The sequence below is a fragment of the Oncorhynchus keta genome, chromosome 12 (assembly GCF_023373465.1).
Source record: "Oncorhynchus keta strain PuntledgeMale-10-30-2019 chromosome 12, Oket_V2, whole genome shotgun sequence".
In the NCBI taxonomy this organism is placed as follows: domain Eukaryota; kingdom Metazoa; phylum Chordata; class Actinopteri; order Salmoniformes; family Salmonidae; genus Oncorhynchus; species Oncorhynchus keta.
In genome coordinates this window covers 20,290,702-20,341,940 of record NC_068432.1, presented here as the reverse complement: position 1 = coordinate 20,341,940, position 51,239 = coordinate 20,290,702, and the positions used below count along the sequence as shown (strand labels likewise).

The following is a 51,239-nucleotide window of genomic DNA, read 5'->3' as shown; positions in this document are numbered from 1 at the left end:
TCCAGGCTGCTCTAAACCCGTTGGGGAGGGTCTGGGTGGGCGTCTGTGAACAACTGTTGGCTCTTGATGAACTTGGACAAAACATCCACATAGTCTTAGTCCGCTTTCTTAGCTGAACACTTCCAGTGGCGAACCTTGCTGCCGACCTTGGCCTCAGCTAGAGCCTAACAAAGGGCCCACCTGGACTGAGGGTGCCTCATTAGATGGGAAGCTCAGGACCAGAGGTAGCTCAGGCCTCAAGCTCAGGACTGAAGGTAGAACAGGACTGAGCAATCACAGGATTTAGAGTTTTTAGCTCAGTTCAAGTTTAAAAGCTCAAAGGTTAATATTTGTTTTCCTGGATGTTGGCTTCTCCTGGCAAATGTTGCTCTGGCGGATCCTGGCTGAATGGCGGCTTTGGCGGATCCTTTTGAATGGCGGCTCTGGCAATCCTGGCTGACTGGCGGTTGGCGGATCCTGAAAATGACTATTATTGTTTTTGGCGGAGTCCTGGCTGACTTTTGCTCTGGCGGATATAGGCTCTGGCGGTGCCTGGCTGACTTTCGGCTCTGGAAGATCTGGTTTACTGGGGATTTCTGGAGGATCCTGGCTGACTGTCTGCTCTGAGGATTAAAGATTGACTGACAGAGCCATGAAAATATTGGCTTATTTATCTGGATCATATTGGAATATAGCTTTGTTAGGCTCTTTAGTAGGAGACTCTGGCGGCTCTGGACAGACGGAGACTATATGCGGCATTTGGATTTTTCAATGAACATTCGAACAGTCCTAGCGGCTCTGGACAGTAGGGAGATTTTTTAGCGGCTCTGGACACACGGGAGATTTGCGGCTCTGGACAGACGGGAGACTCTAGCGGCTCTGGACAGGCGAGGCGCACTGTAGGCCTGGTGCGTGGTGCCGGAGCTGGTGGTACAGGGCCAAGGACACGCACCTCAGGGCGAGTGCAGGGAGGAGGAACAGGGAGTACTGGGTTCTGGACACGCACATGAAGCCTGGTGCGGGGAGCTGCCACTGGAGGGCTGGTGTGTGGAGGTGGCACTGGATGGACCGGACCGTGAAGGCGTACTGGAGATCTTGAGAGCAGGGCTGGCACCAACCTCCCTGGCTGGATCTTCACCCTAGCCCGGCAGATGTGGGGAGCTGGGATGTAGCGTACCGGGCACACGTACTGGGGACACTGTGCGTTCCACCGCATAACACGGTGCCTGACCAGTACCACGCCCGCCACGGTTAGCACTGCTAGGAGCACTGTAGCGCTGAGCTGGTACAGGACGTGCAAGGCTAGGGAGGTGCACAGAAGGCCTGGTGCGTGAGGCTGGCACAATCTTCACCAGACGACTAGCACGCACCTCAGGACAAGTATGGAGAGCTGACCCAGGTGCCATCAAATCCCCAACACGCTCCGTCGGGCGAATGCCGTGCCACAAGCACCAACACAGCAACTCCCTCATAACTTTCTCCTCCAATTTCCCCATTAACTCCTTCACGGTCTCTGCTTCGCTCACCTCCAACACCGGCTCTGGTCCTGGTTTCCTCCTTTGCTCCTTACGATAAACAGGGGGAGTTGGCTCAGGTCTGACTCCTGACTCTGCCACACTCTCCCTGTGCCAGGCCGTGACAAGTTCATCCTTGGGAGCAATTTCCAAACGCCTGAAGGTACCACGTTCATCTGCACAGACAATAGTACGGAAGTATAAACACCATGGGACCACGTAGCCATCATACCGCTCAGGAAGGAGACGCGTTCTGTCTCCTAGATATGAACGTACTTTGGCGCGAAAAGTGCAAATCAATCCCAGAACAACAGCAAAGGACCTTGTGAAGATGCTGGAGGAAAAGGGTATTTATATCCACAGTAAAACAAGTCCTATTTTGAAATAACCTAAAAGGACTCTCAGCAAGGAAGAAGCCACTACTCCAAATCCGCCATAAAAAAGCCAGACTACGGTTTGCAACTGCACATGGGGACAAAGATCGCACTTTTTGGAGAAACGTCCTCTGGTCTGATGAAACAAAAATATAACTGTTTGGCCATAATGACCATCGTTATGTTTGGAGGAAAAAGGGGAGGCTTGCAAGCCAAAGAACACCATCCCAACTGTGAAGCAGGGTGGCAGTATCATGTTGTGGGGGTGCTTTGCTGCAGGAGGGACTGGTGCACTTCACAAAATAGATGGCATCATGAAGCAGGAAAATTATGTGGATAATGACTCCAAGCATACTTCCAAAGTTGTGGCAAAAATGCTTAAGGACAACAAAGTCAAGGTATTGGAGTGGCCATCACAAAGCCCTGACCTCAATCCTATAGAACATTTGTGGGCAGAACTGAAAAAGCATGTGCGAGCAAGGAGGCCTACAAGCCTGACTCAGTTACACCAGCTCTGTCAGGAGGAATGGGCCACAACTCCCCCCAACTTATTGTGGGAAGCTTGTGGAAGGCTACCTGAAACGTTTGAAACAAGTTAAACCATTTAAAGGCAATGCTACCAAATACTAATTGAGTGTATGTAAACTTCTGACCCACTGGGAATGTGATTATAAGAAAAAAAGCTGAAATTATAATCATTCTCTCTACTATTATTCTGACATTTCACTTTCTTAAAATAAAGTGGTGATCCTAACTGATATAAGAATGGTCATTTTTACTATTTTACTATGATTAAATGTCAGGAATTGTGAAAAACGGAGTTTAAATGTATTTGGCTAAGGTGTATGTAAACCTTCAACTGTATCTGTATTTGAAAATAAGGTATTTTAAACATCAAATTGATACTTGCAATGCAGATTTGTTCTCCTTGTCCAATTTCAGACTAAGTTGACAGTTACCCTGTGGATAATGCAGAGACAGAGAGTCTGGGAACAAATTCCACACAAGGTGAAGAACTAAGGATTGATGTTCATGAACATATTTTAATTTAATTAGGAACTAGCTAGCTAAATGATACAAAATACAAACGTCTACCCATAGGAAGTTGAGGCTCCAAACTAGAAGGATCCACTGCAAGGAAAAATATGATAATATTTTTGCTAGAATTAATCTAGTTAGTTAATCTTGGCAGTTCTAGTTAGCTATATTGCTGTCAGGAAAACCACAGAACAAGGACCTAGGGTAAGTTTTAATAATAATGTAACATATACAGTGCATTCGGAACGTATTCAGACCCCTTGACTTTACACATTTTGTTATGTTACAGCTTTATTCTAAAAATGTATTATAGTTTTTTCCCCCTCATCAATCTACACACAATATCCCGTAATGACACTTAAAAAAAACCTGAAATATCACATTTACAAAAGTATTCAGACCCTTTACTCAGTACTTTCTTGAAGCACATTTGGCAGCCTCAAATCTTCTTGGGTGTGACGCGACAAGCTTTGAAAACCTGTATTTGGGGAGTTTCTACCATTTTTCTCTGCAGATCCTCTCAAGCTCTGTCAGGTTGGATTGCGAGTTTCGCTGCACAGCTATTTTCAGGTCTCTCCAGAGATATTCGACCGGGTTCAAATCCGGGCTCTGGCTGGGCCACTCAAGGACATTCAGAGACTTGTCCCAAAGCCATTCCTGGATTGTCTTGGCTGTGTGCTTAGGGTCGTTGTCCTGTTGGAAGGTGAACCTTGGCCCCAGTCTGAGGTCCTGAGCGCTCTGGAGCAGGTTTTCATCAAGTATCTCTCTGTACTTCACTCCATTCATCTCTCCCTCGGTCCTGACTAGTCACAGAGGAACCATTGGGGACCATTGGGTTCATGGTCACCTCCCTGACCATGGCCCTTCTCCCTCGATTGTTCAGTTTGGCCGGGCGGCCAGCTCTTGGAAGAGTCTTGGTGGTCCCAAACTTCTTCCATTTAAGAATGATGGAGGACACTTTGCTCGAGGGAACCTTCAATGCTGCAGACATTTTTTTGGTACCCTTCCCTAGAGCTGTTACTCTATATAATCCTGTCTCTGAGTGCTACGGGCAATTGCTTCAACCTCATCAAATCAAATTTTGTTTGTCGCATACACATGGTTAGCAGATGTTTATGCGAGTGTGGCAAAATGCTTGTGCTTCTAGTTCCGACAGTGCAGTAATATCTAACAATTCCCCAACAACTACATAATACACACAAATCTAAAGGGGGTGAATGAGAATATATACATGTAAGTATATGGATGAGCGATGGCCAAGCGGCATAGGCAAGGTGCAATAGATGGTATAAAATATAGAATATACATATGATATGAGTAATGTAAGATATGTAAACATGATTAAAGTGGCATTATTTAAAGTGCATTGTATAAAGTGACTAGTGATCCATTTTTTAAAAGTGGCCAGTGATTGGGTCTCAATGTAGGCAGCAGCCTCTCTGAGTTAGTGATGGCTGTTTAGCAGTCTGATGGCCTTGAGATAGAAGCTGTTTTTCTATCTCTCTGTCCCAGCTCTGATGCACCTGTACAGACCTCGCCTTCTAGATGGTAGTGGTGTGAACAGTCAGTGTGTTGGGTGGTTGATGTCCTTGATGATCTTTTTGCCCTTCCTATGACATTGGGTGCTGTAGGTGTCCTGGAGGGCAGGTAGTTTGCCCCCGGTGATGCGTTGTGCAGACCTCACTACCCTCTGAAAAGCCTTGCGGTTGTGGGAGGAGCAGTTGCCGTACCAGACGGTGATACAGCCCGACAGGATGCTATCGATTGTGCATCTGTAAAAGTTTGTCAGGGTTTTGGGTGGCAAGCCACATTGCTTCAGCCTCCTGAGGTGCTGTTCCGCCTTCTTCACCACACTTGTTTGATTGCCTTGCGGAAGGAATAGCTACACAGTCAACCATTTCAGCGCCATTTTGTGCTGCTTTGAGACAAGTGTGGGGACTTGTCTTGATACATCAATCAATTTCAGATTTTTCACTGAATCTCCATTTGGATATTGGTTAGGCTACAATTAGGGTGTGGAAATGTTAGCTAAGCTCAGGTGAGGGCTGCTAATGATCATCTTGTCTAGTTGGCTCATTTATTAGCACTGATCAAAACATTTGACAGCATGTTATGTAGCTTAACATGTGGTTTATTTAGCTCTTCACTCGCAGTTGATTAGTAGCCTAGGCTTACTCCTGACCAAAAGCCTGTGACTTGTCTTAATCAATCAATGTGATTTTGTTTCACTGAATCTCCATCTGTATATTTGGTTAATTCTCTGGCTGGGCAAATAAGTGGAGGTGGTATAGCTTATATATTCGTTTGCAATCATCTATAACTGATCAGAAAATGTAGCATACAATAATGTAGCCTAAATCAAGTGTAGACCTATTATTTTTGCTCAATCGTGTACAGGTAACTCCAAAAGCCTGCGGAAGTTGTGAAAAATTAACATGAGACTTACATGCTTTTGAAAATATAAAATATAGATGTATTTTATTTTCTATCTCTATCATGATGAATATCTGAGACTCTATGCCTGCTCCCTAACAATGCGGAGCAAGGGTAGGAAAGAGGTGAAACGTTGCTCAAAAAAGCATGGGCTCTGTTTCAAAATGTAACTTTTTTTATGACTGCAGATCCACAAGTTGCCGTGACGCAGTTGTGTGGGTTATATTTCATTATATTCATAGCCTACTATAAAATATGTGTTTTGACTGTGATCAGGGTAGTAGCCTAAGTGTTTTTTCTGTTTTAATGAACAAACTAACTGTTGATTTCATGTGCATGGCAGCCATCCAGCCTATAGCCAGCACAGACCAGTAACATAATTAAACTCAAAATATACCATTATATTCTTTTGAAAATACATTTGATTAGTCTTGTGTTTATGACATGCCTAAAACAAATGAATAATGGATTTCTTTGTGATTTAAAAAAATAAATTGACAACGGTTCACATCTACCACTCCTACCTAACCTTTCTGGCATGGGAGATATAAAAGACTTATCTCGACAAGAATGTGGTAAAGAATGTGGTAAAGGTGGGACCGTATGAATTGGGTTCTAAAAAACATTGGCAGAATATTTTTTTTACAGGCAACATACTCTAAAGTATGTTTGCAAAGGGTTGAATATACACTCCAACAAATACACCACTAAAGTGAAAGGACCACTTTTGACCTTCACGTTATGATACATGATTGATATTATTTTCGCCCAATCACAAATTGACATTTACATATGTTAACCAATCAAACTGCACTTGGAGCAGGAAGTAGGCTGTCCCCGATAGTTACGGTAGGTAGCTCGCTTTTGAACGCTTTCTGTCTCGACCGGGCACCGAGGTAGAGGACGTTTGAGTCACTGAGAGGATCAGCAAATTTTATTTTTGGTATAAAATCAGACAACATGTTTTCCCGCATTGCAAGACCCACACTTTGCATTGCTAACAGAAGCTTAACCACCTCCTCACAGGTAAATAATACGATTAATATATATTTTAAAAAGACAATTTTGTCAGCCAGAGAGATAGTTCGCTTAACGTGACGAACGTTATCATTAGTTAGCTAGCATGGTTGCCATCTAGCTTGTCAGAATAATTAGACAGCCAGTTAACTAGCTATAACTTGCAATGTAATAGATACACTTCGTACGCGTTGAACCACCGCAGAATGGTCAAGATTTTAAAACGAGTGATAGTTGCCGACCATATCGTATAAGTTAGCTATAGCTTGCTGGCACACGGTTGAAAGGTTGAAAGCTGCGTGCACTGTATAAGGTCAATAAACGTTTCCTTCACTTTTAAGGTCCGCAAGGCATGTGTTTTGTCAGTTGTCATCTCTAGTTTGTCCTCCATGACATGATGGTAGTGAACCACCTCTGATGGCCCATTTCAAGTTTTTATGAATGATATTAGGATTAGTTTGTTGGGCCTTTTTTTTCAAATTCAGGTTTCAGCTAATGTATCCATATGTAACACACATGAGGCACAACAGTAGCCTTGTATTTAAGTCATGGTTAGCCAAGGTGATTATAAACTAAAACTACTGATAATATATAATAGCATAAAAAATATTGCCATGTTTCCTTTCTACACCCGTTTGAGCAAAACTGCAAGGTGTTTCATCAATCCTGTGTTTATTTTATCCTTGACACAATCTGTGTTAAATATGTTACTTTAGGTTGACATTGAAAATGACACAATGTTATAATTCCAGAGCCTTTTACATTGATCATGAAGTTACCTCTTGAATATAATCTGTTACCATTATCTTTGAGCTTAATGTAAGGGTGGCTTACATTCTTTCTACAGCTTAATGAGCCTTGAATCGCCCACTCTGAAATACTGTGGGTCTAAGTGGTTTAAGGCCTACAAAATACAGATGTCATTTTCTGGTGAATGGTTTGTCTGTCCCGTCTTTGATATCAGCAAATGACAAGGAGTTATTGTGCAAAGATACATTGCAAAGTTCTACATTGAATTTGGACTATAACCCTTGATCTAATGGAACCCTTCCTACAAAACCAACAATGAGTCTGTCGCTCACTTATTGCTGGTAATAGATGCACATCTGTATTCTAAAATACAGTTTGTGCTGGAAATCTTCAAAAACACAGAAGATATGTTGGTTCTGTGTGATTTTATGTCGGAAATACAGTTAGTAGCCAGGATTTCTAAAATGTGCAGAACAGTATCATTAACATAGATAGACAGTCAGTGAAATTGTCTCCTCTCCCCTCAGAACAATGCGAAGGTGGCAGTGCTGGGTGCGTCCGGCGGTATTGGCCAGCCTCTCTCGCTGCTCCTAAAGAACAGTCCTCTGGTGGGCGAACTGTCTCTCTTTGACATTGCCCACACACCTGGAGTGGCAGCTGACCTCAGCCACATCGAGACCAGGGCCCACGTCACTGGTAAGACACCTTCCTGCTGGACATCAGCTAAGCTACTAGTGTCTTGATGCTGTATAGTGAAATGAGTGTGAAAATGTCTGCTTGGTTGATGTCATTTAACTATCATGATTCCTTCACTAGGTTACATGGGTCCAGACCAGTTGAACGCTGCACTGAAAGGCTGTGATGTCGTTGTCATCCCCGCTGGTGTCCCAAGAAAACCTGGTGAGTTCACCCAAGTTGACAATGTGATTCATAATGAAGAACATCATGTTATGCTTTTCTTTCAATTGAGAAGTGCACACATTACATTTTAAAGTGAACTTCTTCCAGGCATGACCCGTGATGATCTGTTCAACACCAATGCCACCATCGTGGCCACACTGGCCGACGCCGTCGCCCGCAACTGCCCCGAGGCCATGATCTGCATCATCGCCAACCCTGTAAATACACCACTACCTCCTCTCCAGACACCTCACAGATTAACTCACCCTCCTGACGACTCACATTACTCTAGAGCAGCTCAGATGTCTAGAGTTAGAGTCCTTAGTGTTGGAGAAAAGCCATTTTGTGTTGTTGCCAAAGAGAAGGTACTACTGACTTTCAGGAATAGAGGTCAAAGCTTTAATTTGGAAGGGAATTCATTTTCCATGCCAGCTCTGTTTAGTTCACTGACTGTGTTTCGATGCTTCAGTCAATATGCCCTTTAATGATACAATATCTTGTTTGAATGCATGATAAATGGTAAATTCTTAAATATACAATTGGTTGTGTACATAGGAACAGTTTTGTTTCCAATCCATAGGTCAACTCCACTATTCCCATCACATCAGAGGTCATGAAGAAGTATGGCGTCTACAACCCCAATAGAGTGTTTGGAGTCACAACATTGGACATCGTCAGAGCCAACGCTTTCGTTGCAGAGCTGAAAGTAATCCATCTTCAAGCTGCAGAGGATTGAGGACCTCACTCCTCATGTTCCCTATACACACCTCTATACCTTTGACACATCAGGAGTGATCTCAAAGTTCACAGGGATATCACCCTGAACGGAAAAACGCTTGTTTTGTTTGTATCTTACAGATGTTTTTTTTTGTTCAGCAGCAAATGCTAGTCAGCTAGTATCCACTCATTGTATAATGATTGGCAATGCTAGATGGCTGACTATTTGGTGTTTTGTATTACAGGGCCTTGACCCAGCACGTGTCAATGTACCAGTGATTGGAGGTCATGCAGGAAAGACTATTATTCCTCTCATCTCACAGGTAAGAATTAAGGGCTTTTTCACAAAAATAAAAAATCCAATACCTGAATGATTGTCTTGCAATGCCATCAGTAACATCTTAATCGAATTACAAAGATGACACACTTTTGCAATTCTCTACTGTTTCATGTAATTTCATTCTGTTGGTATTTGAGCTATTAGATATCCCATCCCCCTATTGGAGACAAATGTGTTTATGGCTCCCTCTAGTGTAACATTTTATGGTGTGGATCAAAGCGAATGAGGGTTGTTCTACAGTAGGAGGCCTTGATTAGGTATTTTTCATTAGTCAGGGGCTTTAAGAAATTCCTCATGCATGGTCATTTAAAAATGAAGTTGGAAAAGAAAACGTGTAAGGTTCTCACTGAACAATGCTTTCCCTGTGAATAACTATACAGATCACAATTTTTATTTATTTCACCTTTATTTAACCAGGTAGGCCAGTTGAGAACAAGTTCTCATTTACAACTGCGACCTGGCCAAGATAAAGCAAAGCAGTGTGACACAAACAACAACAGAGTTACACATGGAATAAACAAACATACAGTCAATGATACAATAGAGAAACTATATACAGTGTGTGCAAATGAGGTAGGATAAAGGGGGGTGAGGCAATAAATAGGCCATAGTGGCAATTATTACAGTATGGCAAATTAAACACTGGGGTGATAGATGTGCAGAAGATGAGTGTGCAAGTAGCAATACTGGGGTGCAAAGGAGCAAAATAAATAAGATTTTGATAAGGTAGTTGGATGGGCTATTTACAGATTGGCTATGTACAGGTGCAGTGATCTGTGAGCTGCTCTGACTGCTGGTGCTTAAAGCTAGTGAGAGAGATATGAGTTCCCAGCTTCAGTGATTTTTTTGCAGTTCGTTCCAGTCATTGGCAGCAGAGAACTGTAAGGAATGGCGGCCGAAGGAGGAATTGGCTTTGAGGGTGACCAGTGAAATATACCTGCTGGAGAGCATGCTGCGGGTGGGTGTTGCTATGGTGACCAGTGAGCTGAGATAAGGCGATGGCTTTACCTAGCAACGACTTATAGATGACCTGGAGCCAGTGGGTTTGGCGACGGATATGAAGCACGGGCCAGCCAATGAGAGCATACAGGTCGCAGTGGTGGGCAGTATATGGGGCTTTGGTGATAAAACGGATGGCACTGTGATAGACTGCATCCAATTTGCTGAGTATAGTGTTGGAGGCTATTTTGTAAATGACATCGCCGAAGTCCAGGATCGGTAGGATGGTCAGTTTTACTAGGGTATGTTTGGCAGCATGAGTGAAGGATGCTTTGCTGCGAAATAGGAAGCAGATTCTAGATTTAATTTTGGATTGGAGATGCTTAATGTGAGTCTGGAAGGAGAGTCTAACCAGACACCTAGGCATTTGTAGTTGTTCACATATTCTAAGTCAGAATCGTCCAGAGTAGTGATGCTGAATGGGTGGGTAGGTGTGGGCAGCGATCGGTTGAAGAGCATGCATTTAGTTTTGCTTGCATTTAAGAGCAGTTGGAGGCTACGGAAGGAGAGTTGTATGGCATTGAAGCTCGTCTGGAGGTTAGTTAACACAGTGTCCAAAGAAGGGTCAGAAGTATACAGAATGGTGTCGTCTGCGTAGAGGTGGATCAGAGAATCACCAGCAGCAAGAGCTACATCATTGATGTATACAGAGAAAAGAGTTGGCCCGAGGATTGAACCCTGTGGCACCCCCATAGAGACTGCCAGAGGTCCGGACAACAGGCCCTCTGATTTGACACACTGAACTCTGTATTGATTTGATTTGTCACGTGCCGAATACAACAAGTCTAGAACTTACAGTGAAATGCTTACTTACAAGCCCTTAACCAACAATGCAGTTCAGAAAAATACCCCCAAAAATATGAAATATAAGTAACAATTAAAGAGCAGCAGTAAAATAACTAGCGAGGCTATATACAGGGGTTACCAGTACAGAGTCAGTGTATGGGGGCACCGGTTAGGTAAGGTAATTGAGGTAATATGTACATGTGGGTAGAGTTATTATAATATCCACACGTCTCTCTGTAGGCAACACCCAAAGTGGAGTTCCCAGCCGACCAGTTGTCTGCTCTGACTGCTAGGATCCAGGATGCTGGCACTGAGGTTGTGAAGGCCAAGGCTGGAGCAGGTAGGCAGTGTTTGTTACCCTGAGGACTGACCAATGACTGTCTATATATGAACAAAGCCATCGATCATGTGACACCATTCATTCCTATTTGAAGACTATAGTGCATTGAAATCGGTTAAGATGGCATCTCATGGAAACAACATGCGCAGTTTGAGCTACTCCAGGAAGTGACGTTGCAGGTTAGCTCAGTGCTGCTGCCTCATTGATTAAATGCCAATTTATTCTTGCTCCGGAAATGTGATCCGGAGGCTCCGTACGGAGGGTTTGACACCATTGCGGAGCCTCCGGAGAGCAAAATGAGCAATGTACCACAGCGCCGTGCGCCTCCCAAATTTTGTAACGATGCGGAGGGCTCAGTATAGCTCCGCATTGACATGATTGGTTGACGGTAGGTGGGGGTGGGAGGTCCTGTATAAACACACTCACTTCCTTGACGACTATCTTCACAACAGATCTGCTCTGCGAAGCGCAGGAAGTATGAATTCCCTGACTTCTGCAGAGGCCGCATCACAGTAAATGGTGTACAGCCACTGCAGATAATGGATTGACCATGCAGAGCCTTTAACTCAAGTTGAAGGCTGACCGGGCTACTGCAGGCTGCCATTGGCAACTAAATTATCTAAATTAACTTCTGTGTGTGACCGTGACTATTATTATTTTTTTATGTAAAAAATCAGTTCAGGGACATTAAAAGCAGCTATTGGTACCATTATTTTTTTAATTTTAAGAAGATTGCGCACACTTCGTTTTTTTCATTCACTATAATGGGGTGGATCCTGTGTTTTAACCACTGATTGAGCTCTAACTGGCTAACATATTTGTGTTCAGGCTCTGCTACGTTGTCCATGGCCTACGCTGGGGCTAGGTTCACCTTCTCTGTCCTGGATGCCATGAACGGAAAGGAGGGAGTCGTAGAGTGCGCATATGTAAGGTCAGAAGAGACCGAATGCAAATACTTCTCCACACCTCTCCTCCTTGGGGTAAGTCCTGCACCACCTTATTAATAGATTTATAACTTGGAGACAGAAATTTCACCTTTTGCTTATTAATGTTGTACTTAAAGCCCCATACTATGTAATTTTATTTTAAATCAATGCCTAATCACTTTTATTTTGTGAAAATAATTTTTAAATATATTTTGAATGGTTTATATCCCTGAACCTCTTTTGGCCCTTAATGCGCAGTCTGATCGTGTGGGCGTTAGGAAACCAATTTGAAGATATTTACATACACCGCGCTGATTGGCTGTTCTGGTCTAGGTCTAGATTTGGGTCAAAAGTTCCATCCTACCTGAACCAGCAGAAATTCCTGGCATTTTCACAATTTCTGTGTTATTTTGACATCGTAGTGTGGAAATATATTTGTTATTGGAAAATCACATTTGTAACTGCACTGCCACTTTCAAGTTCCTATTTGAATGACGGACACTTTTTTCTTGAATACAGTTCATAAGCTGAAGTTGTAACCAGTAGGAATATTTTTGTTCTTTTAGAAACACGGAATTGAGAAGAACCTTGGACTGGGCAAGCTGTCAGCCTTTGAGGAGAATCTGGTGGCTGATGCCATTGGTGAGCTGAAGGGCTCCATCAAGAAGGGCGAGGATTTTGTTGCTAATATGAAGTGAGCAGGATTTGAAACTCTCAACCTGTGGTTATTTATATTGTCCAGTCACATAAATGGTGCCAGGCCTCTCAAATCAAAGTTTCATCATGCCTGACAAAGCAATAGTTTGTTACTGATCAGAAATATTTACTCAAACAGTTGACCTCACCATCTTGAGCTGGATCAATGTAGGTTTGAGAGGGATCTCTGAGAGAATCAACTATGCATGGAATTATTTGAGTAGTATTTTGTCTTTGCCCATCAACTCAACTATTGTGGCTTCTTTCAAATGTATAAAGAAATCTCAACCCCATTTACATTTTGCGATTTGTATTTTAATATTTTAGGGGAAGGGGTCCATGGACATGTCAATCAGTATTCCAAATGTATTACCTTGAGTCTGTCAATGATATTCAGTTATACATTTAAATTTGGACATCAAAATGTGTAACAAGTGACATCCAGCTGCAAAAAAAAAATGTTTCAAACGCCGAAGGACATTGAACATGTTTTAGAATTCATTTGGATCTGTTGAGCTATGGGGAAAGTGTGGTCGTGAAATGGAATATTTGGAATGAGCTCATTATTACCTTGTAACCAAGGAGTACCACAGCTAAATCACACTACAAAACAGACTCTTGCTAGCTAGAGATAAAATATGCAGACATATTTCAGGTTAATTTAGACTAACCTCTGCATATCTATGGTTGGTGGCGGTAGCTGATTACCATCTGAGATCAATACCTTTTCCTTTCAAGTATTTTACACTAAATTAAACTAGCTAACTACAGTTGAAGTCGGAAGTTTACATACACCTTAGCCAAATACATTTAAACTGTTTTTCACAATTCCTGACATTTTAATCCTAGTAAAAAATTCCCTGTCTTAGATCAGTTAGTATCACTACTTTATTTTAAGAATGTGAAATGTCAGAATAACAGTAGCGATTTATTTCAGCTTCTATTTCTTTAATTTAATTCCTTTAATCACATTCCCAGTGGGTCAGAAGTTTACATACTAATTGAGTGTATTTGGTAGCACTGCCTTTAAATTGTTTAACATGGGTCAAACGTTTCGTGTAGCTTCCCACAATAAGTTGGGTAAATTTTGGCCCATTCCTACTGATGGAGCTGGTGTAACTGAGTCAGGTTTGTAGGCCTCCTTGCTCGCACACGCTTTTTCAGTTCTGCCCACAAATTCTCCTTAGGATTGACAGCACGCGTCTCCTTCCTGAGCGGTATGACGGCTGTGTGGTCCCATGGTGTTTATACTTGCGTACTATTGTTTGTACAGATGAACGTGGTACCTTCAGGCGTTTGTAAATTGCTCCCAAGGATGAACCAGACTTGTGAAGGTCTACAATCCTTTTTTTCTGAGGTCTTGGCTGATTTCCCCATGATGCACTGAGAGGCACTGAGTTCAAGGTAGGCCTTGAAATACATCCACAGGTACACCTCCAATTGACTCAAATGTGGTCAATTAGCCTATCAGAAGTTTCTAAAGCCATGACATCATTCTCTGGAATTTTCCAAGCTGTTTAAAGGCATAGTCAACTTAGTGTATGTAAACTTCTGACCCACTGGAATTGTGATACAGTGAATTATAAATGAAATAATCTGTCTGTAAACAATTTGTTGGAAAAATTACTTGTCATGCACAAAGTATGTGTCAACCGACTTGCCAAAACTATAGTTTATTAACAAGAAATTTGTGGAGTGGTTGAAAAACAAGTTTTAATGACTCCAACATAAGTGTATGTAAACTTCCTACTTCCAACTGTATGTGTTCATTGTCATGATGTTACTTAAACAACATGAAATAAGTGGAACCAGGTGCAGGCTGAGGCAAAATATGATACGTGTAAATATTTGTATGAACATAAGATTCAACAACTGAGACAAACTGAAGAAGTTCCACAGACATGTGACTAACATAAATGGAATCCTGTGTGCCTGAACAAAGTGGAAGCTACAGAAATGCACTTATTAATGTCTACATTAGTTTTTGCCACATTTATTATATTAGACACATTAATGATTACTGTATAATGTGAGCTAAACAAAGAAAACATATATACAAACATTTTCCTTAGAGTATAATTTTTTAGATCACTAATGTTACTGTCCCCACTCCTATGAAAAAATAATTCATGTAATTTTGAAACATTTAATGTCAATTTAATGTAGAATTCCATTCATTCCTATGGAGGACTGCTCCTACTGGGGAATGCCAATAATGAAGACCTGCGGCTTCAAAGCCTTTCTATGGTCAATACAAAGCATCAGCAATCCAGGGTTTATGTACAGCATTGGTTTCTATCTGTGTGATGGAGGATTTAGCAGAATGGTTGAGAGACTTGTACGATATTGACTGAACAATATGGATGCGCTCGAGACTGGCACAGTTCTCTGTTCCCACGCCAATCATTTCACAGCGAGGGGTGGGAGAGATAATTCAGAGAATTACGGGATGGTGTGACGGGTCCAGCTGCCAACAACTGGTGCCACCTGGTTTTCGTTACGTTTGTAAATTTGGCCCAACCTGCCACTTTCCTTGCCTGGAACGACATCTCAAATTTAATCAGTTGATGAAAGCAGATAAACACTGAGTATACCAAACATTAGGAACACCTTCCAAATATTGAGTTCCACCCCCCACAGAGGCTATTTAGATTAGAAGGAATCCAATAGAGTACATACATTTGTAAGTCGCTCTGGATAAGAGCGTCTGCTAAATGACTTAAATGTAAATGTAATATTTAATGTATGTGTTATTTTATTTCAGTAGGATGGAGAAGAAATGGAATACCTGGAATATTACTCAAAGCTATTCTCAATATTGCCATACAGCATAGGGCATGCTGCACACTAGGCAGCAGTGCACACTTGTTATGTTTGGACAAATGAGCTGCTCATTGTGTATTACAGTGCATTGACAAAGTAGATGCATTAAAGGTGTCAAGAAAAGGAAGCATGGATAGATCATGCTGGTCCCCGTTGCTCTGCTGAGTCACACTCTGTGACACAGCTTCTCTGTCACCTACGTCACCGCTCCACACTAGATGCTGGTGTAATAAATGACTTATGTAACTGAATCATTGCTGGCCTGTCCTCTCACAGGATGGCTTCTAACCAAAGGCATGTAACATCTCACTCTCCTGAATCACCAGGTTTATACAATAAAGTCCCAAAGGGACAGAGTGGAAGGACAGGAAGAACGGTGGACTGCGGTTGTCGTTTCGTCATAGAATAGAGACACATTTATATTGGGAGCAACCCCTACTAGTGTAACCTCTATCCTCTCTGCTGATGAGAGATGATCATTCATTCCACAATGTTTTTTATTTTATTAAGTTGACTAAGAATATGAATTGTGACAGGCAATAACATGGCAAGCATAAACCTAATTGGTATTTATTCATAAGATCTATCATAGATGTTAAATACTTCAGCTAAAAATTAAACACAGAAACCTTTTTTTAAAGTATGGGGAGGGGTGTACCAGAAAACCAGTCAGTATCTGGTGTGACCACGATTTGCCTCATGCTGCACGACACATCTCCTTCAGATAGAGTTGATCAGGCTGTTGATTGTGGCCTGTGGAATGTTGTCCCAATATTTTCAATGGTTATGTGAAGTTGCTGGACATTGGCAAGAACTGGAACATGCAGTTGTACACGTTGATCAAGAGCATCCCAAACATCCTCAATGGGTGACATGTCTGGTGAGTATACAGGCCATGGTAGAACTGGAACATTTTCAGCTTCCAGGAATTGTGCATAGATTCTTGCAACATGGGGCCATGCAACATGAAACATGAGGATCTCGTCACGGTATCTCTGCATTCAAATTGCCATCTATAAAATGCAATTGTGTTCGTTGTCTGTAGTTTATGCCTGCCAATAACATAAACCGACCGCAACCATGGGGTACTCTGTTCACGAAGATGAGCATTTTCCCACAAGTCGGTTACGACGCCGAATTGCAGCCAGGTCAAGACCCTGGTGAGGACGATGAGCTTCCATTAGACAGTTTCTGACAGTTTGTGCAGAAATTCTTTGGTTGTGCAAACCGAAAGTTTCATCAGCTGTCCGGGTGGCTGGTCACAGACAATCACGCAGGTGAAGAGCTACATATTTTAGAGTGACCTATTATTGTCCCCAGCACAAGGTGCACCTGTGCAATAATCATGCTGTTTAATCAGCTTCCTGATATGCCACACCTGTCAGGGGGATGGATTATTTTGGCAAAGGAGAAATGCTCAATAACGGATGTAAACAAATTTGTGCACAAAATGTGAGAGAAATGAGCTTTTTGTGCATATGGAACATTTCTGGGATCTTTTATTTCAGCTCATGAAACATGGGAGTAAAACTTTACATGTTGCGTTTATGTTTTTCAGGATGTATAAATTGTGCTTCATTCCTAAAAAGATCCCCATAATGGAATTAAGTGCTTTATGTAATGATTAACATTTAAATGAGTGCTGCTGAATCCTGTCAACTGTACCTTACATTTTATTTTCACCTCGGTCAGATACTGGGATATTAACAGCTTTGCTGTAGCACTGGTGACAGATGATGACCTTGTTTTCTTCTCACGTTTTTAATCCCTCTCCCATCCATCCAGCCATTCTCAGCCCATAAACTGGCCCAGTGCCTGGGCACGCCAGTCCACAAGATCAAAGGCAGGTTGCCGGGGCGCCCAGATGGCCAGGGTACAACCATGACCACCACACTGCTCCTGAGTCGTCATGCCCAGACCACCCTCCAGCCCGTCCTCTGGACTCTGTCCGCAACCATCTCCACTTCCTCCCCCAGGGGCCTAAAGTCAGCCAGGACCAGGGTTTCCCTATCACTAGACCCAAGGACTCTGAGCTTTTTTCTCCCTCAAACGCAGTATCAGACTCCTTCTCCCAACAGGTAAGAGAATGATGGTGATGGTATTGATGAAGAGTTTAGTAATATTGATGATGAACCTACGAGCTGTGCCACCAGAGACTCTGGATTCGCGCCCAGGCTCTGTCGCAGCCAGCCATGACCGGGAAATCCGTGACCGGGAGGTCCAAGGTCCGTGGAACAACATGGTTGTGGACAGAATTGCAGAATCTCCACATGAGACCTGGACAGATTCTGAGGACAAAGTGAGGGAAATGATCTTGGAGAAATTGAAAATGGCCCACAGGACTGGAAAACCCACCACTGGCCCAGGTGACAGGCCCAGGGTGATAGTAGTCAAGTTCCTGAGGTTCAAGGACAAGGTAGCTGTTATGGAAAGAGCCAAGAACTTGAGAGGAACTTACATCTTCCTCAACGAAGACTATCCTGAAGCTGTGCACCAGAAAGTAAAGAACTTATCCCAGCCATGAAAGCTGCCAGAGCGTGTGGGGACATCCGCTATGACAGGCTCTTTGTCCACCCTCCCTCCCAAAAGCCTGAGAGAGTCAAGATGAGAGGAGAGAGTCAAGCCTATGGGTTTGTAGCTTCAACCCCACATCACACACTTTCACAAACCAACTGAATAATGGACTGCTGAATGTATATATTTTTTTCTTGCTTTGTTTGCTCTTTTCCATATTACATCTATCTCTGATAAACTACCCAGGAAAGGTAAAAAAATTGCCCATATTAATATGTGTAGCCTTAGAAATAAGGTTAATTAAATCAATAACTTGTTAACATCAGGTAACATTCATATATTAGCCATTTCTAATTAATTTGATGATACAGCAGTAGCAATATAAGGATATTACATCTATCAAAAGTACAGGAATGCTTATGGGGGAGGTGTTGCTGTATATTTTCAGAGCCATATCCCTGTAATGCTTAAAGAATATTGTATGTCAAATGTTATTGAAGTGTTGTGTTTGCATGTTCACCTAAACCCTATTCTTTTGTTGTGTTGCTATAGGCCAACAAGTGCTAAATAATATGTGTGAAATGCTTGATAGTGCATGTGATATAAACAGCAAGGTCTACTTTCTTGGGGACCTGAAAATGGACTGTTTTTTTATCAGGAAAAAAAGATAGGGCAGACGTGCTTCTAGCTCCTAGGAAAATTTGCAGTATTTGTTTTGTGTCACCTGGACCAACCATCCAGGAACAGTTTGGTGACAAACAATGCCTTTTCCAGCATGATGGAGCACCTTTCCATAAGGCAAAAGTGATAACTAAGTGGCTCGGGGAACAAAACATTGATATTTTGGGTCCATGGCCAGGAAACTCCCCAGACCTTAATCCCATTGAGAACTTGTCGTCAATCCTCAAGAGGCGGGTGGACAAACAAAACCCCACAAATTCTGACAAACCCCAAGCATTGATTATGCAAGAATGGGCTGCCATCAGTCAGGATGTGGCCCAGAAGTTAAGTGACAGCATGCCAGGGCAGATTGCAGAGGTCTAGAAAAAGAAGGGTCATATCACTGCAAATATTGATTCTTTGCATCAACTTCATGTAATTGTCAATTAAAGCCTTTGACACTTATGAAATGCTTGCAGTTATACTTCAGTATTCCATAGTAACATCTGACAAAAATATCTAAAGTCACTGAAGCAGCACACTTTGTGAAAATTAATATTTGTGTCATTCTCAACTTTTGGCCACGACTGTACAGGTACTATAGTATATTACATCATTTTTGAAGCATCAGACCACACAGTGGTGGTGAAAGATTATCAGCATTCAGTGGAGCATTTACCTCAACTTGTAACGGTTCTCTTGTGGTGAAGTAGAGGCGGACCAAAATGCAACGTGGTTTCTTTGATTCATGTTTAATAACAAAAGATAAACACGAACACTACAAAAACAATAAACTTGGAAAACCAAAAACAGCCCTATCTTTTTTTTATTTTTATAAAAAATAATTTATTATCTTCAATGCCATTCATTCTTTACAACTCATAATTTACATACATACTCAAATAATGGTATTTTAATTAAACTAATTAAACTAAACATAAACCCCAAACAAAACCTCAGGGGAGCATCTTCCCTCCCCGTCACCCTACAAAATACCTTTCCCTATCTCCCCGTCCCTAATCTATCCCCTTACAAATCTAAATGACACCCAGCCCTAAACCCCCCTTCCACCTCTCCCGAGCAGCATGCTGCCCCCACTTCCTCTCCTCCCTCTTCATCCTCCCCCTCAAATCTCCTTCCACCCTCCTCACTATCCCTTCCACCCCCCAATCTCTCCCTGTCTTCACCATGTTCTGCCTTGCTTCCCACAGACCCCGTTTAAAGAGACTCATGAGAAACCTGTCCCTATCCGTCCCTCTCCCTACACCCCTCTCTAACCTGGCCCACGTCAATACAAAATCCCCCTTTACCAAACCTAACAACACCCGTGCCCTAGTCCATACTACTCCGGCAAAGGCACAGTCCCAAAAGACATGGTGCACAGTCTCCTCCCTGCCACAAGAGGATCTTGGACAGGTGGGGGATTGCACCAAACTATACCGGTACATGATGGAACGTACCGGCAAGCACTTATGGAGGCTCAACCAATTCAGGTCCTTGAGCCTGTTGTCCAGACCCCGCGCCTGCACTCCCTCCCAGACCACTTCCGAGATGCCCACTACAGGCGCCGGACTCCCTGCCTTTCTGACCTCCTCGTACAGGTGCCTCTGATCTAAACCTACTCGGGCAACTTCAACCTCAGGGTGCGCATGCAGCCACTTGGCCGCATGACCAAAGTGCCACGGCAGCTGTTCCGCCCGAGGACCCGTGTTAGACCACACCATTACGCTTCTCGCCTGATACGAGAAGAACACCCGCAGGAGGTAACCGGACGGGTGTATCACTGGCTGAGCAAGCTCCGTTAACAAGAAAGAAACAAAAATTGTGTCCAGCTTGAGGGGGAAATGTGGTACCCCCCTACCTCCCTCCCCGATGGGACAGATCATGTGTGCCCTGGCGACCCACTCGCACCTGCCACTCCACATAAACTGAAACACAAGCCTCACTAGAGGCCTCCTCAGACAAGCCGGCAATGGGTAGATGTATGCCAAATACAAAAGAGACGGCAACACATCCACCTTTAGGACCAGGACTTTGCCCATAAAAGACAAATACCTAGCCTTCCACATTGCTAGCTTCCTCTGTACCACTGCGATACGCATGTTCCAGTTTAGCGTCGCTGAGCCGGAGGTCTCAAAATGGACCCCGAGAATCCTCAGGGCCCCCTCACAGAGAGATAACCCCCCAGGCACATCCGTTCTACCGCGCCATCTTCCGAAAAACTTGACGGAAGACTTTGCATGGTTCAGAACTGCTCCCGACGCTCGGGTGAAATCCCCAAAGATGGCAAGGGACCTTGTCAGGCACGAGTCCTTGCACAGCAGCAAGGAAGTGTCGTCAGCGTACTGTGTCATCTTAACACGCAGCCCACCACTTCCAGGGATCAGCAAGCCTTCCACCCCTGTGTCTGCCCTAATGGCAGCCCCCAGAGGCTCCATGTACAGAACGAAGAGGAGAGCCGAGAGTGGGCACCCCTGCCTGACCCCAGACGAGAGGGCAAAAACGTCACCCAAGTGACGATTTACACTAACTCGGCACCCCGCTCCGACATATAATGTACAAATCCATCCTATAAACTTCTCCCCAAATCCTAATCGACCTAACACTCTGAATAAAAAGGATCTATTCACGCGATGAAAGGCTTTCGCCTGATCTAGCGCTGCTACCATTAAAGGCAGTCCTCTATCTTCAACCCAAGCGATGGAGTCCCTGATTAACTGTAGGTTCCATCTAATAGAGTGGCCCTCTACCCCGCACGTCTGATCCTCATGGACGACGTAGGGAAGGGCTGTGCGCAACCGGTCTGCTAAAACCTTTGCAAGTAGCTTGTAATCTACACACAGCATGGTCAACGGCCGCCAGTTGCCAAGGTCTGTTACTTCCCCCTTCTTATATAAAAGTGACAGCACACCAACAGCCATTGATCCCCCCGGGACCCCCGTCTCAAGGATGGCCTTCAAGACTTTGAGGACCACTGGTCCAAGTATACCCCAAAACTTGAGATAAAACTCAGCCGGCAGCCCATCCATCCCAGGCACCTTCCCTTTTCCCATCCTCCTAAGAGCGCTCTCAACCTAGTGAGATCTGGGCCTCCATCACTTCTCTAATGTCCTCCGACAACCGCCTGGACAAGTGTTCTAAAAACACATTTCCCTGCTCTACATCTATTTCCCTTTCCTTAAATAAACCTTGGAAATGATCAGTTGTCACCCTGACCATATCCTCTGGTTCTCTAACTATACTACCATTTTCTTCCCTAACATCATGCATTACCTTCCTACTCTGTCTGGCCCTAACCAACTTAAAGAACATAGCAGAACAAGTCTCATTATGTTCTAGAAAGCCACTATGCGCATGCTCCAGGAAAGCTCGAGCCTTCCGCTCCTGCAACTCCCTGAGCTGCGCCTTTAGGGTTGCGGATCTCTCCCAGTCAAACGACCCGCCGAGGTTGCCTGCCTCGTATTCGAGTTCAATTAACCTTTGGATACGATCCACCTCCCTCCTCTCCTTCCTTTTTTTCCCTCTTGCAATACCCTATTATAAAAGCCCTAATCCTCACCTTAACTAATTCCCACCACTCTAACACCCCCTCGCACATGGACCGGAGGTCCTCAAGCCTCCAAAAGAAACCATAAAACCCGTCAACAAAAGCCTGCTCCTCCAGCACATCCCGATCTAACTTCCAGTACCCCCTACCAAAGAGGCAGACTGGCGACCCCACCTGCAGGAGCACCCCGTCGTGATCCGAAAAGAAAACAGGCAACAGCCGCCCAGACAACTTACCCAAAGACCTGGGTACAAAAATATAGTCGAGCCTCCGCTCAACCCCCCTGGAGTTGCGCCATGTAGGACCGGCCATTTTCGGAGTAGTGTGCAGACCACCATCTACCAGACCATGGCAAGCCATTAGCCCGGCAATGGCGCCTGCACTGCTATCTCCCTATTCCTAAATCTGTATTAAAATCCCCCCTATCACTAATTTCCTATTTGTGACACACAGGGGCGTCAGACAGTCCACCATCTCCCTCCTGTCTGCCACCACCTGTGGCCCATACACCACCACCAATCTAAATTTATAATCCCTTATCGTGACATCCACCCCTATAACCCTCCCCTGCATTACCACAAAATAATCCTCCACTTTTACCTCCCTGTGCCCACACAAAATCCCTACCCCCGATGAGTGCACCCCCCCCAATACCCCAAACCGACTCCCCCTTGTCCCACTCCCTCTTAAACCTACTAACATCCCCTCCATCCCTCAGGTGAACCTCCTGTAAAAAACAAAAATCAAACCCCACACCCTCCAAATAACTAAAAACCGCCCTCTTAACAAAATCCCTTAAACCCCTTACATTTAAAATAACAAAAGTAAAATTAGACCCCATGAAAAAATAAAAACATGTAATACACTCAAATTCTAAACCCAGACAGAAAAAAAAAACAGGAGACTCACCCGATGCTCCCCTGCTCCATATCTACCGGTGAGAACACCATCCGTACTCCCGACATCCCCCCCTCTTCCTCCATCTCATCAACCCAGGATGCAGGAATAGTGTTTGGCTCCGGGGTGCCCTGCACCCTGGGTCTACCCCCACAATCCTCCCCCTCCCCAGTGCTGCAGCTGGTTTGGAAAAAAAAAAAAAAGAAAAAAAGAGTCCCCAAACAAAAAACTCCCCACCTCCTCCTGTACCCAGTCCCGAGTCTTGTTAGGTGTGTCCCCACCCAACAGAAGTTGAGGGCCTGGGGAAACCAGCAGCAACCCAGAGGTTTCTCCCACCCCCATCACTCTCTTGGCCATCCCCTCCCTCTCACTGTCGGCCAATCGCACCCTCCTCTTCATTCTCTTCATTGGTGATGGCGGCAGTGGAGAGATACCACCCCCCGCCAGCTCCTCCACCATACCCCTCATCTCTTCCACCAGGGCACTTTCCCCCCAGTCCACTTGCTCTTCCACCGCCTCCTTCTCCACCACTCCTCCCTCGCTTTCTTCTCTCTCATGCTCCTCCACTCGGTTGCCTTCTTCCGCCGCTTTTCCTACTCCGTGCCTTCCGTTTCTTTCTCTCTTCCATCCGCCGCTTCTTGCTCCTCCTCCTTCCTTGTGGCCTTCCCCTCTGGACCTGTACTCTGGTCATGAGGCGTGCTTCCTTCTCCTCCTCTTCTTCCCCCATCCCCCGCTCCTGCTCCCCCCCCCAGCCGCAGACGCATATGACCTCTGACGGGCCGGGCACCCCCGCCACAGGTGTGCTGACGAGCCACACCCATGGCACGTCTTAGGCTTGTCACAATTCCATCGCCTCGTGTTCCTCAGATCCACAAAATCTGCATTTTCTTGTGCTGCACGAGGCGAATATGTGTCCGTAGGCCATACAGCGCCTGCAAAATGGGGGCTGACGTGCATAAAACAATGTCCCCCTGTCAGCCCCTAGGGAGAACATAGCAGGAGGATGGAGGTAGCCACCATGTCCCTTTGGGTCCTCTCTGACGAGGGCCTGGAAGCCTCTCCTCACATTCCAAAACCCAAGGGAGTCTTTGAGGTGCCTTGCTGAGGAGACGTTATCCATGTATCTCCCCAGAAAAGCCCTCACCTCTTCGTCCTTAACTTAAGTGTTGTAAATGTTGACAGTTACAACCCTAAAGTTATTCTTCGCCAGGCTTGTTATTTCATAGTGGCTCATCGGCCTCTCACCTCCCACTGCTCTTGCCCTTCTCAGGATATCATCGTGTTTCTCCTCTGTATATAGTGCCACGTCGTATGCTCCCTCCAACGAGTTGCCTTGGAAACAAAACACGTCCTTCACCGTCAGCTTTAGAATCCCCATCAATATTATCCTTCCAAAAGATTCCCGTCCTAAAGGCTCCAACTCCTTTTCCTTCCAAGCAAACCGAATCGTGTTGGCCAGCCCAATCCCAGGGACCGGCCGTGTTGATGTATTTAGCACCATCTCCGCAAGGAGAATGGCGCTCGTTCTCTTCCAAAACAAGTAAAAAGAAAAACCAAAGTGACTGAGCCTATTCTGGTGCAAACTAACACAGAGATGGGAACAATCACCCACAAACACACAGTGAAACCCAAGCTACCTAAATATGGTTCCCAAACAGAGACAATGATTAACACCTGCCTCTGATTGAGAACCATATCAGGCCAGACATAGAAATAGACAAACAAGACATCCAACATAGAATGCCCACTCAGATCACACCCTGACCAACCAAAACATAGAAACATACAAAGCAAACTATGGTCAGGGTGTGACACAACAAATATACTTTTTTCAATTATAATGCTCAGTTCCAGTTAAAAATGTTTCACTTATCCTGTGTGCACTGCACAGATAATTTTTTTTTAACCCAAAACACAACACTATTTCAATGCTATGGTAATCATATTTGCCTTTATTCCAAAATAAAATAGCAATTTTCCCCCACCATTCTCCTCTATTCTCCAAAAGCTGAATGTATTACATTCCCTGTGATTTTATATGTAAGGGAAATTTGGAGGTCAGATTTCCACTTCAATGTTGACTCCCAGTAGCTCTCCACTCACAAAGGAACACAAACAGAGGCAGCGGGCAGACACAGTCAGACGTCTCACAGCTGCTGCCCACATTACACCAGGATCCGTTCTATCAGAGCACAGAAGATTAGCAGAGAATCTCACCAAGACCCACAGACCCAGTATTGATACAAGGCTGAAATCACACATCCACACACATTCTCAAAGACACAGATAGACATTAACACCCTCGCACACAGTCACGCAGCATGAGATCGGACACCTTTGGTGGCTGAAGCCACACACTCTTTTGCTAATGTATTTTTTACGTAAGATTTGAAAGTTTTAGATTCATGATGTATGTGTGTCTTAAGAGCTGAATCACAGATAATTAACTTTGAATAGATTTTTGAAAATGTAATTGTGCAAGGCATTCTTTGACCTCTGCCTCCCAGGAGTGACCCTCTCATTAAACAGTTCTGCGGGTCGCTACTTTAGCATCCTCTGATTGCTCCACTTCACTTCAGATGCTGTCCTCGTCACCTTGTGTGTATTGAGTTTTGTGGCTACAGACTTAGAAATAACCCTCTGGCGAAATGCTGCTTGGAAGATCAAGTCTGGGGCTATTAATATCCCTGTCAAAGCTGCAGCCCGTAGCACTAAAGCAGCTGTGCTTGTTCCTCATCCGCTCGCTCTCGCGTCACGCTCCTCGCCTCTGAGTTGACTAGGAATACTCCTTCAATTACCGCCACTGTCTGTGGGGCCGGCCAGCGAGACAAACACACACTGTGAACTGTACTAAGGAAGAACAATACATACGGGGACATACCAGGGATCAGCATCCAGTAGCCTTGAACTCAAATTCAGTCGTTTTTTTCAGCAACTTAATTTCTCAAAACAGGCACGTGTTGAGTTTGTTGAACAATTGATTGGTTTGAATACAGCATTTAAACATCTTCTAATTCACAACTGATGGCTATTTCCTTGTGACGCCCCCAGGTTCAATATACCCCTCCAGTAGATCACAATACTCTAGGGCTTCCTAGTGGCACAGCGTTCTAAGACATTGCATCTCAGTTTTAGAGGCGTCACTACAGACCCTGGTTCGATTCCAGGTTGTATCACAACCGGCCATGATTAGGAGTCCCATAGGCCGTCATTCTAAATAAGAATTTACTGACCTAGTTAATTAAATAAAAGGTTAAATAAAAATACTGATATTTTAGACACCACCTCACAATACCAGCGTAATGGTTCTCATGGGAAGGGGCATTCATTCAGACCGTGGGAAATTCAACAGGTATCATGAAAATAAATGATTTTATTGGAATGGTAAGATATGATACAGGCAGTGGAGGAGGGGAAAGTATCTAAGTCAATATGACCTGTGGGGTAAATTCAAGGCAGTGGTCTTTATGAGATTTATAGAGTCGGTTGAGTTTCTCTAGCATGTATTATAAACCAGACAGACCTACCTGTGGAGTATCAAATTATTATGACATAATCATGAAACAGAGCAGCGAATAGGATGTCTGTGCCCTTCGTAATTATAGCTTCACATCAATACAGTGCTATTTCTCATTCATCTTTGTAATCATACACAGTCAGGTGCTCATCAGCATACAGTATATAAAGTAATTTTATATTTAGGAAGAGGATCGTTAAAATCACAGGACATGACAGTAATTCAGTGCTGTTCTGATTTCGAGGGCTGTTATAGACATTTGAGGCTCTCCTTAAGCAATGTGATTGCCCAGACACATATCAAATACTTATGCCACCTGGCAGTTTGGCAGTTTGTCAATATCATGAAGCAATCTTCTTATAGTATTACACAAATCTTGTTCCACTCAAACACTCTCTGTCTTATACACAAGTGGTTCTAGTCAGGTAGGCTAGTATCTGCATTGTATTCTGCATAATAGTATTGTCCTTTCATTGAATGCAACCTTCTAGGAACAAGTGTATCCTATATTTCCCCCTTATTCCAAAACAAATTCTAGCTTACTGTTTTATCAAAGGTTGCCAGGATTCAAGCAGGGAATGTGTATTTATTGCTGTATTTAGCAGTTTAGAGAACCTGAACAGGCCGATATGTTGGCAACAACTGTCTAAAGTATTTAATTACATTTAGACCTGTCACGCCCTGACCTTAGAGATCCTTTTTATGTCTCTATTTTGGTTTGATCAGGGTGTGAGTTGGGGTGGGCATTCCATGTTTTGTGTTTCTATGATTTTCTATTTCTAGGTTTTGGCCGGGTATGGTTCTCAATCAGGGACAGCTGTCTATCGTTGTCTCTGATTGGGAACCATACTTAGGTACCCTTTTTCCCCACCTGTGTTTGTGGGAAGTTAACTTTGTTTGATGGCACATAGCCTTAAGAATCACGGTTTGTGTCTGTATTGTTTATTGTTTTGTCGGCGACATCTACTATTAGAAGTATGTACGCTCACCACGCAGCACCTTGGTGCTCTTTTTCCAACGGCCGTGACAAGACCTCTTTTTATAATATCTCATTATTAACAGGCAGGTATCAGGGGTTTGGTTTGACTTGTGTTTGTAGGTACAAAGTGCCTTTCAAAAGTTTCAGACTGGATTCCTTCACATTTTATTGTGTTACAAAGTGGCATTAAAATGTATTTATAAAAATGTAATAACTAAAATATAGTCGTTGCATAAGTATTCAACTCCCTAATGCATTACATGTTAGAAACACCTTTGGCATCGATTACAGCTGTGAATCTTCTTGGGTAAGTCTAAGAGCTTTGCACACCTGAATTGTGCAATATTTGCTCATTATTCTTTTCAAAATTCTGTCTAGACCGCAATTTTCAAGTTTTGCCATGGATTTTCAAGCTTATTTAAGGCTCTATTCAATCAAATCCGCTTTAGCCGACATCCACATAGCGGTTGTTTTGACGGTGTTGGAACTGCGTTAGATGTCAGATCCACAAGTGGCTCTCTGCATTGTACCTAAAGCGGACATGGTCATTGGCTGCATGGAGTGGCATTAACAGAAATCCCATGCAGCCTTGTTTACAAGTTGGAAAACTGGTATGTGAGATGTAATCTACACCTCAATTAGGATAATAGAAATCCTCATTATTTTGTTTAATCATTTTTCAATTTGAGCATAAAAATATCTACATAGCCTACACTTTCTCAGACTTCAGTGACAATGATTGCAAGAGCAGCTACTCAGATTTGAATGATCCAAAGTAGTTCCACCTCTGACATTGCCAAAACATCCGCTATGCAGGTGTCTGCTATCACCGGTTAACGCTTGATCTGATTGAATCTAGGCCCTAAGTTCACTGTAACTTGGCCACTCAGGAATATTCACTGTCTTCTTGGTAAGCAACTCCAGTGTAGATTTGGCCCTGTGTTGTAGGTTATTGTCCCACTGGAAGGGGAATTCCTCTCCTACTGTCTGGTGTAAAGCAGACTGAAGCAGGTAGAATTTTTTTATCACTTTCTTGTTGTTGTCATTTTTACTACCTTTTTCTCCCCAATTTCGTGATTGCGATCTTGTCAAGAGAGGCGAAGGTCAAGTCATGCGTCCTCCGGAACATGATCTGCCAAGCCGCACTTAACACCCGCTCACTTAACCCGGAAGCCAGCTGCACCAATGTGTCGGAGGAAACACTGTTCAACTGACGACCGAAGTCAGCCTGCAGCTGCCCGGGCCCGCCAACAAGGAGTCGCTAGAGCACGATGAGCCAAGTAAAGCCCTCCTAGCCAAACCCTCCCCTAACCCAGACGACGCTAGTCCAATTGTGCGCTGCCCTATGGGACTCCCGCTCGCGGCCGGTTGTGACACAGCCTGGGATCGAACCCCAGGCTGTAGTGATGCCGCAACACTGCAATGCAGTGCCTTAGACCGCTGCGCCACTCGTGAGGCCCTGAAGCAGGTTTTTGTCTAGGATTTTGCCTGTGCAAACACACTCCATCCTGTTTCTTTTTATCCTGAAAAACTCCCCAGTATTTTATTCTGTACACTTGAATTCTTCTTTTCACTGTCATTTCACTGTCATATTGTTGTTGATCCATCCTGAGCGTTCTCCCATGACAGCCATTGAACTCTGTAGCTGTTTTAAAATCCCCAATGGCCTCATGGTGACATCCCTGAGCAGTTTCATTCCTGTCCTGTGGTTCAGTTCAGAAGGATAACTGTGTCTTTGAGTCTGGGTGGTTTAATACATAATCCACAGTATAATTATTAACTTGACCATGCTTAAAGAGATATTCAATGTCTGATTTGTTATTGTTACCCATTTGACTGAGGGACCTTACAGATGTTGTATATATGGAGGACAGATGAAGGGTTAGTCATTAAAGAAATCACATCAACCCCTATTATTTCACACAGTGAGTCCATGTAACTTCTTATGTGATTTGTTAAGCCAAATGTTACTCCTGAACTAATTTAGGCTTGCCTAAACAAAGGGGCTGAATACTTATGCAATGACTATATTTTTGTTCTAAATTTGTATTTATCTTCTTCCACTTTGACAATAGAGTATGTTTTGTAGATTTACAAAACAAATAACACAACTTTATATACAATACATCCAGTGCCTTGCAAAAGTATTTTGTCGCATTATATTGTGTTAAAAACCCTTATCATGTGAATATACAATTGTAGATTTATGATGTACAGGGTTGTGTTTGCAGTTGGAGCGTAAAAGTTGGATTGGATTTGGTGATATTACTCCAAATAACATATCACCATCCTCACTAAGTGATGTGTCCTCAGTAAATGAAAGAGACAGTTCTCTGGTAAGGACGGTCAGTGTTTTGTAAGCTATTAGAAGATTAAACACTGTGTGGGACACTGTGTCCCTACGGTTGTTTGTTTTGGTTTCTGAAGGCGTGAAGGAGAGGGTCCTTTGCGATTGGCTTAAATTGAATGACAGTTGGGTTCTTTGTTTGTGCTTGTAGTGTTTGAGTGGTTGGGTATGAAATTCGTAATGCTGCCTTTAAGGATTTTACACTCAAATGTGCACCTTCAAGACATATCAGTGCAGAGAAAGAGAATGCACTGAGCCCCAGGAGGGGAAGGATCCGTCTGCCTGTCCCCGCATCAGCAGATGCCAGCCTCAGTCCCACTCCAAAGGGGGCTTTGATATTAGCAATGTCATACATTGATCAACGCCCGTGTTAATCAAACAACAGATGCTGGAAAGTTTCTTTAGTGCACTTGGAGGAGTTCAAAATTGTACAGCCACGGATTTTGGTTGGTATAACTGCCTCCAAGTCAAGAAAAGATCAAAGACACTTTACAAAGATGGATAGGGTAGTACTCTCCATCTTACAGTGGGGCATTTTGTCTGTCATAGTTGAAGTGTACCTATGATGAAAATTACAGGCCTCTCATATTTTTAAGTGGGAGAACTTGCACAATTGGTGGCTGACTAAATACTTTTTTGCCCCACTGTATGTCGTCATGTATCAGCAGCAAAACAGAGGGGTGTTTAATTCTGTAGTTTCACATTGGGCAGAAACGTGGTCACTCATGGTAGTCAGTCACAGTGATCATCAATAATTCTCAGCTGTTCCTAATGAGGTTTTCTGTACCAATGGCCCTCAATGCCACTCCGGCGCCCGTCCCTCGTCACTGAGTAAATCACATGAGGGCGCAGCGTTCATTCCTCAGTGCCCGTTGAAAGCGAATGGTGGCATGGACGTGTTTGCAGCGGGCACAGACCACACTGCGCATAGCCTCCCCGAACAGCAGCAGCACGTGCCAGTTGTACTTAGCTGAACACTCCACGTAGCCGCACTTCCAGTTCTTCCTAACCAGGTCGGACACGTTATGGCGGGGGAAGACACGCCCCCACTGCAGGTCCCGTTTGTTTCCCACAATCAGGATGGGCGTGTCACCTGTGCCCACCACCCTGGAAAAAGGAAAAGAGAGACAAAAACAGTGAGAATGAGAGGTTAAACACCTGTGGTCAGCTAAAGCCAGGCACACACAGTGGTTCCTTTTCTGTAGTCATTTAAACAGAAACACAGCATAACATAAAAGCAAGGCTTAGCTATGACTGACAGGTTTGTACCCCAAGATTTTAACCTTCACACCCAGTCAAGATAAATCTGAAAAAGATATCCTGAGGGGTTTTTATGATGTTATAGTTGATGCTATTAAAGCAGAGTTATCACATCCCCTGCCCTGTTAACCCTGGCCAAAATTGACTCTTCGTAAGGAGAGAATAAAGGGCTGTTTCTGGATATATTCATGACCAAAAACCCAGACAACAAATTTACTAACGAAAGTACACCTTGACAGAAACCTTGAGTTATTGTCGAGGGAAGGTTTAAAATCCCACACAGATCCCCATCTTGTCAAAGTAATATGCTGGTAGCTCCTACAGAGGAAGTTTGAAACCTTGGGTTTCTGAGGTGAGTGTTCATTGTGTGTTTTTCTCTATTCTCTGTTGTGGCTGACTGTAATTCCCTGTCTCTCCTTCACTGCTCCACTAGGCTTGGTTAATGCATTTGTTCTGTCTACAGCGCCTGGCTTTGTCTGGAATCTTACTGACAAGCTGTCACCGGGCTCCCCCTGCTATCCCGGGACTCCTCGTCAGATAAACGTGAGTAAAACCCAGGGTGTCACTCTCCTCTCCACATCCCCAAGCCTCTGCATTCAGCTTTTGTCTCTTTCATATGATGATAGTTCCCTCTTTTCTAGGAAATAAATACATTTTCCTAAGCTGTCAGTTCCTTAAAAGCAAAAGGCTGAATTTGAACAGTATAAACAACATGATGGTGTGGGACAACAATATGTGCAAAGGACAATGGAGGGAGATTGTCCACTCTGCTTCTCGTATTGATTTTTTAAAAATGTAGACCACTGCTCCAAACGTTGATTTTACAAGAATTTACTGCTAAAACCTTTAGCATGGAAATCGAACAAAGTAAATAATTTGTGCGTAATAATAATAATAATAATAACTGGGTGAGCCCACGCCATAGATGGATGACTGGGAGATGAATGGCTGTGAAAGGAGCTGTCACTGACACCATTAGCCTCTGGGTAGCCTTGGCCACGTGGCGCTGTCAGAGTGGGCGCTAACTGAAGGCCTCATGCTCACACACCATGTGACGGCAGCCAACAAGGCTGATGTGACAACTACACCTCACATCCATCACTGCTGCCAATGACAGGTAACCGTCACCCTGACCCTACGGTCACCTCTGGAAAAGCTGTGACGTCCACTTTGACATCCCAGTGCCACGAAGGTGATATGATTTGCAAATTCAAACGGAAGCGTTATTGACTTTCCAATAACTGAGGCCGAGAGGATTGTTTAGGCCAAATCTACAATAACTCATATGCCTTGATACATTTTCACCATGGTGTGTTATGAAGAATTACAACTAATTTATACTACGTTAGATATTACAAGGTCTTTATTACAATAGCAGTTTGAAATCCAAGATGGCGTAGCAGTCAGGCGTCTTTGTTTTCGTCTTGTCGTGTCCCGTGTATACATCTTTATATATCTTTTTTCTTCGCATACATTTTTTATGTTTTTCTTAACCCCAACTTCAACATACTCTCCTGCAACCCGCCTCACCCAATGTGGTATGGTTCTGCTATTTTCTTTACTTTAGAACCAGAACCCCCAACAGCAGCTAACTAGCTACTAGCTAGTAGTCAGCTAGCCACTGCTAGCAATCATCAGCTAACCTTTAGCCCGGCCAACTCCTGCCAGTCTGCACAGCATAATTCAACCCAGAGCTTATCGGACTTCTTTTTCTCCATATCTCTGGATTCCTACCCAAGCTCTGAACCTCTTCACCTGGATGATCACAGCTAGCTAGCTGCTATCCGATTGGCTTCTCCTGGATAACATCTCTGTCCTGAAGCAAGCACCAATTAGCTTGGAGCTAGCCTATGCTAGGCCCATCTCCCGGCAAGCTGAAGAGGTCCATCAGCCACTCCTTGGGCTACAATACCTATTTTGCCATTTGGCCAGGACCCCTTTTATTGCCGATACGGAGCCCCGCCGATCCATCACGACTGGACTACCGACGTAATCCGCCCGAGGTTTTTTTTTCCAACAGTGGTTGGGATGATCAATTGGCAACCTTTGCCTCTCCCTAATGTCAATATGCCTTGTCCATTGCTGTTTTGGTGAGTGAGTATCAAAAATCAAATCAAATCAAATTTTATTTGTCACATACACATGGTTAGCAGATGTTAATGTGAGTGTAGCGAAATGCTTGTGCTTCTAGTTCCGACAATGCAGTGATAACCACCAAGTAATCTAACTAACAATTCCAAAACTACTGTCTTATACACAGTGTAAGGGGATAAAGAATATGTACATAAGGATATATGAATGAGTGATGGTACAGGGCAGCATACAGTAGATGGTATCGAGTACAGTATATACATATGAGATGAGTATGTAGACAAAGTAAACAAAGTGGCATAGTTAAAGTGGCTAGTGATACATGTATTCCATAAGGATGCAGTCGATGATATAGAGTACAGTATATACGTATGCATATGAGATTAATAATGTAGGGTAAGTAACATTATATAAGGTAGCATTGTTTAAAGTGGCTAGTGATATATTTACATCATTTCCCATCAATTCCCATTATTAAAGTGGCTGGAGTTGGGTCAGTGTCAATGTCAGTGTGTTGGCAGCAGCCACTCAATGTTAGTGGTGGCTGTTTAACAGTCTGATGGCCTTGAGATAGAAGCTGTTTTTCAGTCTCTCGGTCCCAGATTGGATGCACCTGTACTGACCTCGCCTTCTGGATGATAGCGGGGTGAACAGGCAGTGGCTCGGGTGGTTGATGTCCTTGATGATCTTTATGGCCTTCCTGTAACATCGGGTGGTGTAGGTGTCCTGGAGGGCAGGTAGTTTGCCCCCGGTGATGCGTTGTGCAGACCTCACTACCCTCTGGAGAGCCTTACGGTTGAGGGCGGAGCAGTTGCCGTACCAGGCGGTGATACAGCCCGCCAGGATGCTCTCGATTATGTTCTTATTTCATTGTAGAGTCTCCAGCCCTGCTCAATATGCCTCAGCTAACCCTCTTGTCCCACCTCCCACACATGAGGTGACCTCACCTGGTTTAATTGATGTCTCTAGAGACAATACCTCTCTCGTTGTTACTCAATGCCTAGGTTTACCTCCACGGTATTCACATCCTACCATACCTTTGTCTGTACATTATGCATTGAATCTGTTCTACCGTGTCCAGAAACCTGCTCCTTTTATTCTCTGTTCCGAACATACTAGACGACCAGTTCTTATAGCGTTTAGCCGTACCCTTATCCTACTCTGCTCCTCTGGTGATGTGGAGGTTAATCCAGGCCCTGCAGTGCCTAGCTCCACTCCCATTCCCAAGGCGCTCTCATTTGTTGACTCCTGTAATTGTAAAATCCTTGGTTTCATGCATGTTAACATTTCAAGCCTCCTCCGTAAGTTTGTTTTATTCACTGCTTTAGCACACTCTGCCAACCCTGGTGTCCTAGCCGTGTCTGAATCCTGGTTTAGGAAGGCCACCAAAACCCCTGAAATTTCCATTCCTAACTATAACATTTTCCGACAAGATAGAACTGCCAAAGTGGGTGGAGTTGCAATCTACTGCAGAGCGAGCCTGCAGAGTTCTGTCTTATTATCCAGGTCTGTGCCCAAACAATTTGAGCTTCTACTTTTAAAAATCCACCTTTCCAGAAACAAGTCTCTCACCGTTGCCGCTTGCAAAAGACCACCTTCTGCCCCCAGCTGTGCCCTCAACACCATATGTGACTTGATTTCCGCCCATCTACCTTCAAAGTTTGTGCTGTTAGGTGACCTAAACTGGGACATGCTTAATAGCCCGGCCATCCTACAATCTAAGCTTGATGCCCTCGATCTCACACAAATGATCAATGAACCTACCAGGTATAACCCCAAATCCGTAAACACAGGCAACCTCATAGATATCATCCTACCCAACCTGCCCTCCAAATACATCTCTGTCTTCAACCAGGATCCCAGTGATCACTGCCTAATTGCTTGCGTCCGTAATGGGTCTGCGGTCAAACGACCACCCCTCATCACTGTCAAACGCTCCCTAAAACACTTCAGCGAGCAGGCGTTTCTAATCGACCTGGCCCGGGTAACCTGGGCCATTTACCTCATTCCTTCAGTAGAAGATGCCTGGTTATTCTTTAAAAGTGCTTTCCTCACAATCTTAAATAAGCATGCCCTGTTCAAAAAATAGGAAAAGATATTGCCCGTGGTTCACTCCAGATCTGACTGCCCTTGACCAGCACAAAACATTACTGCATTAGCATCGAATAGCCCCCACGATATGAAACTTTTCAGGGAAGTTAGGAACCAATGTACACAGGCAGTTAGGAAAGCAAAGGCTAGCTTTTTCAAACAGAAATTTGCATCCCGCAGCACAAACTCCAAAAGTTCTGGGACACTGTAAAGTCCATGGAGAATAAGATTAGCTCCTCCCAGCTGCCCACTGCACTGAGTCTAAGAAACACTGTCACCACTGATTAAATCCACTATAATTGAGAATGTCAATAAGCATTTTTCTACAGCTGCCCAAGCTTCTCACCTGGCCACCCCTACCCTGGTCAACAGCCCTGCACACCCCCACAGCAACTTGCCCAAGCCTCCACCATTTTTCCTTCACCCAAATCCAAATAGCTGATGTTTTGAAAGAGCTGCAAAATCTGGATCCCTACAAATCAGCAGGGCTAGACAATCTGGACCCTCTCTTTCTAAAATTATCAGCCCGAAATTGTTGCAACCCCTATTACTAGCCTGTTCAACCTCTCTTTCGTATCGTCTGAGATACCCAAAGATTGGAAAGCTGCCACGGTCATCCCCCTCTTCAAAGGGGGATACACTCTAGACCCAAACTGCTACAGACCTATATCTATCCTACCCTGCCTTTCTAAGGTCTTCGAAAGCCAAGTTAACAAACAGTTCACCAACCATTTCAAATCCCACCGTACCTTCTCCGCTATGCAATCTGGTTTCCGAGCTGGTCATGGGTGCACCTCAGCCATGCTCAAGGTCCTAAATGATATCATAACCTCCATCGATAAGAGACAATACTGTGCAGCTGTATTCATAGACCGGGCCAAGGCATTCGAATCTGTCAATCACCACATTCTTATCGGCAGTTTCAACAGGCTTGGTTTCTCAATTGGCTGCCTCGCCTGGTTCACCAACTACTTCTCAGATAGAGCTCAGTGTGTCAAATCAGAGGGCCTGTTGTCTGGTCCTCTGGCAGTCTCTATGGGGGTGCCACAAGGTTCAATTCTCGGGCCGACTCTGTTCTCTGTATACATCAATGATGTCGCTCTTGCTGCTGGTGATTCTCTGATCCACCTCTAAGCAGACGATGCCATTCTGTATACTTCTGGCCCTTCTTTGGACACTGTGTTAACTAACCTCCAGGCGAGCTTCAATGCCATACAACACTCCTTCCGTGGCCTCCAACTGCTCTTAAATGCAAGTAAAACTAAATGCATGCTCTTCAACCGATCGCTACCAGCACCTGCCCACCAATCCAGCATCACTACTCTGGACGGTTCTGACTTATGTGTCAAATCAAATCATCAAATCACATTTGATGTCCACATACACATGGTTAGCAGATGTTAATAATGAAATGCTTGTGATTCTAGTTCCGACCATGTAGTCATATCTGATCCTTGTTTCCTAACCTCAGCACCTGGGGGCAGCCCGTCAGAAAATCCAGGACCCAGTTGCACAGGACGGGGTTCGAGACCCAGGGTCTCGAGCTTAATGACGAGTTTGGAGGGTTCTATGGTGTTAAATGCTGAGCTGTAGTCAATGAACAACATTCTTATATAGGTATTCCTCTTGTCCAGATGGGTTAGGGCAGTGTGCAATGTGATTGCGTCGTCTGTTGACCTATTGGTGCAGTACGTAAATTGGAGTGGGTCTAGGGTGTCAGATAGGATGGAGGTGATATGATTCTTGACTAGTCTCTCAAAGCACTTCATGATGACAGAAGTGAGTGCTACAGGGCGATAGTCGTTTAGCTCAGTTACCTTAGCTTTCTTGGGAACAGGAACAATGGTGGCCCTCTTGAAGCATGTGGGAACAGCAGACTGGGATAGGGATTGGTTGAATATGTCCGTAAACACACCAGCCAGCTGGTCTGCGCATGCTCTGAGGACGCAGCTAGGGATGCCATCTGGGCACGTTTAAATGTTTGCGGCTGCGGTGAAGGAGAGATCGCAGGTTTTGGTAGCGGGTCGTGTCGGTTGCACTGTAATGTCCTCAAAGCAAGCAAAGAAGTTGTTTAGTTTGTCTGGGAGCAAGACATCGGGGTTCGCAATGAGGCTGGTTTTCTTTTTGTAGTCCGTGATTGACTGTAGACCCTGCCACATACCTCTCATGTCTGAGCCGTTGAATTGTGACTCTACTTTGTCTCTATACTGACACTTAGCTTGTTTGATTGCCTTGCGGAGGGAATAGCTACACTGTTTGTATTCCGTCATGTTTCCGGTCGCCTTGCCCTGATTAAAAGCAGTGGTTCGCGCTTTCAATTTTGCACAAATGCTTCCATCAATCCACAGTTTCTGGTTGGGGAAGGTTTTAATTGTTGCCGTGGGTACAACATCACCGATGCACTTGCTAATAAACTCGCTCACCGAATCAGCGTATACATCAATGTTGTTCGACGCTATCCAGAACATCTACAAATACCTAGGGGTCTGGTTAGACTGTAAAATCCCCTTCCAGACTCACATTAAGCATCTCCAATCCAAAATTACATCTAGAATTGGCTTCTTATTTTTGCAACAAAGCATACCCTCGTAAAACTGACTATCCTACTGATCCTTGACTTCGGCGATGTCGTTTACAAAATAACCTCCAACACCGTACTCAACAAATTGGATGCAGTCTATCACAGTGCCATCCGTTTTGTCACCAAAGCCCCATATACTACCCACCACTGCGAGCTGTATGCTTTCGTTGGCTGGCCCTCGCTTCATATTCGTCGCCAAACCCACTTGCTCCAGGTAATCTATAAGTCTTTGCTAGTTAAAGCCCCGCCTTATCTCAACTCACTGGTCACCATAGCAGCACCCACCCGCAGCAAGCGCTCCAACAGGTATATTTCACTGGTCACCCCCAAAGCCAATTCCTACTTTGGCCGCCTTTCCTTCCAGTTCGCTGCTGCCAATGACTGAAACGAACGGCAAAAATCTCCCTCACTAGATTTAAGCACCAGCTGTCAGGGCAGCTCACAGATCACTGCACCCGTACATAGCCCATCTGTAAATTGTCCATCCATCTACCTCATCCCCATATTGTTATTTATTTGATTTACTTTTCTCCTTTGCACCTCAGTATCTCTACTTGCACACTCATCTTCTGCACATCTATCACTCCAGTGTTTAATTGCTATATTGTAATTTGCTTTAGGTCACAGTTGTAAATGAGAACTTGTTCTCAACTAGCCTACCTGGTTAAATAAAGGTGAAATAAAATGGTTATTTCAGACTGTGACTCAACTTATTTTATTATGGTAAGATAACCACTGTGAAAGACTATTGTTGTAACAAGTGAGTGAATGTCTGCTGAGTGTCTAGTGTATAGTGAGTTTCTGTAGAGTGGGTGTTGTTAAAACTGTTTTCATCACACCACTCCACACTGCCTTTCGCTTCCAGCAACATCCATTGGATACCGAATTCAAAAGAACTTTTGTACAATAGAGAAAAAAATACAATAGAGGAATTGTGAAGAAAAGCCAAAGTGATTATGAAGACACTTGACCATGGCAGTCTGAGCCACTCATGTTGATTTCAGTCCAAATGTTAAACAAATGTTCTCTGTGCGTGTGGCGGTGGGGGCTCCTGATTGCATAGCGAGCCGTAATTACATCTGTTCAAAGAACCAGTGCCAGCTGGAGCTGGTCCCTATTTGTCATGCAGGCCGTGTCCTCACCTGGTCTCTAGGATCTGCTGGCGCATAGTCTTGACGTATTCGAAGCTGTCGAAGCAGCAGATGTCATAGACCAGGATGTAGACGTGAGCGCTGCGGATTCCTCTGCAGCAGGTGTCTGTCCACTCCTGGAGGAGGGAGGGGGGGGAAGAAGATAGAAAAGTGAAGAAAGGAGAATAAAAATGGCTGGAATAACATTTTAGCAAGAATAGAAAGGGGAGGAAAGGAGACAGGAGGGAGGAGAGAAGACGTAGGGAGATCTCTCATTACGAAGCAACACATTAACCTTCCCTTTGTCTAGTAAAATCTGATGGCACTGTTTTAAAAATGTTTAATTTGTCTGGGAATGTTATTTTAAATAGATGCATGGAGACCAATAGTTTTCACATATTCTGTACACACTCATACACACACACACACACACACACACACACACACACACACACACACACACACACACACACACACACACACACACACACACACACACACACAGAGCTTTTGAGAATGATTTTAGTCTAGTTAATTTGTTTAAATGACTTGCAACATAGCTTACTGTCTGATCAATATGACCAGAACACAATCTGCTCTCTTATTGAATTCAAACTTTTTGTAATTTAATTTCTGCTTTATAATTGGCTCCTCACTGTGAGAAATATTGTTTGCAAGCTAGGCCTTGCCTTGGATAGCTTTTCAAAAACACCTCAAGCACCTCCACAGTGCAAATGAAACACTGATTACTTTATAAATCAACCTGGTCTCAGAGCATTTCATACAATTATTCTGTACGCAAATCCGAGATACTCCATTTCATATGATATGTTTACGAATTACAATTCATATTATATGATATGAAATTGCAAAACATACAATAAGTTACACATTTTCAAAATGTGTTATAGTTACGAATTTGATGAATTTGCGAAACATACAATCTGTAACAAACGTATGATATGCGATATGCGTTGATACGCGCTAAACGTATGATATGTTACAAATTATAGCTATGTGACTAATGTTAGCTAGCTTGCTAATGTTAGCTGTATGTGCGTGTTGATCAGGCTGTTGATTGTGGCCTGTGGAATGTTGTCCCACACCTCATCAATGGCTGTGCAAAATTGCTGGATATTGTCAGGAACTGGAACACGCAATCATACATGTCAATCCAGAGCATCCCAAACATGCACAATGGGTGACAAGTCTACTGAGTATGCAGGCCATGGAAGAACTGAGACATTTTCCGCTTTCAGGAATTGTGTATAGATCATTGTGACATGGGGCCGTGCATTGTCCTTGTCCTTGTGGTAAAAATTATGTAGGTAAAACAAAGCGCGAATTAAAAGTACGTATCTCAGAGCATCGTAGCACCATTAGGTGTAAAAACTTTACTTATCCAGTTGCGGCCCACTTCTTGGAGGCAGGCCACTTGATTTCGTATCTGCGTTATATTGGCATCGAACATGTCACCCTCCCTAGGAGAGGGGGTGACCTTGATAATTTATTGTTAAAACGAGAGGCTGCCTGGATCTTTAATTTAAAGACCCTTGCGCCCTTCGGTCTCAACATAGACTTTGATCTGAAGCCATTCTTGTGATTATTGTGATTTTGCCATTGTAATTGTTTGTAAACTTGTGTAGTTAAATTAATCTATGATAGTATGCTATCCATTTGTTTGTATGCTGTTCTTTGTATGACATTTTAATATTTGATTATTAACCAATGATATTAGGCCACTCTTGGCCATGATTACAGACACCTGTGTCTTTTGACACTATATAAACAAGTTATCCCGCAGTGTTTGTGATTATACCCTGATGAAGACAGCTTGGCTGTCGAAACGTTGGTATTACATTTTTGCATCTGAGCTCCTAGAGTGTACGGCTCTCTTTTATTTTCATGGGGCCGTGCATTATCATGCTGAAAGGTGGTGGTGGTGGATGAATGGCACGACAGTGGGCCTCAGGATCTCATCACGGTATATCTGGGCATTCAAATTGCCATTGATAAAATGCAATTGTGTTCTAGCTTATGTCTGCCCATACCATAACCCCACCACCAACAAGGGGCACTCTGTTTGCTCGCACACACAACTCCATACACGCTGTCTGCCATCTGCCCGGTTACAGTTGAAACCGGGATTCATCAGTGAAGAGCACACTTCGCCAGCATATCAGTGGCCATTGAAGGTGAGTATTTGCCCACTGAAGTCGGTTACGATGCCAAACTGCAGTCAGTTTGTGCAGAGATTCTTTGGTTGTGCAAATCCACAGTTTCATCATCTGTCTGGGTGGCTTGTCTCAGACGTTCCCGTAAGTGAAGAAGCCGGACGTGGAGGACCTGGCTGGCATAGTTACACGTGGTCTGCGCTTGTGAGGCTTGTTGGATGTACTACGTTTATATTTTTGTTCACTGTAAATGGAGTGTATCAGATTTACGTACAGAATCATGCAAAATGCTTTGAGACCAGGTTGTATAAATAATCAGTAGAGTGTGAAATGTGAAGTGATTGAAGTTTTACCCCAAACAGGGGTTCTCTTTGAATTATTTGTTTCAATATCTCACAGTGGGATTCACCAGAAACTCTAAGTAGTTCGAAGAACCAATCATACACCTCTGTCTGACCCAGACAGGTCGAGTGGCAAATGAGGTAGCTCCTCCCTTAATACTAAAGAGCCACTCGGCCGCCCTCTGATCATTCTCTTCTCACAAAAGAGTTATACTCTAGCTAGCTCTCCTCTTCTGTGTTGGGTGACTTTACATAAAGGAAAGTTTTCACTTCGTGTAACAATTAGCTTCGTTGATTTTTATTCCTTTGTCTCCTTAGGTAGCTACTGTAGCATCACACAGCTAGTTGCTGAGACTTAGCTAACTTAGCTGCAGGGCTTAGCTAACCTGGATAGCTAGTCTACCGACTAGCTTTTTTACCTGGAAGGGTAGGATTACTAGCTCGCTCTCTGCTTACCGAAGATCAACATAGAGCTAGCTTTCTTTCGCTAACACGAGGCGAAAGCTAGCTACATTCACATTGTAAAAGAAATACTTTGTGATTTTGGCAATGATTTTATCTACTTCCACAAAGTCAGATGAACTCATGGATCAAAAAATGTATGTCTGTGTGCAGTTTAGAGCAAGTTGCTAACTATCATTAGCGCAATAACTGGAAGCTTGTGGGAATGCTAGCTGTTCCTGTAGACGTCCAATCATTACGCCTACACTAGTTGGCATTGGCATGTGAAACTATCGCTAACTTCCTTTATACTGGATGCAGAGACATAAACATGGAATCCACGAGTTCATCTGTCTGGGGAAGTAGATCAAGGGCTTTAGTGACAAAATCCTGAAGTATCCCTTTAAATAATTAGGTTATCTGGTTAGCACTATGGTAATTAGCTATGCTACTAGCCCAAGTGGCGAACGTGAGTTACGTTTCCCTTTGTTCTACATTAACCCTTTGATAGCCGTTTTTTGGAGCCATGGAGCCTGCTAGCTCAGCCCAATGGGTACTGAGCAAGACCCCGGCCCCTGTCCCAGCACAACCGTGCCCATACGGAGCAACCATAGCTGACAAGGAAGTCTGCCTAGGTCTCGAAAACGCAGAAGCAGTGTTCAATAATCCCCAGTCATGCATCCATTGTGTTTTTTTTACCGCTAACACTCTCCGGCAGTTTTTTTGCTGCCAGAGAGTGTGCTGAGCGGCCCTATGTGGCTCATCTCACACACTCCCTTCGGGTAGGGAGACTACTTCACAGACCCAATGGCGATGGCGAGGGCATGACCAACCTCCTCCAAACAGCAGAGGAAGAAGAGCACGAAGAGGTGCAAGCTGTTACCTCTAGTCCCTATTTCACTCTTAGCGGAGCATCGATGGCGGATGATAGATATTCGCTCCTTGATGTCAAATCAAATCAAATTTTATTTGTCACATACACATGGTTAGCAGATGTTAATGCGAGTGTAGCGAAATGCTTGTGCTTCTAGTTCCGACAATGCAGTAATAACCAACAAGTAATCTAGCTAACAATTCCAAAACTACTACTTTATAGGCACAGTGTAAGGGGAAAAAGAATATGTACATAAAGATATATGAATGAGTGATGGTACAGAGCGGCATAGGCAAGATACAGTAGATGGTATTGAGTGCAGTATATACATATGAGATGAGTATGTAAACAAAGTGGCATAGTTAAAGTGGCTAGTGATACATGTATTACATAAAGATGCAGTAGATTATATAGTGTACAGTATATACGTATACATAAGAGATGAATAATGTAGGGTATGTAAACATTATATTAGGTAGCATTGTTTAAAGTGGCGAGTGATATATTTTACATCATTTTCCATCAATTCCCATTATTAAAGTGGCTGGAGTTGAGTCAGTGTGTTGGCAGCAGCCACTCAATGTTAGTGGTGGCTGTTTAACAGTCTGATGGCCTTGAGATAGAAGCTGTTCTTCAGTCTCTCGGTCCCAGCTTTGATGCGCCTGTACTGACCTCGCCTTCTGGATGATAGCGGGGTGAACAGGCAGTGGTTCGGGTGGTTGTTGTCCTTGATGATCTTTATGGCCTTCCTGTGACATCGGGTGGTGTAGGTGTCCTGGAGGGCAGGTAGTTTGCCCCCTGTGATGCGTTGTGCAGACCTCACTACCCTCTGGAGAGCCTTACGGTTGGGAGCGGAGCATTTGCCGTATCAGGCGGTGATACAGCCCGACAGGATGCTCTCGATTGAGCATCTGTAGAAGTTTGTGAGTGCTTTTGGTGACAAGCCGAATTTCTTCAGCCTCCTGAGGTTGAAGAGGCGCTGCTGCGCTCAGAACGCACCCTGTGGGGCCCCAGTGTTGAGGATCAGCGGGGTGGAGATGTTGTTGCCTACCCTCACCTGGGGGCGGCCCGTCAGGAAGTCCAGTACCCAGTTTCACAGGGCGGGGTCGAGACCCAGGGTCTCGAGCTTGATGACGCGCTTGGAGGGCACTATGGTGTTAAATGCCGAGCTGTAGTCGATGAACAGCATTCTCACATAGGTATTCCTCTTGTCCAGATGGGTTAGGGCAGTGTGCAGTGTGGTTGAGATTGCATCGTCTGTGGACCTATTTGGGTAAGCAAATTGGAGTGGGTCTAGGGTGTCAGGTAGGGTGGAGGTGATATGGTCCTTGACTAGTCTCTCAAAGCACTTCATGAGTGTTACGGGGCGGTAGTCGTTTAGCTCAGTTACCTTAGTTTTCTTGGGAACAGGAACAATGGTGGCCCTCTTGAAGCATGTGGGAACAACAGACTGGGATAGAGATTGATTGAATATGTCCGTAAACACACCAGCCAGCTGGTCTGCGCATGATCTGAGGGCGCGGCTGGGGATGCCGTCTGGGCCTGCAGTCTTGCGAGGGTTGACACGTTTAAATGTTTTCCTTATGTCGGCTGCAGTGAAGAAGAGTCCGCATGTTTTAGTTGCGGGCCGTGTCAGTGGCACTGTATTGTCCTCAAAGTGGGCAAAAAAGTTATTTAGTCTGCCTGGGAGCAAGACATCCTGGTCCGTGACTGGGCTGGTTTTCTTTTTGTAATCCGTGATTGACTGTAGACCCTGCCACATACCTCTTGTGTCTGAGCCGTTGAATTGAGATTCTACTTTGTCTCTATACTGACGCTTAGCTTGTTTGATTGCCTTGCGGAGGGAATAGTATTGTATTCGGTCATGTTTCCGGTCACCTTGCCCTGATTAAAAGCAGTGGTTCGCGCTTTCAGTTTCACGCGAATGCTGCCATCAATCCACGGTTTTCTGGTTTGGGAATGTTTTAATCGTTGCTATGGGAACGACATCTTCAACGCACATTCTAATGAACTCGCTCACCGAATCAGCGTACTCGTCAATGTTGTTGTCTGACGCAATACGAAACATATCCCAGTCCACGTGATGGAAGCAGTCTTAGAGTGTGGAATCAGATTGGTCGGACCAGCGTTGAACAGACCTCAGCGCAAACAGGCAGCGACCAGACTCAATATTGAGTGCCCCAAACTCATGGGGAGTGGCAGCGCAGAGATGGACTGGTACGATGGACGGAAACTCCCCTCTTGCACTGCCCCAAGCAAGCAACACCTCCCAGCTATCCCAGCTTGCATAGTGGAAGCCAAACGCAATTGGGACAAACCCTCAACCGACAAGGTCCAAACCAGACTTTTTTGCCAGCATGAATTTCAAGGACATGGAGAAGCTGGGCCTCGGCAAGCCATCGGTGGTCGAGCCATCACTGGCCAACCACCTCAAACACAGTTCCTCGTCACTAACAGGCACTTCTCTCCCTGGTAAGAGGGACTTCTTCATGTCCATCTACCAGAAGGTTTACATGTCTACCGCACGTCCTATATGGCAGTTGAATGTTACAACCATACTACTGGTTTATCAGACCGATTTGATGCTAGAGATGCATAATCTCCTAGCTATCAAAAAGCCTAACCCAGACCAATTCGCTGGCACCAGGGCTTTCCCCAGGAGGCTTCCAGTGACACAGCATGCACCGACCCCACAGTTCGGATTCCCAAACTGGCACCGCCAATAGGGAAACCTGTCATTTTCTGCAGCCGCATCGAGGTCCCGCACATTTGATTCCCCTGTGGTCATCCTGTCTGGGTTGGCGGAGATCTTTGTGGGCTATACTCAGCCTTGTCTCAGGATGGTAAGTTTGTGGTTGAAGATATCCCTCTAGTGGTGTGGGGGCTGTGCTTTGGCAAAGTGGGTGGGGTTATATCCTTCCTGTTTGGCCCTGTCCGGGGGTATCCTCAGATGGGGCCACAGTGTCTCCTGACCCCTCCTGTCTCAGCCTCCAGTATTTATGCTGCAGTAGTTTATGTGTCGGGGGGCTAGGGTCAGTTTGTTATATCTGGAGTACTTCTCCTGTCCTATTCGGTGTCCTGTGTGAATCTAAGTGTGCATTCTCTAATTCTCCCCTTCTCTCTTTCTTTCTCTCTCTCGGAGGACCTGAGCCCTAGGACCATGCCCCAGGACTACCTGACATGATGACTCCTTGCTGTCCCCAGTCCACCTGACTGTGCTGCTGCTCCAGTTTCAACTGTTCTGCCTTATTATTATTATTATTCGACCATGCTGGTCATTTATGAACATTTGAACATCTTGGCCATGTTCTGTTATAATCTCCACCCGGCACAGCCAGAAGAGGACTGGCCACCCCACATATGCTCTCTCTAATTCTCTCTTTCTTTCTTTCTCTCTGAGGACTTGAGCCCTAGGACCGTGCCCCAGGACTACCTGACATGATGACTCCTTGCTGTCCCCAGTCCACCTGACTGTGCTGCTGCTCCAGTTTCAACTGTTCTGCCTTATTATTATTCGACCATGCTGGTAATTTATGAACATTTGAACATCTTGGCCATGTTCTGTTATAATCTCCACCCGGCACAGCCAGAAGAGGACTGGCCACCCCACATAGCCTGGTTCCTCTCTAGGTTTCTTCCTAGGTTTTGGCCTTTTGAGGGAGTTTTTCCTAGCCACCGTGCTTCTACACCTGCATGGCTTGCTGTTTGGGGTTTTAGGCTGGGTTTCTGTACAGCACTTTGAGATATCAGCTTATGTACGAAGGGCTATATAAATAAATTTGATTTGATTTGGGTGCCTGACCTAGGGGTACGCTCCCTGGTGCAGAGAAGGGCAGCCAACAGTTCACTCCATGTTCTGACCTGCCACCTCTCCAGTGGAGCACAGACTCTTGGGTAGAACCCTTCCCTTTGTGCTGCGACCCATTCTAATGTGTTCACTCTCAAGGAAGATGGAGGGAATCTACTCTACCCCCGAGTGCCCGTTATGCCACGGCTCTCCCCCCGGCTCAAGTTCAAGCAGAATTTTGGACTCAGCAGCTGCCACTGGCGACTCGGCACACATACTAAAGCAGAAAATCTCCTCTTGATTATGCAAAGAAACGATCAGGCTATACATGCGGCAGAGAGCCACCTTGGCTTCTACACCCGGTACTTCCTTGTTCACAAAAAAATGGGAGTAGTTCTCCCCAGTACTGGGGCGATGGGTGCTAAACAGCTATCTGACAAAGTTGCATATGCTTACATGCAACATGCTGCCTCTGTCTTTTCATCGAGGTGACTGGTTCACCTCAGTCGACCTGCAGGACAGGAGGTTTTTAAGGTTTTCTTTTGAAGGCACAGTCTATGAATACCATTTGGGATTGCGCTAGCTCCCTGATCATTCAGAAAGTGTGTAGAGGAAACATTCACACCACTGAGAATCAAGGGGCTGAGGTGTCCTATACAGATTATTACCTGATAGGCAAGTGGTACCAAACACAACGCATATGGTTCAAGATCAATCAGAAAAGGATCTATTTGGTGCCAACTCAGATAGTGTCAAGGCGTGACTGCATCATGCCGTTTTGATAGTGCCTCTCCTTGTTCAACCGGAGGCGCTCGGTCACGTTCAAGACATGCCTCCAAGTGCTGCGGTTGATGGCATCCACTATCTCAGCAGTACCTCTTGGCATACTGAGGATGATAAACTTCCAGGGCTGGGTTTTAGCCCAACCTCTGTGTACAGGGTGTCACCAAACTACCAGATTCATCCGTGGGACTGCCAGATGGTGAAGCGTGATTCATCACTCCAGGGAACGCGTTTCCACTGCTCCAAAGTCCAATGTCCTTTATACCACTCCAGCCGACGCTTGGCATTGTGCATGGTGATTTTAGGCTTATGTAAGGCTGTTTTGCCATGGAAACTAATTTTATGAAGCTCCCAACAAACAGTTATTGTGCTGAAGTTGCATCCAGAGGCAGTTTGGAACTCGGTAGTGAGTGTTGCAACCAAGGACAGACGATTTTTATGCGCTACAGCAGTCCCGTTCTGTAAGCTTGTGTGGCCTACCACTTTGTGGCTGAGCTGTTGTTGCTTCTAGACATTTCCACTTCCCAATAACAGCACTTACAGTTCACCGGGGCAGCTCTAGCAGGGCAGAAATTTGACGAACTGACTTGTTGGAAAGGTGGCATCCTATGACAGTGCCACGTTGAAAGTCACTGAGCTCTTCAGTAAGGCCATTCTACTGTCAATGTTTGTCTATGGAGATTGTATGGCTGTGTGGTTGATTTTATACACATGTCAGCAACGGGTGTGGCTGAAATATATACAGTGTATTTGAATTTGAGGAGAAATTACATTCCAGGTGAATACAGAGAGAAGGTTGTCCTCTTATCTACTCCTGTCAGATCTGTGTGTGTGTGTATGTTATGCAAATGTAGATACATTTAGATAGCAGGGAACAGATAGCATCAAAGCAGAAGGAAACCACTCTATTAAGATGAACCCACTGACAGTGGCTTCCTGACATTAAACTGGACCTTTCACCTTGCTACAATGTCTAACCTGCCACACACATCAGTTCCCATCACTATTGTGCTTCAGTGGGACAGTACCTGCAGTGAGCTGCAGGGGAAGCTGGTGATTGCAGGATAGTCGGTGATCTGCAAGTTGTGCACGTGGCCATTGAGCACGGCAGCCGACAGGTGGACCTGGCGGGCACGGCTGGTTGCCGGGACAGGCGCCTCGCTGTAGTCATCGTGGAGGAAGCGCTGCACGATGGCAGTCTTGCCCACACCCTGCGCCCCCAGCACAGCGATGCGGAAGGGAGGGGGCATGCTGAGCCCCCCTTGACCCCCTGCCGACGTTCCGCACCCTTCCCTGTTCTCGCAAACCACCGGCTAGTGCATTCAGGGTTGTGCAACGCATAGTCCCCACGGGTGCAGAGGCAAGTGTGGTGGTGGGGTGCACGCTCAGACCCATTCATAGGCCACCAACACCCCCTATCATACTAGAGGATTGGGGGAGGAGAGAGGGTAGGAAAGGGAATTGGGGAGTGAGAGGTAAAGAGAGCGAGGGGGAGGTAGCGGGATTGAAGAGATTGGAAGAGCGAGATTTGAGAAAGAGAGTAGGAGGAAGACAAGAAAAGGGGAACACACCAAACAGGTATGGGTTATTTAGTTCATTTGGAGCTTAAAGATGCACTATGCAGAAATCGCTCCACCATTTCCTGGATCACTCTGTACTTGAAAGTAGAGGTTCTTTTGGAAAGTGCATTATTTTTACCACTGCATGCCTTTCATTCATCTACAAAAGGGAAACAAAAGCACTATGCTGCTAAGCAACCAACTAAAAATAGAAATCCTATACACAAGGACACTGAGAAGATTAAATAAGATATTCTGTGAAAACCAAAGACGTCACTGTGCACTCAATGAGATTGACAAAATTGTAAGCTGGAATGAAATGTGACAAAATATTTATGTAGTCACTTAAATCAGTGTATTGTCTTCCAGATGGTTTATTGGAGATGCTACCACTCTCCCTTGCCGTTTTGGAGCCAGTAGAGCATTAAGAGACTATACTAAGATTTATTTTTGAACAGCTACATGCACTGATCCCATTAATGACTTGAAAAAATGTTGAGTGATTAATCTACGAAATGAGCACAACTACAATAGTCTGTTTCATAAATTCCCACCAATACTAAATCTGAAGCTGCATAATCATCACTAACTTATTTTTTTTAGAAGACAACAATCACCATCCAAACAAGTTGTCATTCCAACAAATTAAATGGAAAATCTGCAGTTGCTACATCCATTCTTAGATTTTTAAAAATTAATGATATATAACCATTGATTCTTGAAGAATAACACTTAGTATACTGTATGCCTCACGAGCTTAGTTCAACTGTCTTACACCATCAGAACCCAAATATATAGGCCTACCCGAATTAGTAGACTAATATCTAATATCATCCAAAAACTACACGGAACCGACATGAGTAACTGCGCAAAGACATACTCACCAACGTAGAAACGAAATGCACAAAATGAATCAATATTGGGTGAAATAATTCCAGTAGCCTAGTATGCTATTTGATCAAGCAAAATAGCACAATCACATATTTAAAAAATTAAAAAATGTTGACACCATCTTTTGATAGGCTTTATGGTTAGCTAATGGGTTTTCATGGAATGCAAAAATAAACTTAGGCATCAGAATTACATCCCAACTTTGTGAGAATAAAAGCAGGTAGATCTGTAAAAAATTAAGGATAAAATTAATCTAAATAGACCACCTTAGCTGCATTTCTAAACAACTCCATATCAGTAAACATGATTAGAAATAATAGGCTACTACAATCTTACCGTGCGCACAAGTATGGTGTCGATGCGGTGAAATGTGTAGATTCCAAAGTGCTGCTGTGGATACACCTGCGGTGATGCTGATGTGTGTATAACCTCATTCGTTGGCTTCCCACTGAAAGATAAGTGGCTCAGGTGGATACAGTGAAGAGTCCTAGAGATAAAACATCCTCTCTCGATAGTGGAGAGGCGGCACGCGGTCTGAACGCATGTCAGATATTACAGGCAGCAAAAAGGGGTGAGACCTTAAAGTATGTAGGCTAATGTAGGGCTATCACATCACGTCTGCTGTAGATTCATTGTCAGATGAGATGTTAACAACCGACAGCCGATATGTTGTGAATAATCTAGGCTTTTAGGGAAAGGTCGGTCTGCACGAGAATAAAAAGGGTTGCCACTGTCAGAGATGTGTCAGATAAAGGTAGGTTAACTGAAATTTGAGTTATAGTCCTATCTCTTGTTAACATTTCCAGAACACTTGGTAGTTTTGAGGAATTTTTAGTGACCCTGTGTGTGCAACACACATGCTTTGCTTTTTGACTATTAAAAATAATACAGAAAATATCCATGTGGTTTCTACACAGTACCTGGGGTTCTTTCATCAGAAGTAGCCGACATGCATTGATTTTCCATCTGAATAGCCTAGGTCGTTGACTTTCTTCTAAAGTATTTTTATTTATTTAACTAGGCAAGTCAGTTAAGAACAAATTCTTATTTACAATGACCGCCTAGGAACAGTGGTTTAACTGCCTTGTTCAGGGGCAGAACGACAGATTTTTACCTTGTCAGCTCAGGGATTCGATCAAGCAA

At 44.3% G+C, this 51,239-nt stretch overlaps 2 protein-coding genes across 2 annotated transcripts; one reads left to right on the top strand and one right to left on the bottom strand.

Moving 5' to 3' along the window:
• Positions 1 to 6,195: 6,195 nt before the first annotated feature.
• LOC118391101 (malate dehydrogenase, mitochondrial-like) lies at positions 6,196 to 13,102 on the top strand. Its single transcript, XM_035782126.2, has 9 exons — positions 6,196 to 6,364; positions 7,633 to 7,801; positions 7,922 to 8,005; positions 8,114 to 8,223; positions 8,586 to 8,711; positions 8,968 to 9,045; positions 11,088 to 11,187; positions 12,016 to 12,167; positions 12,680 to 13,102. Exons 1-9 carry the CDS (start codon positions 6,299 to 6,301, stop codon positions 12,809 to 12,811), a joined length of 1,017 nt encoding a protein of 338 aa, XP_035638019.1. The 5' UTR covers positions 6,196 to 6,298; the 3' UTR covers positions 12,812 to 13,102.
• A 13,532-nt stretch (positions 13,103 to 26,634) lies between these two features.
• LOC118391675 (ras-like protein family member 10B) lies at positions 26,635 to 50,585 on the bottom strand. The gene is made up of 4 exons (XM_035783181.2): positions 50,433 to 50,585; positions 48,675 to 49,069; positions 39,259 to 39,383; positions 26,635 to 31,200 (listed from the first exon to the last, which is right to left on the bottom strand). Exons 2-4 carry the CDS (start codon positions 48,894 to 48,896, stop codon positions 30,930 to 30,932), a joined length of 618 nt encoding a protein of 205 aa, XP_035639074.1. The 5' UTR covers positions 48,897 to 49,069; positions 50,433 to 50,585; the 3' UTR covers positions 26,635 to 30,929.
• Positions 50,586 to 51,239: the final 654 nt, after the last annotated feature.

What these genes read in the sequence shown, in the direction of transcription:
- LOC118391101 (XM_035782126.2), top strand. Translation starts at nt 6,299, where the DNA reads ATGTTTTCCCGCATTGCAAGACCCACACTTTGCATTGCTAACAGAAGC. An exon ending in GCTTAACCACCTCCTCACAG is followed by an intron (nt 6,365 to 7,632) that starts GTAAATAATACG and finishes CTCTCCCCTCAG; the next exon opens with AACAATGCGAAGGTGGCAGT. An exon ending in GACCAGGGCCCACGTCACTG is followed by an intron (nt 7,802 to 7,921) that starts GTAAGACACCTT and finishes TTCCTTCACTAG; the next exon opens with GTTACATGGGTCCAGACCAG.
- LOC118391675 (XM_035783181.2), bottom strand. Translation starts at nt 48,896, where the DNA reads ATGCCCCCTCCCTTCCGCATCGCTGTGCTGGGGGCGCAGGGTGTGGGC. An exon ending in TCCCCTGCAGCTCACTGCAG is followed by an intron (nt 39,384 to 48,674) that starts GTACTGTCCCAC and finishes TCCCTCCTCCAG; the next exon opens with GAGTGGACAGACACCTGCTG. An exon ending in CAGCAGATCCTAGAGACCAG is followed by an intron (nt 31,201 to 39,258) that starts GTGAGGACACGG and finishes TCCTTTTTCCAG; the next exon opens with GGTGGTGGGCACAGGTGACA.